The sequence below is a fragment of the Leptosomus discolor genome, unplaced genomic scaffold (genome assembly GCF_034619465.1).
Source record: "Leptosomus discolor isolate bLepDis1 unplaced genomic scaffold, bLepDis1.hap2 HAP2_SCAFFOLD_28, whole genome shotgun sequence".
NCBI lineage: Eukaryota > Metazoa > Chordata > Aves > Leptosomiformes > Leptosomidae > Leptosomus > Leptosomus discolor.
In genome coordinates this window covers 2,145,516-2,217,604 of record NW_028237857.1, presented here as the reverse complement: position 1 = coordinate 2,217,604, position 72,089 = coordinate 2,145,516, and positions in this window count along the sequence as shown.

Below are 72,089 nucleotides of genomic sequence, written 5' to 3'. Positions count from 1 at the left end.
CTAGATGTTGGGCTTTAACTCTAGGTTTTGGGCCTTACCTCTAGAAGTTGGGTTTTATATCTATATGTTTGGCTTTAACTGTAGATGTCGGGCCTTAACACTAGATTTTGGAATTCACCACTAGATGGTAGGCTTTACCTCTAGATGTTGGGCTTTACCTCTAGATTTTTGGCTTAGATCTAGAAGTTGGGTTTTATCTCTAGATGTTGGGTTTTAAATCTAGATTTGGGGTTTTAGCTCTGGAAGTTGGTCATTACCTCTAGACATTGGGATTTACCTCCAGATGTTGGTCTTTAAGTCTAGATATTGGACTTTACCTCTAGATGTAGGGTTTTACATCTAGATGTTTTGCTTTACATTTAGATGTTGGTCTTTATCTCTAGATGTTGGGTTATACCTCTATATGTTGTGCTTCACCTCTAGATGTTAGGTTTAATTCTAGATGTTGGGATTACATCTAGACGTTGGACTTTAACTCTAGAATTTGGGTATACCTCTATATGTTGGGCTTTACCTCTAGAGTTTGGGTTTTACATCTAGATGTTTGCCTTTACCTCTGTAAGTTGGGCTTTACCTGCAGACATTGGGCTGTAGGACTAGATGATGGGCTTTACCTCTAGAAGTTGGGCTTTACAGCTAGATTTTGGGCTTTACCTCTAAATGATGCGCTTAAACTCTAAATATTGGGCTTTACCTCTAGATGTTGGGCTTTAGATTTAGAAGTTGGGCTTTACATCTAGATTTTGGGCTTTAGATCTAGAAGTTGGGCTTTACCTCTAGATTTTGGGCTTTACGTCTAGATATTGGGCTTTACCTCTAGATTTTGGGTTTTAAATCTATATATTTGGCTTTTCCTCTAGATGTTGGGCTTTACTCCTAGATATCTGGCTTTACCTCTAGATGTTGGGCTTTACCTCTAGATTTTGGGTTTTCCATCTGGATTTTTGGCTTCTCTCTAGAATCTGGGCTGTACCTCCAGACGTTGGGCTTTACCTCAAGATGTTGGGTTTTACCTCAAGATGTTGGTTTTTACCTCTAGATGTTGGTCTTTAAGTCTAGATATTGGACTTTACCTCTAGATGTAGGGTTTTACATATAGATGTTTTGCTTTACATTTTGATGTTGGGCTTTCTCTCTAGATTTTGGGTTTTAAATCTATATATTTGGCTTTTCCTCTAGATGTTGGGATTTACCATCAGATATCTGGCTTTACCTCTAGATGTTGGGTTTTACCTCTAGATTTTGGGCCTTACCTCTAGAATTTGGGGTTTACATCTATATGTTTGGCTTTAACTGTAGATGTCTGGCCTTAAGATAGATTTTGGAATTCACCTCTAGATGTTAGGCTTTACCTCTAGATTCTGGGCTTTACCTCTAGATGTTGGGCTTTACCTCTAGATTTTGGGTTTTCCATCTGTATTTTTGTCTTCTCTCTAGAATCTGGGCTTTACCTCCAGACGTTGGGCTTTACCTCTAGATGTTGGGTTTTACCTCTAGATGTTGGTCTTTAAGTCTAGATATTGGACTTTACCTCTAGATGTAGGGTTTTACATCTAGATGTTTTGCTTTACATTTAGATGTTGGGCTTTACCTCTAGATTTTGAGTTTTAAATCTATATATTTGGTTTTTCCTCTAGATGTTGGGCTTTACCGTCATATATCTGGCTTTACGTCTAGATGTTGTGGTTTACCTCTAGATTTTGGGCTCTACCACTAGGTATTGGGCTTTACCTCTAGATTTTGGACTTTACCTCTAGAAGTTGGGCTTTACCTCTAGACTTTGGGCTTTGCCTCAAGACATTCGCCTTTAACTCTGGCTGTTGGGCTTTACCTCTAGATTTTGGGCCTTACCTCTAGAAGTTGGGGGTTACATCTATATGGTTGGCTTTAACTGTAGATGTCGGGCCTTAACACTTGGTTTTGGAATTCAGCTCTAGATGTTAGGCTTTACATCTGGATTCTGGGCTTTCCCTCTAGATGTTGGGCTTTAACTCTAGATTTTGGGCTTTACTCTAAAGGATGCGCTTTAACTCTAGATATTCGGCTTTACCTCTAGAAGTTGGGTGTTACATCTAGATATTTGGCTTTAACTGTAGGTGTTGGGCTTTAACACTAGATATTGGAATTCACCTCTAGATCTTATTCTTTACCTCTACATGTTGGGCTTTACCTCTAGAGTATTTGGCTTTAGATCTAGCAATTGGGCTTTACATCTAGATTTGGGGCTTTATTTCTAGATGTTGGGCTTTACCTCCAGATTTTGGATTTTAAATCTATATATCTGGCTTTATCTCTAGATGTTGGGCTTTACCTCTAGATTTTGGCCTCTACCTCTAGGTATTGGGCTTTACCTCTAGATTTTGGATTTAAATCTATATATTTGGCTTTTCCTCTAGATGTTGGGCTTTACCTCTAGATATCTGGCTTTAGGTCTAGATGTTGGGCTTTACATCTAGATATCTGGCTTTACGTCTCGATGTTGGGCTTTACCTCTAGATTTTGGTCTCTACCTCTAGGTGTTGGGCTTTGCCTCTAGAATTTGGACCTTACCTCTAGAAGTTGGGCTTTACATCTACAATTTGAGCTTTACCTCTAGATTTTGGGATTTAAACCTAGATATTTGGCTTTACCTCTAAAATTTGGGCTTTACCTCTAGACTTTGGGCTTTACCTCAAGACGTTTGGCTTTAACTCTAGATGTTGGGCTTTACCTCTAGATTTTGGGCCTTACCTCTAGAAGTTCGGGTTTACATCTATATGTTTGGCTTTAAATGTGGATATCTGGCCTTAACACTAGATTTTGGAATACACCACTAGATGTTAGGCTTTTCCTCTAGATGTTGGGCTTTACCTCTAGAAGTTTGGCTTAGATCTAGAACTTGGGCTTTATCTCTAGATGTTGGGTTTAAATCTAGATTTGGGTTTTTAGCTCTAGAAGTTGGTCATTACCTCTAGAACTTGGGCTTTACCTCCAGATGTGGGTCTTTAAGTCTAGATATTGGACTTTACCTCTAGATGTAGGGTTTTACATCTAGATTTTTTGCTTTACGTTTAGATGTTGGTTTTATCTCTAGATGTAGGGTTATACCTCTATATGTTGTGCTTCACCTCTAGATGTTAGGCTTTACCTCTAGATGTTGGGATTACATCTAGACATTGGACTTTATCTCTAGAATTTGGCTATACCTCTATATGTTGGGCTTTACCTCTAGAGTTTGGGTTTTACATCTAGATGTTTGCCTTTACCTCTGTAAGTTGGGCTTTACCTGCAGACATTGGGCTGTAGGACTAGATGATGGGCTTTACCTCTAGAAGTTGGGCTTTACATCTAGATTTTGGGCTTTACCTCTAGATTTTGGGTTTTCCATCTGGATTTTTGGCTTCTCTCTAGAATCTGGGCTGTACCTCCAGACGTTGGGCTTTACCTCAAGATGTTGGGTTTTACCTCAAGATGTTGGTTTTTACCTCTAGATGTTGGTCTTTAAGTCTAGATATTGGACTTTACCTCTAGATGTAGGGTTTTACATATAGATGTTTTGCTTTACATTTTGATGTTGGGCTTTCTCTCTAGATTTTGGGTTTTAAATCTATATATTTGGCTTTTCCTCTAGATGTTGGGATTTACCATCAGATATCTGGCTTTACCTCTAGATGTTGGGTTTTACCTCTGGATTTTGGGCTCTACCACTAGGTCTTGTGCTTTACCTCTAGATTCTGGGCTTTCCCTCTAGATGTGGGGCTTTAACTCTAGATTTTGGGCTTTACTCTAAATGATGCGCTTTAACTTTATATATTCGGCTTTACCTCTAGAAGTTGGGCTTTACCTCTAGATATCGGGCTTTACCTCTAGATTTTGGGCTCTACCTCTAGGTGTTGAGCTTTGCCTCTAGAATTTGGACTTTACCTCTAGAAGTTGGGATTTACATCTGCAATTTGGGCTTTACTTCTAGATTTCGGACTTTACCTCTGGAAGTTGGGTTTACATCTAAAATTTGGGCTTTACCTCAAGACGTTCGGCTTTAACTCTAGCTGTTGGGCTTTACCTCTAGATTTTGGGCCTTACCTCTAGAAGTTGGGGGTTACATCTATATGGTTGGCTTTAACTGTAGATGTCGGGCCTTAACACTTGATTTTGGAATTCACCTCTAGATGTTAGGCTTTACCTCTAGATTCTGGGCTTTCCCTCTAGATGTGGGGCTTTAACTCTAGATTTTGGGCTTTACTCTAAATGATGCGCTTTAACTTTATATATTCGGCTTTACCTCTAGAAGTTGGGCTTTACCTCTAGATATCGGGCTTTACCTCTAGATTTTGGGCTCTACCTCTAGGTGTTGAGCTTTGCCTCTAGAATTTGGACTTTAGCTCTAGAAGTTGGGATTTACATCTGCAATTTGGGCTTTACTTCTAGATTTCGGACTTTACCTCTGGAAGTTGGGTTTACATCTAAAATTTGGGCTTTACCTCAAGACGTTCGGCTTTAACTCTAGCTGTTGGGCTTTACCTCTAGATTTTGGGCCTTACCTCTAGAAGTTGGGGGTTACATCTATATGGTTGGCTTTAACTGTAGATATCGGGCCTTAACACTTGATTTTGGAATTCACCTCTAGATGTTAGGCTTTACATCTAGATTCTGGGCTTTACTCTAAGGGATGCGCTTTGACTCTAGATATTCGGCTTTACCTCTAGAATTGGGTTTTAAATCTATATATTTGGCTTTTCCTCTAGATGTTGGGCTTTACCCCTAGATATCTGGCTTTACCTCTAGATGTTGGGCTTTACCTCTAGATTTTGGGCTCTACATCTAGGTGTTGGGCTTTTCCTCTAGATTTTGGGCTCTACCAATAGGTCTTGGGCTTTACCTCTAGATTTTGGGTTTTCCATCTGGATTTTTGGCTTCTCTCTAGAATCTGGGCTTTACCTCCAGACGTTGGGCTTTACCTCTAGATGTTGGGTTTTACCTCTAGATGTTGGTCTTTAAGTCTAGATATTGGACTTTACCTCTAGATGTCGGGTTTTACAACTAGATGTTTTGCTTTACATTTAGATGTTGGGCTTTATCTCTAGATTTTGGGTTTTAAATCTATATATTTGGCTTTTCCTCTAGATGTTGGGCTTTACCTCTAGATATCTGGCTTTAAATCTAGATGTTGGGCTCTACCTCTAGATTTTGGGCCTTACCTCTAGAAGTTGGGGGTTACATCTATATGGTTGGATTTAACTGTAGATGTCAGGCCTTAACACTTGATTTTGGAATTCACCTCTAGATGTTAGGCCTTACATCTAGATTCTGGGCTTTCCCTCTAGATGTGGGGCTTTAACTCTTGATTTTGGACTTACTCTAAAAGATGCGCTTTGTATATTCGGCTTTACCTCTAGAAGTTGGGCTTTACATCTAGATTTTGGGCTTTAGATCTAGAAGTTGGGCTTTATATCTAGATTTTTTGGCTTTACGTCTAGGTATTGGGCTTTACCTCTAGATTTTGGGTTTTAAATCAATATATTTGGCTTTTCCTCTAGATGTTGGGCTTTACTTCTAGATATCTGGCTTTACCTCTAGATTTTGGGCTCTAGCTCTAGGTGTTGAGCTTTGCCTCAAGAATTTGGACTTTACCTCTAGAAGTTGGGCTTTACATCTGCAATTTTATCTTTACCTCTAGATTTTCGGATTTAAATCTAGATATTTGGCTTTACATCTAGAATTTGGGCTTTACCTCTAGACTTTGGGCTTTACCTCAAGACGTTGGGCTTTAACTCTAGATGTTGGGCTTTAACTCTAGGTTTTGGGCCTTACCTCTAGAAGTTGGGTTTTATATCTATATGTTTGGCTTTAACTGTAGATGTCGGGCCTTAACACTAGATTTTGGAATTCACCACTAGATGGTAGGCTTTACCTCTAGATGTTGGGCTTTACCTCTAGATTTTTGGCTTAGATCTAGAAGTTGGGTTTTATCTCTAGATGTTGGGTTTTAAATCTAGATTTGGGGTTTTAGCTCTGGAAGTTGGTCATTACCTCTAGACATTGGGATTTACCTCCAGATGTTGGTCTTTAAGTCTAGATATTGGACTTTACCTCTAGATGTAGGGTTTTACATCTAGATGTTTTGCTTTACATTTAGATGTTGGTCTTTATCTCTAGATGTTGGGTTATACCTCTATATGTTGTGCTTCACCTCTAGATGTTAGGTTTAATTCTAGATGTTGGGATTACATCTAGACGTTGGACTTTAACTCTAGAATTTGGGTATACCTCTATATGTTGGGCTTTACCTCTAGAGTTTGGGTTTTACATCTAGATGTTTGCCTTTACCTCTGTAAGTTGGGCTTTACCTGCAGACATTGGGCTGTAGGACTAGATGATGGGCTTTACCTCTAGAAGTTGGGCTTTACAGCTAGATTTTGGGCTTTACCTCTAAATGATGCGCTTAAACTCTAAATATTGGGCTTTACCTCTAGATGTTGGGCTTTAGATTTAGAAGTTGGGCTTTACATCTAGATTTTGGGCTTTAGATCTAGAAGTTGGGCTTTACCTCTAGATTTTGGGCTTTACGTCTAGATATTGGGCTTTACCTCTAGATTTTGGGTTTTAAATCTATATATTTGGCTTTTCCTCTAGATGTTGGGCTTTACTCCTAGATATCTGGCTTTACCTCTAGATGTTGGGCTTTACCTCTAGATTTTGGGTTTTCCATCTGGATTTTTGGCTTCTCTCTAGAATCTGGGCTGTACCTCCAGACGTTGGGCTTTACCTCAAGATGTTGGGTTTTACCTCAAGATGTTGGTTTTTACCTCTAGATGTTGGTCTTTAAGTCTAGATATTGGACTTTACCTCTAGATGTAGGGTTTTACATATAGATGTTTTGCTTTACATTTTGATGTTGGGCTTTCTCTCTAGATTTTGGGTTTTAAATCTATATATTTGGCTTTTCCTCTAGATGTTGGGATTTACCATCAGATATCTGGCTTTACCTCTAGATGTTGGGTTTTACCTCTAGATTTTGGGCCTTACCTCTAGAATTTGGGGTTTACATCTATATGTTTGGCTTTAACTGTAGATGTCTGGCCTTAAGATAGATTTTGGAATTCACCTCTAGATGTTAGGCTTTACCTCTAGATTCTGGGCTTTACCTCTAGATGTTGGGCTTTACCTCTAGATTTTGGGTTTTCCATCTGTATTTTTGTCTTCTCTCTAGAATCTGGGCTTTACCTCCAGACGTTGGGCTTTACCTCTAGATGTTGGGTTTTACCTCTAGATGTTGGTCTTTAAGTCTAGATATTGGACTTTACCTCTAGATGTAGGGTTTTACATCTAGATGTTTTGCTTTACATTTAGATGTTGGGCTTTACCTCTAGATTTTGAGTTTTAAATCTATATATTTGGTTTTTCCTCTAGATGTTGGGCTTTACCGTCATATATCTGGCTTTACGTCTAGATGTTGTGGTTTACCTCTAGATTTTGGGCTCTACCACTAGGTATTGGGCTTTACCTCTAGATTTTGGACTTTACCTCTAGAAGTTGGGCTTTACCTCTAGACTTTGGGCTTTGCCTCAAGACATTCGCCTTTAACTCTGGCTGTTGGGCTTTACCTCTAGATTTTGGGCCTTACCTCTAGAAGTTGGGGGTTACATCTATATGGTTGGCTTTAACTGTAGATGTCGGGCCTTAACACTTGGTTTTGGAATTCAGCTCTAGATGTTAGGCTTTACATCTGGATTCTGGGCTTTCCCTCTAGATGTTGGGCTTTAACTCTAGATTTTGGGCTTTACTCTAAAGGATGCGCTTTAACTCTAGATATTCGGCTTTACCTCTAGAAGTTGGGTGTTACATCTAGATATTTGGCTTTAACTGTAGGTGTTGGGCTTTAACACTAGATATTGGAATTCACCTCTAGATCTTATTCTTTACCTCTACATGTTGGGCTTTACCTCTAGAGTATTTGGCTTTAGATCTAGCAATTGGGCTTTACATCTAGATTTGGGGCTTTATTTCTAGATGTTGGGCTTTACCTCCAGATTTTGGATTTTAAATCTATATATCTGGCTTTATCTCTAGATGTTGGGCTTTACCTCTAGATTTTGGCCTCTACCTCTAGGTATTGGGCTTTACCTCTAGATTTTGGATTTAAATCTATATATTTGGCTTTTCCTCTAGATGTTGGGCTTTACCTCTAGATATCTGGCTTTAGGTCTAGATGTTGGGCTTTACATCTAGATATCTGGCTTTACGTCTCGATGTTGGGCTTTACCTCTAGATTTTGGTCTCTACCTCTAGGTGTTGGGCTTTGCCTCTAGAATTTGGACCTTACCTCTAGAAGTTGGGCTTTACATCTACAATTTGAGCTTTACCTCTAGATTTTGGGATTTAAACCTAGATATTTGGCTTTACCTCTAAAATTTGGGCTTTACCTCTAGACTTTGGGCTTTACCTCAAGACGTTTGGCTTTAACTCTAGATGTTGGGCTTTACCTCTAGATTTTGGGCCTTACCTCTAGAAGTTCGGGTTTACATCTATATGTTTGGCTTTAAATGTGGATATCTGGCCTTAACACTAGATTTTGGAATACACCACTAGATGTTAGGCTTTTCCTCTAGATGTTGGGCTTTACCTCTAGAAGTTTGGCTTAGATCTAGAACTTGGGCTTTATCTCTAGATGTTGGGTTTAAATCTAGATTTGGGTTTTTAGCTCTAGAAGTTGGTCATTACCTCTAGAACTTGGGCTTTACCTCCAGATGTGGGTCTTTAAGTCTAGATATTGGACTTTACCTCTAGATGTAGGGTTTTACATCTAGATTTTTTGCTTTACGTTTAGATGTTGGTTTTATCTCTAGATGTAGGGTTATACCTCTATATGTTGTGCTTCACCTCTAGATGTTAGGCTTTACCTCTAGATGTTGGGATTACATCTAGACATTGGACTTTATCTCTAGAATTTGGGCTATACCTCTATATGTTGGGCTTTACCTCTAGAGTTTGGGTTTTACATCTAGATGTTTGCCTTTACCTCTGTAAGTTGGGCTTTACCTGCAGACATTGGGCTGTAGGACTAGATGATGGGCTTTACCTCTAGAAGTTGGGCTTTACATCTAGATTTTGGGCTTTACCTCTAGATTTTGGGTTTTCCATCTGGATTTTTGGCTTCTCTCTAGAATCTGGGCTGTACCTCCAGACGTTGGGCTTTACCTCAAGATGTTGGGTTTTACCTCAAGATGTTGGTTTTTACCTCTAGATGTTGGTCTTTAAGTCTAGATATTGGACTTTACCTCTAGATGTCGGGTTTTACATATAGATGTTTTGCTTTACATTTTGATGTTGGGCTTTCTCTCTAGATTTTGGGTTTTAAATCTATATATTTGGCTTTTCCTCTAGATGTTGGGATTTACCATCAGATATCTGGCTTTACCTCTAGATGTTGGGTTTTACCTCTGGATTTTGGGCTCTACCACTAGGTCTTGTGCTTTACCTCTAGATTCTGGGCTTTCCCTCTAGATGTGGGGCTTTAACTCTAGATTTTGGGCTTTACTCTAAATGATGCGCTTTAACTTTATATATTCGGCTTTACCTCTAGAAGTTGGGCTTTACCTCTAGATATCGGGCTTTACCTCTAGATTTTGGGCTCTACCTCTAGGTGTTGAGCTTTGCCTCTAGAATTTGGACTTTACCTCTAGAAGTTGGGATTTACATCTGCAATTTGGGCTTTACTTCTAGATTTCGGACTTTACCTCTGGAAGTTGGGTTTACGTCTAAAATTTGGACTTTACCTCAAGACGTTCGGCTTTAACTCTAGCTGTTGGGCTTTACCTCTAGATTTTGGGCCTTACCTCTAGAGGTTGGGGGTTACATCTATATGGTTGGCTTTAACTGTAGATGTCGGGCCTTAACACTTGATTTTGGAATTCACCTCTAGATGTTAGGCTTTACCTCTAGATTCTGGGCTTTCCCTCTAGATGTGGGGCTTTAACTCTAGATTTTGGGCTTTACTCTAAATGATGCGCTTTAACTTTATATATTCGGCTTTACCTCTAGAAGTTGGGCTTTACCTCTAGATATCGGGCTTTACCTCTAGATTTTGGGCTATACCTCTAGGTGTTGAGCTTTGCCTCTAGAATTTGGACTTTACCTCTAGAAGTTGGGATTTACATCTGCAATTTGGGCTTTACTTCTAGATTTCGGACTTTACCTCTGGAAGTTGGGTTTACATCTAAAATTTTGGCTTTACCTCAAGACGTTCGGCTTTAACTCTAGCTGTTGGGCTTTACCTCTAGATTTTGGGCCTTACCTCTAGAAGTTGGGGGTTACATCTATATGGTTGGCTTTAACTGTAGATGTCGGGCCTTAACACTTGATTTTGGAATTCACCTCTAGATGTTAGGCTTTACCTCTAGATTCTGGGCTTTCCCTCTAGATGTGGGGCTTTAACTCTAGATTTTGGGCTTTACTCTAAATGATGCGCTTTAACTTTATATATTCGGCTTTACCTCTAGAAGTTGGGCTTTACCTCTAGATATCGGGCTTTACCTCTAGATTTTGGGCTCTACCTCTAGGTGTTGAGCTTTGCCTCTAGAATTTGGACTTTACCTCTAGAAGTTGGGATTTACATCTGCAATTTGGGCTTTACTTCTAGATTTCGGACTTTACCTCTGGAAGTTGGGTTTACATCTAAAATTTGGGCTTTACCTCAAGACGTTCGGCTTTAACTCTAGCTGTTGGGCTTTACCTCTAGATTTTGGGCCTTACCTCTAGAAGTTGGGGGTTACATCTATATGGTTGGCTTTAACTGTAGATATCGGGCCTTAACACTTGATTTTGGAATTCACCTCTAGATGTTAGGCTTTACATCTAGATTCTGGGCTTTACTCTAAGGGATGCGCTTTGACTCTAGATATTCGGCTTTACCTCTAGAATTGGGTTTTAAATCTATATATTTGGCTTTTCCTCTAGATGTTGGGCTTTACCCCTAGATATCTGGCTTTACCTCTAGATGTTGGGCTTTACCTCTAGATTTTGGGCTCTACATCTAGGTGTTGGGCTTTTCCTCTAGATTTTGGGCTCTACCAATAGGACTTGGGCTTTACCTCTAGATTTTGGGTTTTCCATCTGGATTTTTGGCTTCTCTCTAGAATCTGGGCTTTACCTCCAGACGTTGGGCTTTACCTCTAGATGTTGGGTTTTACCTCTAGATGTTGGTCTTTAAGTCTAGATATTGGACTTTACCTCTAGATGTCGGGTTTTACATCTAGATGTTTTGCTTTACATTTAGATGTTGGGCTTTACCTCTAGATTTTGAGTTTTAAATCTATATATTTGGTTTTTCCTCTAGATGTTGGGCTTTACCGTCATATATCTGGCTTTACGTCTAGATGTTGTGGTTTACCTCTAGATTTTGGGCTCTACCACTAGGTATTGGGCTTTACCTCTAGATTTTGGACTTTACCTCTAGAAGTTGGGCTTTACCTCTAGACTTTGGGCTTTGCCTCAAGACATTCGCCTTTAACTCTGTCTGTTGGGCTTTACCTCTAGATTTTGGGCCTTACCTCTAGAAGTTGGGGGTTACATCTATATGGTTGGCTTTAACTGTAGATGTCGGGCCTTAACACTTGGTTTTGGAATTCAGCTCTAGATGTTAGGCTTTACATCTGGATTCTGGGCTTTCCCTCTAGATGTTGGGCTTTAACTCTAGATTTTGGGCTTTACTCTAAAGGATGCGCTTTAACTCTAGATATTCGGCTTTACCTCTAGAAGTTGGGTGTTACATCTAGATGTTTGGCTTTAACTGTAGGTGTTGGGCTTTAACACTAGATATTGGAATTCACCTCTAGATCTTAGTCTTTACCTCTACATGTTGGGCTTTACCTCTAGAGTATTTGGCTTTAGATCTAGCAATTGGGCTTTACATCTAGATTTGGGGCTTTATTTCTAGATGTTGGGCTTTACCTCCAGATTTTGGATTTTAAATCTATATATCTGGCTTTATCTCTAGATGTTGGGCTTTACCTCTAGATTTTGGCCTCTACCTCTAGGTATTGGGCTTTACCTCTAGATTTTGGATTTAAATCTATATATTTGGCTTTTCCTCTAGATGTTGGGCTTTACCTCTAGATATCTGGCTTTAGGTCTAGATGTTGGGCTTTACATCTAGATATCTGGCTTTACGTCTCGATGTTGGGCTTTACCTCTAGATTTTGGTCTCTACCTCTAGGTGTTGGGCTTTGCCTCTAGAATTTGGACCTTACCTCTAGAAGTTGGGCTTTACATCTACAATTTGAGCTTTACCTCTAGATTTTGGGATTTAAACCTAGATATTTGGCTTTACCTCTAAAATTTGGGCTTTACCTCTAGACTTTGGGCTTTACCTCAAGACGTTTGGCTTTACCTCAAGACGTTTGGCTTTAACTCTAGATGTTGGGCTTTACCTCTAGATTTTGGGCCTTACCTCTAGAAGTTCGGGTTTACATCTATATGTTTGGCTTTAAATGTGGATATCTGGCCTTAACACTAGATTTTGGAATACACCACTAGATGTTAGGCTTTTCCTCTAGATGTTGGGCTTTACCTCTAGAAGTTTGGCTTAGATCTAGAACTTGGGCTTTATCTCTAGATGTTGGGTTTAAATCTAGATTTGGGTTTTTAGCTCTAGAAGTTGGTCATTACCTCTAGAACTTGGGCTTTACCTCCAGATGTGGGTCTTTAAGTCTAGATATTGGACTTTACCTCTAGATGTAGGGTTTTACATCTAGATTTTTTGCTTTACGTTTAGATGTTGGTTTTATCTCTAGATGTAGGGTTATACCTCTATATGTTGTGCTTCACCTCTAGATGTTAGGCTTTACCTCTAGATGTTGGGATTACATCTAGACATTGGACTTTATCTCTAGAATTTGGGCTATACCTCTATATGTTGGGCTTTACCTCTAGAGTTTGGGTTTTACATCTAGATGTTTGCCTTTACCTCTGTAAGTTGGGCTTTACCTGCAGACATTGGGCTGTAGGACTAGATGATGGGCTTTACCTCTAGAAGTTGGGCTTTACATCTAGATTTTGGGCTTTACCTCTAGATTTTGGGTTTTCCATCTGGATTTTTGGCTTCTCTCTAGAATCTGGGCTGTACCTCCAGACGTTGGGCTTTACCTCAAGATGTTGGGTTTTACCTCAAGATGTTGGTTTTTACCTCTAGATGTTGGTCTTTAAGTCTAGATATTGGACTTTACCTCTAGATGTCGGGTTTTACATATAGATGTTTTGCTTTACATTTTGATGTTGGGCTTTCTCTCTAGATTTTGGGTTTTAAATCTATATATTTGGCTTTTCCTCTAGATGTTGGGATTTACCATCAGATATCTGGCTTTACCTCTAGATGTTGGGTTTTACCTCTGGATTTTGGGCTCTACCACTAGGTCTTGTGCTTTACCTCTAGATTCTGGGCTTTCCCTCTAGATGTGGGGCTTTAACTCTAGATTTTGGGCTTTACTCTAAATGATGCGCTTTAACTTTATATATTCGGCTTTACCTCTAGAAGTTGGGCTTTACCTCTAGATATCGGGCTTTACCTCTAGATTTTGGGCTCTACCTCTAGGTGTTGAGCTTTGCCTCTAGAATTTGGACTTTACCTCTAGAAGTTGGGATTTACATCTGCAATTTGGGCTTTACTTCTAGATTTCGGACTTTACCTCTGGAAGTTGGGTTTACGTCTAAAATTTGGACTTTACCTCAAGACGTTCGGCTTTAACTCTAGCTGTTGGGCTTTACCTCTAGATTTTGGGCCTTACCTCTAGAGGTTGGGGGTTACATCTATATGGTTGGCTTTAACTGTAGATGTCGGGCCTTAACACTTGATTTTGGAATTCACCTCTAGATGTTAGGCTTTACCTCTAGATTCTGGGCTTTCCCTCTAGATGTGGGGCTTTAACTCTAGATTTTGGGCTTTACTCTAAATGATGCGCTTTAACTTTATATATTCGGCTTTACCTCTAGAAGTTGGGCTTTACCTCTAGATATCGGGCTTTACCTCTAGATTTTGGGCTATACCTCTAGGTGTTGAGCTTTGCCTCTAGAATTTGGACTTTACCTCTAGAAGTTGGGATTTACATCTGCAATTTGGGCTTTACTTCTAGATTTCGGACTTTACCTCTGGAAGTTGGGTTTACATCTAAAATTTTGGCTTTACCTCAAGACGTTCGGCTTTAACTCTAGCTGTTGGGCTTTACCTCTAGATTTTGGGCCTTACCTCTAGAAGTTGGGGGTTACATCTATATGGTTGGCTTTAACTGTAGATGTCGGGCCTTAACACTTGATTTTGGAATTCACCTCTAGATGTTAGGCTTTACCTCTAGATTCTGGGCTTTCCCTCTAGATGTGGGGCTTTAACTCTAGATTTTGGGCTTTACTCTAAATGATGCGCTTTAACTTTATATATTCGGCTTTACCTCTAGAAGTTGGGCTTTACCTCTAGATATCGGGCTTTACCTCTAGATTTTGGGCTCTACCTCTAGGTGTTGAGCTTTGCCTCTAGAATTTGGACTTTACCTCTAGAAGTTGGGATTTACATCTGCAATTTGGGCTTTACTTCTAGATTTCGGACTTTACCTCTGGAAGTTGGGTTTACATCTAAAATTTGGGCTTTACCTCAAGACGTTCGGCTTTAACTCTAGCTGTTGGGCTTTACCTCTAGATTTTGGGCCTTACCTCTAGAAGTTGGGGGTTACATCTATATGGTTGGCTTTAACTGTAGATATCGGGCCTTAACACTTGATTTTGGAATTCACCTCTAGATGTTAGGCTTTACATCTAGATTCTGGGCTTTACTCTAAGGGATGCGCTTTGACTCTAGATATTCGGCTTTACCTCTAGAATTGGGTTTTAAATCTATATATTTGGCTTTTCCTCTAGATGTTGGGCTTTACCCCTAGATATCTGGCTTTACCTCTAGATGTTGGGCTTTACCTCTAGATTTTGGGCTCTACATCTAGGTGTTGGGCTTTTCCTCTAGATTTTGGGCTCTACCAATAGGTCTTGGGCTTTACCTCTAGATTTTGGGTTTTCCATCTGGATTTTTGGCTTCTCTCTAGAATCTGGGCTTTACCTCCAGACGTTGGGCTTTACCTCTAGATGTTGGGTTTTACCTCTAGATGTTGGTCTTTAAGTCTAGATATTGGACTTTACCTCTAGATGTCGGGTTTTACATCTAGATGTTTTGCTTTACATTTAGATGTTGGGCTTTATCTCTAGATTTTGGGTTTTAAATCTATATATTTGGCTTTTCCTCTAGATGTTGGGCTTTACCTCTAGATATCTGGCTTTAAATCTAGATGTTGGGCTCTACCTCTAGATTTTGGGCCTTACCTCTAGAAGTTGGGGGTTACATCTATATGGTTGGATTTAACTGTAGATGTCAGGCCTTAACACTTGATTTTGGAATTCACCTCTAGATGTTAGGCCTTACATCTAGATTCTGGGCTTTCCCTCTAGATGTGGGGCTTTAACTCTAGATTTTGGACTTTACTCTAAAAGATGCGCTTTGTATATTCGGCTTTACCTCTAGAAGTTGGGCTTTACATCTAGATTTTGGGCTTTAGATCTAGAAGTTGGGCTTTACATCTAGATTTTTTGGCTTTACGTCTAGGTATTGGGCTTTACCTCTAGATTTTGGGTTTTAAATCAATATATTTGGCTTTTCCTCTAGATGTTGGGCTTTACTTCTAGATATCTGGCTTTACCTCTAGATTTTGGGCTCTAGCTCTAGGTGTTGAGCTTTGCCTCAAGAATTTGGACTTTACCTCTAGAAGTTGGGCTTTACATCTGCAATTTTATCTTTACCTCTAGATTTTCGGATTTAAATCTAGATATTTGGCTTTACATCTAGAATTTGGGCTTTACCTCTAGACTTTGGGCTTTACCTCAAGACGTTGGGCTTTAACTCTAGATGTTGGGCTTTAACTCTAGGTTTTGGGCCTTACCTCTAGAAGTTGGGGTTTATATCTATATGTTTGGCTTTAACTGTAGATGTCGGGCCTTAACACTAGATTTTGGAATTCACCACTAGATGGTAGGCTTTACCTCTAGATGTTGGGCTTTACCTCTAGATTTTTGGCTTAGATCTAGAAGTTGGGCTTTATCTCTAGATGTTGGGGTTTAAATCTAGATTTGGGGTTTTAGCTCTGGAAGTTGGTCATTACCTCTAGACATTGGGATTTACCTCCAGATGTTGGTCTTTAAGTCTAGATATTGGACTTTACCTCTAGATGTAGGGTTTTACATCTAGATGTTTTGCTTTACATTTAGATGTTGGTCTTTATCTCTAGATGTTGGGTTATACCTCTATATGTTGTGCTTCACCTCTAGATGTTAGGTTTAATTCTAGATGTTGGGATTACATCTAGACGTTGGACTTTAAATCTAGAATTTGGGTATACCTCTGTATATTGGGCTTTACCTCTAGATTTTGTTTTTTACATCTAGATATTTGCCTTTACCTCTATAAGTTATGCTTTACCTGCAGACATTGGGTTGTAGGACTAGATGATGGGCTTTACCTCTAGAAGTTGGGCTTTACATCTAGATTTTGGGCTTTACCTCTAACTGATGCGCATAAACTCTAAATATTGGGCTTTACCTCTAGATGTAGGGTTTTACATCTAGATGTTTTGCTTTACATTTAGGTGTTGGGCTTTATCTCTAGATTTTGGGTTTTAAATCTATATATTTGGCTTTTCCTCTAGATGTTGGGCTTTACCATCAGATATCTGGCTTTACGTCTAGATGTTGGGCTTTACCTCTAGATTTTGGGGTCTACCACTAGGTCTTGGGCTTTACCTCTAGATTTTGGACTTTACCTCTAGAAGTTGGGCTTTACCTCTAGACTTTGGGCTTTACCTCAAGACATTCGGCTTTAACTCTAGCTGTTGGGCTTTACCTCTAGATTTTGGGCCTTACCTCTAGAAGTTGGGGGTTACATCTATATGGTTGGCTTTAACTGTAGATGTCGGGCCTTAACACTTGATTTTGGAATTCAGCTCTAGATGTTAGTCTTTACATCTAGATTCTGGGCTTTCCCTCTAGATGTTGGGCTTTAACTCTAGATTTTGGGCTTTAAATGATGCGCTTTAACTCTAGATATTCGGCTTTACCTCTAAAAGTTGGGCTTTACATCTAGATTTTGGGCTTTAGATCTAGAAGTTGGGCTTAACATCTAGATTTTGGGCTTTACGTCTAGCTATTGGGCTTTACCTCTAGATTTTGGGTTTTAAATCTATATAATTGGCTTTTCCTCTAGATGTTGGGCTTTACCTCTAGATATCTGGCTTTACCTCTAGATGTTGGGCTTTACCTCTAGATTTTGGACTTTACCTCTAGAAGTTGGGCTTTACCTCTAGACTTTGGCTTTACCTCAAGACGTTCAACTTTAACTCTAGATGTTGGGCTGTACCTCTAGATTTTGGGCCTTACCTCTAGAAGTTGGGGGTTATATCTATATGGTTGGATTTAACTGTAGATGTCAGAACTTAACACTTGATTTTGGAATTCACCTCTAGATGTTAGGCTTTACATCTAGATTCTGGGCTTTCCCTCTAGATGTTGGGCTTTAACTCTAGATTTTGGGCTTTACTCTAAAGGATGCGCTTTAACTCTAGATATTCGGCTTTACCTCTAGATGTTGGGCTTTACCTCTAGATTTTGGACTTTAACTCTGGAAGTTGGGCTTTACATCTAGACTTTGGGCTTTATCTCTAGATTTTGGATTTAAATATAGATATTTGGCTTTACCTCTAGATGTTGGGCTTTACCTCTAGATGTTTGGCTTAGTTCTAGAACTTGGGCTTTATCTCTAGATGTTGGGGTTTAAATCTAGATTTGGTGTTTAAGCTCTAGAAGTTGGTCATTACCTCTAGACATTGGGATTTACCTCCAGATGTTGGTCTTTAAGTATAGATATTGGACTTTACCTCTAGATGTACGGTTTTAGATATAGATGTTTTGCTTTACATTTAGATGTTGGGCTTTATCTCTAGATTTTGGGTTTTAAATCTGTATATTTGTCTTTTCCTCTAGATGTTGGGCTTTACCTCTAGATTTTGGGCCTTACCTCTAGAATTTGGGGTTTACATCTATATGTTTGGCTTTAATTGTAGATGTCTGGCCTTAAGATAGATTTTGGAATTCACCTCTAGATGTTAGGCTTTACCTCTAGATTCTGGGCTTTACCTCTAGATGTTGGGCTTTACCTCTAGATTTTGGGTTTTCCATCTGTATTTTTGTCTTCTCTCTAGAATCTGGGCTTTACCTCCAGACGTTGGGCTTTACCTCTAGATGTTGGGTTTTACCTCTAGATGTTGGTCTTTAAGTCTAGATATTGGACTTTACCTCTAGATGTAGGGTTTTACATCTAGATGTTTTGCTTTACATTTAGATGTTGGGCTTTACCTCTAGATTTTGAGTTTTAAATCTATATATTTGGTTTTTCCTCTAGATGTTGGGCTTTACCGTCATATATCTGGCTTTACGTCTAGATGTTGTGGTTTACCTCTAGATTTTGGGCTCTACCACTAGGTATTGGGCTTTACCTCTAGATTTTGGACTTTACCTCTAGAAGTTGGGCTTTACCTCTAGACTTTGGGCTTTGCCTCAAGACATTCGCCTTTAACTCTGGCTGTTGGACTTTACCTCTAGATTTTGGGCCTTACCTCTAGAAGTTGGGGGTTACATCTATATGGTTGGCTTTAACTGTAGATGTCGGGCCTTAACACTTGATTTTGGAATTCAGCTCTAGATGTTAGGCTTTACATCTGGATTCTGGGCTTTCCCTCTAGATGTTGGGCTTTAACTCTAGATTTTGGGCTTTACTCTAAAGGATGCGCTTTAACTCTAGATATTCGGCTTTACCTCTAGAAGTTGGGTGTTACATCTAGATGTTTGGCTTTAACTGTAGGTGTTGGGCTTTAACACTAGATATTGGAATTCACCTCTAGATCTTAGTCTTTACCTCTACATGTTGGGCTTTACCTCTAGATTATTTGGCTTTAGATCTAGCAATTGGGCTTTACATCTAGATTTGGGGCTTTATTTCTAGATGTTGGGCTTTACCTCCAGATTTTGGATTTTAAATCTATATATCTGGATTTATCTCTAGATGTTGGGCTTTACCTCTAGATTTTGGCCTCTACCTCTAGGTATTGGGCTTTGCCTCTAGAATTTGGACCTTACCTCTAGAAGTTGGGCTTTACATCTACAATTTGAGCTTTACCTCTAGATTTTGGGATTTAAACCTAGATATTTGGCTTTACCTCTAAAATTTGGGCTTTACCTCTAGACTTTGGGCTTTACCTCAAGACGTTTGGCTTTAACTCTAGATGTTGGGCTTTACCTCTAGATTTTGGGCCTTACCTCTAGAAGTTCGGGTTTACATCTATATGTTTGGCTTTAAATGTGGATATCTGGCCTTAACACTAGATTTTGGAATACACCACTAGATGTTAGGCTTTTCCTCTAGATGTTGGGCTTTACCTCTAGAAGTTTGGCTTAGATCTAGAACTTGGGCTTTATCTCTAGATGTTGGGTTTAAATCTAGATTTGGGTTTTTAGCTCTAGAAGTTGGTCATTACCTCTAGAACTTGGGCTTTACCTCCAGATGTGGGTCTTTAAGTCTAGATATTGGACTTTACCTCTAGATGTAGGGTTTTACATCTAGATTTTTTGCTTTACGTTTAGATGTTGGTTTTATCTCTAGATGTAGGGTTATACCTCTATATGTTGTGCTTCACCTCTAGATGTTAGGCTTTACCTCTAGATGTTGGGATTACATCTAGACATTGGACTTTATCTCTAGAATTTGGGCTATACCTCTATATGTTGGGCTTTACCTCTAGAGTTTGGGTTTTACATCTAGATGTTTGCCTTCACCTCTGTAAGTTGGGCTTTACCTGCAGACATTGGGCTGTAGGACTAGATGATGGGCTTTACCTCTAGAAGTTGGGCTTTACAGCTAGATTTTGCGCTTTACCTCTAGATTTTGGGTTTTCCATCTGGATTTTTGGCTTCTCTCTAGAATCTGGGCTGTACCTCCAGACGTTGGGCTTTACCTCAAGATGTTGGGTTTTACCTCAAGATGTTGGTTTTTACCTCTAGATGTTGGTCTTTAAGTCTAGATATTGAACTTTACCTCTAGATGTCGGGTTTTACATATAGATGTTTTGCTTTACATTTTGATGTTGGGCTTTCTCTCTAGATTTTGGGTTTTAAATCTATATATTTGGCTTTTCCTCTAGATGTTGGGATTTACCATCAGATATCTGGCTTTACCTCTAGATGTTGGGTTTTACCTCTGGATTTTGGGCTCTACCACTAGGTCTTGTGCTTTACCTCTAGATTCTGGGCTTTCCCTCTAGATGTGGGGCTTTAACTCTAGATTTTGGGCTTTACTCTAAATGATGCGCTTTAACTTTATATATTCGGCTTTACCTCTAGAAGTTGGGCTTTACCTCTAGATATCGGGCTTTACCTCTAGATTTTGGGCTCTACCTCTAGGTGTTGAGCTTTGCCTCTAGAATTTGGACTTTACCTCTAGAAGTTGGGATTTACATCTGCAATTTGGGCTTTACTTCTAGATTTCGGACTTTACCTCTGGAAGTTGGGTTTACGTCTAAAATTTGGACTTTACCTCAAGACGTTCGGCTTTAACTCTAGCTGTTGGGCTTTACCTCTAGATTTTGGGCCTTACCTCTAGAAGTTGGGGGTTACATCTATATGGTTGGCTTTAACTGTAGATGTCGGGCCTTAACACTTGATTTTGGAATTCACCTCTAGATGTTAGGCTTTACATCTAGATTCTGGGCTTTCCCTCTAGATGTGGGGCTTTAACTCTAGATTTTGGGCTTTACTCTAAAATATGCGCTTCATATATTCGTCTTTACCTCTAGAAGTTGGGCTTTACATCTAGATTTTGGGCTTTAGATCTAGAAGTTGGGCTTTACATCTAGATTTTTTGGCTTTACGTCTAGCTATTGGGATTTACCTCTAGATTTTGGGTTTTAAACCAATATATTTGGCTTTTCCTCTAGATGTTGGGCTTTACTTCTAGATATCTGGCTTTACCTCTAGATTTTGGGCTCTACCTCTAGGTGTTGAGCTTTGCCTCTAGAATTTGGACTTTACCTCTAGAAGTTGGGCTTTACATCTGCAATTTTATCTTTACCTCTAGATTTTGGGATTTAAATCTAGATATTTGGCTTTACCTCTAGATGTTGGGCTTTACCTCTAGACTTTGGGCTTTACCTCAAGACGTTGGGCTTTAACTCTAGATGTTGGGCTTTAACTCTAGGTTTTGGGCCTTACCTCTAGAAGTTGGGGGTTACATCTATACCTTTGGCTTTAACTGTAGATGTCGGGCCTTAACACTAGATTTTGGAATTCACCTCTAGATGTTAGGCTTTACCTCTAAATTCTGGGCTTTACCTCTAGATGTTGGGCTTTACCTCTAGATTTTGGATTTTCCATCTGGATTTTTGGCTTCTCTCTATAATCTGGGCTGTACCTCCAGACGTTGGGCTTTACCTCTAGATGTTGTTTTTTACCTCTAGATGTTGGTCTTAATCCTAGATATTGGACGTTATCTCTAGATGTAGGGTTTTACATCTAGATGTTTTGCTTTACATTTAGATGTTGGGCTTTATCTCTAGATTTTGGGTTTTAAATCTATATATTTGGCTTTTCCTCTAGATGTTGGGCTTTACCATCAGATATCTGGCTTTACGTCTAGATGTTGGGCTTTACCTCTAGATTTTGGGCTCTACCACTAGATCTTGGGCTTTATCTCTAGATTTTGGACTTTACCTCTAGAAGTTGGGCTTTACCTCTAGACTTTGGTCTTTGCCTCAAGACATTCGGCTTTAACTCTAGCTGTTGGGCTTTACCTCTAGATTTTGGGCCTTACCTCTAGAAGTTGGGGGTTATATCTATATGGTTGGATTTAACTGTAGATGTCGGGCCTTAACACTTGATTTTGGAATTCAGCTCTAGGTGTTAGTCTTTACATCTAGATTCTGGGCTTTCCCTCTAGATGTTGGGCTTTAACTCTAGATTTTGGGCTTTACTCTAAAGGATGCGCTTTAACTCCAGATATTCGGCTTTACCTCTAGAAGTTGGGTTTTACATCTAGATGTTTGGCTTTAACTGTAGGTGTCGGGCTTTAACACTAGATATTGGAATTCACCTCTAGATCTTAGTCTTTACCTCTACATGTTGGGCTTTACCTCTAGATTATTTGGCTTTAGATCTAGAAATTGGGCTTTACATCTAGATTTGGGTCTTTAGCTCTAGATGTTGGGCTTTACCTCCATATTTTGGGTTTTAAATCTATATATCTGGCTTTATCTCTAGATGTTGATCTTTACCTCTAGATTTTGGCCTCTACCTCTAGGTATTGGTGTTTACCTCTAGATTTTGGACTTTAACTCTGGAAGTTGGGCTTTACCTCTAGATATCTGGCTTTACCTCTAGATGTTGGGTTTTACCTCTAGATATTGGTCTTTATCTCTAGATTCTGGGCGTTAGATCTAGAATTTGGGCTTTACATCTAGATTTTGGGCTTTAGATCTAGAAGTTGGGCTTTACATCTAGATTTTGGTTTTACGGCTAGATATTGGGCTTTACCTCTAGATTTTGGTCTTTAAGTCTATATATTTGGCTTTTCCTCTAGATGTTGGGCTTTACCTCTAGATTTTGGGCTCTACCACTAGGTCTTGGGCTTTACTTCTAGATTTCGGACTTTACCTCTAGAAGTAGGTCTTTACCTCTAGACTTTGGACTTTACCTCTTGACGTTCGGCTTTAACTCTAGATGTTGGGCTTTACCTCTAGATTTTGGGTCTTACCTCTAGAAGTTGGGGGTTACATCTATATGTTTGGCTTTAATTGTAGATGTTTGGCCTTAAGATAGATTTTGGAATTCACCTCTAGATGTTAGGCTTTACCTCTAGATTCTGGGCTTTACCTCTAGATGTTGGGCTTTACCTCTAGATTTTGGGTTTTCCATCTGGATTTTTGGCTTCTCTCTAGAATCTGGGCTTTACCTCCAGACGTTGGGCTTTACCTCTAGATGTTGGGTTTTACCTCTAGATGTTGGTCTTTAAGTCTAGATATTGGACTTTACCTCTAGATGTAGGGTTTTACATCTAGATGTTTTGCTTTACATTTAGATGTTGGGCTGTGTCTCTAGATTTTGGGTTTTAAATCTATATATTTGGCTTTTCCTCTAGATGTTGGGCTTTACCATCAGATATCTGGCTTTACGTCTAGATGTTGGGCTTTACCTCTAGATTTTGGGCTCTACCACTAGGTCTTGGGCTTTACCTCTACATTTTGGACTTTACCTCTAGAAGTTGGGCTTTACCTCTAGACTTTGGGCTTTACCTCAAGACATTCGGCTTTAACTCTAGCTGTTGGGCTTTACCTCTAGATTTTGGGCCTTACCTCTAGAAGTTGGGGGTTACATCTATATGGTTGGCTTTAACTGTAGATGTCGGGCCTTAACACTTGATTTTGGAATTCACCTCTAGCTGTTAGGCTTTACATCTAGATTCTGGGCTTTCCCTCTAGATGTTGGGCTTTACCTCTAGATTTTGGACTTTAACTCTGGAAGTTGGGCTTTACATCTAGACTTTGGGCTTTATCTCTAGATTTTGGATTTAAATCTAGATATTTGGCTTTACCTCTAGATGTTGGGCTTTACCTCTAGATGTTTGGCTTAGATCTAGAACTTGGGCTTTATCTCTAGATGTTGGGGTTTAAATCTAGATTTGGGGTTTAAGCTCTAGAGGTTGGTCATTACCTCTAGACATTGGGATTTACCTCCAGATGTGGGTCTTTAAGTATAGATATTGGACTTTACCTCTAGATGTACGGTTTTAGATATAGATGTTTTGCTTTACATTTAGATGTTGGGCTTTATCTCTAGATTTTGGGTTTTAAATCTGTATATTTGTCTTTTCATCTAGATGTTGGGCTTTACCTCTAGATTTTGGGCCTTACCTCTAGAATTTGGGGTTTACATCTATATGTTTGGCTTTAATTGTAGATGTCTGGCCTTAAGATAGATTTTGGAATTCACCTCTAGATGTTAGGCTTTACCTCTAGATTCTGGGCTTTACCTCTAGATGTTGGGCTTTACCTCTAGATTTTGGGTTTTCCATCTGGATTTTTGGCTTCTCTCTAGAATCTGGGCTTTACCTCCAGACGTTGGGCTTTACCTCTAGATGTTGGGTTTTACCTCTAGATGTTGGTCTTTAAGTCTAGATATTGGACTTTACCTCTAGATGTAGGGTTTTACATCTAGATGTTTTGCTTTACATTTAGATGTTGGGCTGTGTCTCTAGATTTTGGGTTTTAAATCTATATATTTGGCTTTTCCTCTAGATGTTGGGCTTTACCGTCATATATCTGGCTTTACGTCTAGATGTTGTGGTTTACCTCTAGATTTTGGGCTCTACCACTAGGTATTGGGCTTTACCTCTAGATTTTGGACTTTACCTCTAGAAGTTGGGCTTTACCTCTAGACTTTGGGCTTTGCCTCAAGACATTCGCCTTTAACTCTGGCTGTTGGACTTTACCTCTAGATTTTGGCCCTTACCTCTAGAAGTTGGGGGTTACATCTATATGGTTGGCTTTAACTGTAGATGTCGGGCCTTAACACTTGATTTTGGAATTCAGCTCTAGATGTTAGGCTTTACATCTGGATTCTGGGCTTTCCCTCTAGATGTTGGGCTTTAACTCTAGATTTTGGGCTTTACTCTAAAGGATGCGCTTTAACTCTAGATATTCGGCTTTACCTCTAGAAGTTGGGTGTTACATCTAGATGTTTGGCTTTAACTGTAGGTGTCGGGCTTTAACACTAGATATTGGAATTCACCTCTAGATCTTAGTCTTTACCTCTACATGTTGGGCTTTACCTCTAGATTATTTGGCTTTAGATCTAGCAATTGGGCTTTACATCTAGATTTGGGGCTTTAGCTCTAGATGTTGGGCTTTACCTCCATATTTTGGGTTTTAAATCTATATATCTGGCTTTATCTCTAGATGTTGATCTTTACCTCTAGATTTTGGCCTCTACCTCTAGGTATTGGTGTTTACCTCTAGATTTTGGACTTTAACTCTGGAAGTTGGGCTTTACATCTAGACTTTGGGCTTTAATTCCAGATGTTGGTCTTTAAGTCTAGATACTGGACTTTATCTCTAGATGCAGGGTTTTACATCTAGATGTTTTGCTTTACATTTAGATGTTGGTCTTTATTTCTAGATTTTGGGTTATACCTCTATATGTTGTGCTTCACCTCTAGATTTTAGGCTTTACCTCTAGATGTTGGGATTACATCTAGACGTTGGATTTTATCTCTAGAATTTGGGTTATACCTCTATATGTTGTGCTTCACCTCTAGATATTAGGCTTTACCTCTAGATTTTGGGTTTTACATCTAGATGTTTGCCTTCACCTCTGTAAGTTGGGCTTTACCTGCAGACATTGGGCTGTAGGACTAGATGATGGGCTTTACCTCTAGAAGTTGGGCTTTACATTTACATTTTGGGCTTTAACTCTAAAGGATGCGCTTAAACTCTAAATATTGGGCTTTACCTCTAGATGTTGGGCTTTAGATTTAGAAGTTGGGCTTTACATCTAGATTTTGGGCTTAAGATCTAGAAGTTGGGCTTTACATCTAGATTTTGGTTTTACGTCTAGATATTGGGCTTTACCTCTAGATTTTGGGTTTTAAATCTGTATATTTGGCTTTTCCTCTAGATGTTGGGCTTTACCTCTAGATTTTGGGCTCTACCACTAGGTCTTGGGCTTTACTTCTAGATTTCGGACTTTACCTCTAGAAGTAGGTCTTTACCTCTAGACTTTGGACTTTACCTCTTGACGTTCGGCTTTAACTCTAGATGTTGGGCTTTACCTCTAGATTTTGGGTCTTACCTCTAGAAGTTGGGGGTTACATCTATATGTTTGGCTTTAATTGTAGATGTTTGGCCTTAAGGTAGATTTTGGAATTCACCTCTAGATGTTAGGCTTTACCTCTAGATTCTCGGCTTTACCTCTAGATGTTGGGCTTTACCTCTAGATTTTGGGTTTTCCATCTGGATTTTTGGCTTCTCTCTAGAATCTGGGCTTTACCTCCAGACGTTGGGCTTTACCTCTAGATGTTGGGTTTTACCTCTAGATGTTGGTCTTTAAGTCTAGATATTGGACTTTACCTCTAGATGTAGGGTTTTACATCTAGATGTTTTGCTTTACATTTAGATGTTGGGCTGTGTCTCTAGATTTTGGGTTTTAAATCTATATATTTGGCTTTTCCTCTAGATGTTGGGCTTTACCATCAGATATCTGGCTTTACGTCTAGATGTTGGGCTTTACCTCTAGATTTTGGGCTCTACCACTAGGTCTTGGGCTTTACCTCTAGATTTTGGACTTTACCTCTAGAAGTTGGGCTTTACCTCTAGACTTTGGGCTTTACCTCAAGACATTCGCCTTTAACTCTGGCTGTTGGACTTTACCTCTAGATTTTGGGCCTTACCTCTAGAAGTTGGGGGTTACATCTATATGGTTGGCTTTAACTGTAGATGTCGGGCCTTAACACTTGATTTTGGAATTCAGCTCTAGGTGTTAGTCTTTACATCTAGATTCTGGGCTTTCCCTCTAGATGTTGGGCTTTAACTCTAGATTTTGGGCTTTACTCTAAAGGATGCGCTTTAACTCCAGATATTCGGCTTTACCTCTAGAAGTTGGGTTTTACATCTAGATGTTTGGCTTTAACTGTAGGTGTCGGGCTTTAACACTAGGTATTGGAATTCACCTCTAGATCTTAGTCTTTACCTCTACATGTTGGGCTTTACCTCTAGATTATTTGGCTTTAGATCTAGAAATTGGGCTTTACATCTAGATTTGGGTCTTTAGCTCTAGATGTTGGGCTTTACCTCCAGATTTTGGGTTTTAAATCTATATATCTGGCTTTATCTCTAGATGTTGGTCTTTCCCTCTAGATTTTGGCCTCTACCTCTAGATATTGGTGTTTACCTCTAGATTTTGGACTTTAACTCTGGAAGTTGGGCTTTACATCTAGACTTTGGGCTTTACCTCTAGATGTTGGTCTTTAAGTCTAGATACTGGACTTTATCTCTAGATGTAGGGTTTTACATCTAGATGTTTTGCTTTACATTTAGATGTTGGTCTTTATCTCTAGATGTTGGGTTATACCTCTATATGTTGTGCTTCACCTCTAGATTTTAGGCTTTACCTCTAGATGTTGGGATTACATCTAGACGTTGGATTTTATCTCTAGAATTTGGGTTATACCTCTATATGTTGTGCTTCACCTCTAGATGTTGGGCTTTACCTCTAGATTTTGGGTTTTACATCTAGATGTTTGCCTTCACCTCTGTAAGTTGGGCTTTACCTGCAGACATTGGGCTGTAGGACTAGATGATGGGCTTTACCTCTAGAAGTTGGGCTTTACATTTACATTTTGGGCTTTAAAGGATGCGCTTAAACTCTAAATATTGGGCTTTACCTCTAGATGTTGGGCTTTAGATTTAGAAGTTGGGCTTTACATCTAGATTTTGGGCTTAAGATCTAGAAGTTGGGCTTTACATCTAGATTTTGGTTTTACGTCTAGATATTGGGCTTTACCTCTAGATTTTGGGTTTTAAATCTGTATATTTGGCTTTTCCTCTAGATGTTGGGCTTTACCTCTAGATTTTGGGCTCTACCACTAGGTCTTGGGCTTTACTTCTAGATTTCGGACTTTACCTCTAGAAGTAGGTCTTTACCTCTAGACTTTGGACTTTACCTCTTGACGTTCGGCTTTAACTCTAGATGTTGGGCTTTACCTCTAGATTTTGGGTCTTACCTCTAGAAGTTGGGGGTTACATCTATATGTTTGGCTTTAATTGTAGATGTTTGGCCTTAAGATAGATTTTGGAATTCACCTCTAGATGTTAGGCTTTACCTCTAGATGTTGGGCTTTACCTCTAGATTTTGGGTTTTCCATCTGGATTTTTGGCTTCTCTCTAGAATCTGGGCTTTACCTCCAGACGTTGGGCTTTACCTCTAGATGTTGGGTTTTACCTCTAGATGTTGGTCTTTAAGTCTAGATATTGGACTTTACCTCTAGATGTAGGGTTTTACATCTAGATGTTTTGCTTTACATTTAGATGTTGGGCTGTGTCTCTAGATTTTGGGTTTTAAATCTATATATTTGGCTTTTCCTCTAGATGTTGGGCTTTACCATCAGATATCTGGCTTTACGTCTAGATGTTGGGCTTTACCTCTAGATTTTGGGCTCTACCACTAGGTCTTGGGCTTTACCTCTAGATTTTGGACTTTACCTCTAGAAGTTGGGCTTTACCTCTAGACTTTGGGCTTTACCTCAAGACATTCGGCTTTAACTCTAGCTCTTGGGCTTTACCTCTAGATTTTGGGCCTTACCTCTAGAAGTTGGGGGTTACATCTATATGGTTGGCTTTAACTGTAGATGTCGGGCCTTAACACTTGATTTTGGAATTCAGCTCTAGATGTTAGTCTTTACATCTAGATTCGGGGCTTTCCCTCTAGATGTTGGGCTTTAACTCTAGATTTTGGGCTTTACTCTAAAGGATGCGCTTTAACTCCAGATATTCGGCTTTACCTCTAGAAGTTGGGTTTTACATCTAGATGTTTGGCTTTAACTGTAGGTGTCGGGCTTTAACACTAGGTATTGGAATTCACCTCTAGATCTTAGTCTTTACCTCTACATGTTGGGCTTTACCTCTAGATTATTTGGCTTTAGATCTAGAAATTGGGCTTTACATCTAGATTTGGGTCTTTAGCTCTAGATGTTGGGCTTTACCTCCATATTTTGGGTTTTAAATCTATATATCTGGCTTTATCTCTAGATGTTGGTCTTTCCCTCTAGATTTTGGCCTCTACCTCTAGGTATTGGTGTTTACCTCTAGATTTTGGACTTTAACTCTGGAAGTTGGGCTTTACATCTAGACTTTGGGCTTTACCTCTAGATGTTGGTCTTTAAGTCTAGATACTGGACTTTATCTCTAGATGTAGGGTTTTACATCTAGATGTTTTGCTTTACATTTAGATGTTGGTCTTTATCTCTAGATGTTGGGTTATACCTCTATATGTTGTGCTTCACCTCTAGATTTTAGGCTTTACCTCTAGATGTTGGGATTACATCTAGACGTTGGATTTTATCTCTAGAATTTGGGTTATACCTCTATATGTTGTGCTTCACCTCTAGATGTTGGGCTTTACCTCTAGATTTTGGGTTTTACATCTAGATGTTTGCCTTCACCTCTGTAAGTTGGGCTTTACCTGCAGACATTGGGCTGTAGGACTAGATGATGGGCTTTACCTCTAGAAGTTGGGCTTTACATTTACATTTTGGGCTTTAACTCTAAAGGATGCGCTTAAACTCTAAATATTGGGCTTTACCTCTAGATGTTGGGCTTTAGATTTAGAAGTTGGGCTTTACATCTAGATTTTGGGCTTAAGATCTAGAAGTTGGGCTTTACATCTAGATTTTGGTTTTACGTCTAGATATTGGGCTTTACCTCTAGATTTTGGGGTTTAAATCTGTATATTTGGCTTTTCCTCTAGATGTTGGGCTTTACCTCTAGATTTTGGGCTCTACCACTAGGTCTTGGGCTTTACTTCTAGATTTCGGACTTTACCTCTAGAAGTAGGTTTTTACCTCTAGACTTTTGACTTTACCTCAAGACGTTCGGCTTTAACTCTAGATGTTGGGCTTTACCTCTAGATTTTGGGTCTTACCTCTAGAAGTTGGGGGTTACATCTATATGTTTGGCTTTAATTGTAGATGTCAGGCCATAAGACTAGATTTTGGAATTCACCTCTAGATGTTAGGCTTTACCTCTAGATTCTGGGCTTTACCTCCAGATGTTGGGCTATACCTCTAGATTTTAGGTTTTCCATCTGTATTTTTGGCTTCTCCCTAGAATCCGGGCTTTATCTCCAGACGTTGGGCTTCACCTCTAGATGTTGGGTTTTACCTCTAGATGTTGGTCTTTAAGTCTAGATATTGGACTTTACCTCTAGATGTAGGGTTTTACATCTAGATGTTTTGCTTTACATTTAGATGTTGGGCTTTATCTCTAGATTTTGGTTTTAAATCTATATAATTTTCTTTTCCTCTAGATGTTGGGCTTTCCCATCAGATATCTGGCTTTACGTCTAGATGTTGGGCTTTACGTCTAGATTTTGGGATCTACCACTAGGTCTTGGGCTTTACCTCTAGATTTTGGACTTTACCTCTAGAAGTTGGGGGTTACACCTATAAGTTTGGCTTTAATTGTAGATGTTTGGCCTTAAGATAGATTTTGGAATTCACCTCTAGATGTTAGGCTTTACCTCTAGATTCTGGGCTTTAACTCTAGATGTTGGGCTTTACCTCTAGATTTTGGGTTTTCCAACTGGATTTTTGGCTTCTCTCTAGAATCTGGGCTTTACCTCCAGACGTTGGGCTTTACCTCTAGATGTTGGGTTTTACCTCTAGATGTTGGTCTTTAAGTCTAGATATTGGACTTTACCTCTAGATGTAGGGTTTTACATCTAGATGTTTTGCTTTACATTTAGATGTTGGGCTGTGTCTCTAGATTTTGGGTTTTAAATCTATATATTTGGCTTTTCCTCTAGATGTTGGGCTTTACCATCAGATATCTGGCTTTACGTCTAGATGTTGGGCTTTACCTCTAGATTTTGGGCTCTACCACTAGGTCTTGGGCTTTACCTCTAGATTTTGGACTTTACCTCTAGAAGTTGGGCTTTACCTCTAGACTTTGGGCTTTACCTCAAGACATTCGGCTTTAACTCTAGCTGTTGGGCTTTACCTCTAGATTTTGGGCCTTACCTCTAGAAGTTGGGGGTTACATCTATATGGTTGGCTTTAACTGTAGAGGTCGGGCCTTAACACTTGATTTTGGAATTCAGCTCTAGGTGTTAGTCTTTACATCTGGATTCTGGGCTTTCCCTCTAGATATTGGGCTTTAACTCTAGATTTTGGGCTTTACTCTAAAGGATGCGCTTTAACTCCAGATATTCGGCTTTACCTCTAGAAGTTGGGTTTTACATCTAGATGTTTGGCTTTAACTGTAGGTGTCGGGCTTTAACACTAGATATTGGAATTCACCTCTAGATCTTAGTCTTTACCTCTACATGTTGGGCTTTACCTCTAGATTATTTGGCTTTAGATCTAGAAATTGGGCTTTACATCTAGATTTGGGTCTTTAGCTCTAGATGTTGGGCTTTACCTCCATATTTTGGGTTTTAATTCTATATATCTGGCTTTATCTCTAGATGTTGGTCTTTACCTCTAGATTTTGGCCTCTACCTCTAGGTATTGGTGTTTACCTCTAGATTTTGGACTTTAACTCTGGAAGTTGGGCTTTACCTCTAGAATTTGGGCTTTACCTCTAGATATTGGGCTTTACCTCTAGATTTTGGGTTTTAAATCTATATATTTGGCTTTTCCTCTAGATGTTGCGCTTTACCTCTAGATATCTGGCTTTACGTCTAGATGTTGGGCTTTACATCTAGATATCTGGCTTTACGTGTCGGTGTTGGGCTTTACCTCTAGAATTTGGACTTTACCTCTAGAAGTTGGGCTTTAGCTCTAGATTTTGGTCTCTACCTCTAGGTGTTGGGCTTTGCCTCTAGAATTTGGACCTTACCTCTAGAAGTTGGGCTTTACATCTAGAATTTGAGCTTTACCTCTAGATTTTGGGGTTTAAATCTATATATTTGGCTATTCATCTAGATGTTGGGCTTTACCTCTAGATTTTGGGTTTTCCATCTGGATTTTTGGATTCTCTCTAGAATCTGAGCTGTACCTCCAGACGTTGGGCTTTACCTGTAGAAGTTGGGTTTTACATCTAGATGTTTGGCTTTAACTCTAGGTGTCGGGCTTTAACACTAGATATTGGAATTCACCTCTAGATCTTAGTCTTTACCTCTACATGTTGGACTTTACCTCTTGATTATTTGGCTTTAGATCTAGAAATTGGGCTTTACATCTAGATTTGGAGCTTTAGCTCTAGATGTTGGGCTTTACCTCTAGATTTTGGTTTTTTAATCTATATATTTGGCTTTTCCTCTAGATATTGGTGTTTACCTCTAGATTTTGGGTTTTAAATCTATATATTTGGCTTTTCCTCTAGATGTTGGACTTTACCATCAGATATCTGGCTTTACGTCTAGATGTTGGGCTTTACCTCTAGATTTTGGGCTCTACCACTAGGTCTTGGGCTTTACCTCTAGATTTTGGACTTTACCTCTAGAAGTTGGGCTTTACCTCTAGATTTTGGGCCTTACCTCTAGAATTTGGGGGTTACATCTATATGTTTGGCTTTAACTGTAGATGTCGGGCCTTAAGACTAGATTTTGGAATTCACCTCTAGATGTTGGGCTTTACCTCTAGTTTTTGGATTTTCCTTCTGGATTTTTGGCTTCTCTCTAGAATCTGGGCTGTACCTCCAGACGATGGGCTTTAACTCAAGATGTTGGGTTTTACCTCTAGATGTTGGTCTTTAAGTCTAGATATTGGACTTTACCTCTAGTTGTAGGGTTTTTCATCGAGATGTTTTGCTTTACATTTAGATGTTGGGCTTTATCTCTAGATTTTGGGTTTTAAATCTATATATTTGGCTTTTCCTCTAGATGTTGGACTTTACCATCAGATATCTGGCTTTACGTCTAGATGTTGGGCTTTACCTCTAGATTTTGGGCTCTACCACTAGGTCTTGGTCTTTACCTTTAGATTTTCGACTTTACCTCTAGAAGTCGGGCTTTACCTCTAGATTTTGGGCCTTACCTCTAGATTTTGGGTTTTACATCTATATGTTTGGCTTTAACTGTAGATGTCGGGCCTTAACACTTGATTTTGGAATTCACCTCTAGATGTTAGGCTTTACATCTAGATTCTGGGCTTTCCCTCTAGATGTTGGGCTTTACCTCTAGGTTTTGGACTTTAACTCTGGAAGTTGGGCTTTACATCTAGACTTTGGGCTTTATCTCTAGATTTTGGATTTAAATCTAGATATTTGGCTTTACCTCTAGAATTTGGGCTTTACCTCAAGACGTTGGGCTTTAACTCTAGATGTTGGGCTTTACCTCTATATTTTGGGCCTTACCTCTAGAAGTTCGGGTTTACATCTATATGTTTGGCTTTATCTGTAGATGTCGGGCCTTAACACTAGATTTTGGAATTCACCACTAGATGTTAGGCTTTTCCTCTAGATGTTGGGATTTCCAATCAGATATCTATCTTTACGTCTAGGTGTTGGGCTTTACCTCTAGATTTTGGGCTCTACCACTAGGTCTTGGGCTTTACCTCTAGATTTTGGACTTTACCTCTAGAAGTTTGGCTTTAAATCTAGACTTTGGTGCTTTACCTCTAGACTTTGGGCTTTACCTCAAGACGTTCGGCTTTAACTCTAGCTGTTGGGCTTTACCTCTAGATTTTGGGCCTTACCTCTAGAAGTTGGGTGTTACATCTATACGGTTGGCTTTAACTGTAGATGTCAGGCCTTAACACTTGATTTTGGAATTCACCTCTAGATGTTAGGCTTTACATCTAGATTCTGGGCTTTCCCTCTAGATGTTGGGCTTTACCTCTAGATTTTGGACTTTAACTCTGGAAGTTGGGCTTTACATCCAGACTTTGGGCTTTATCTCTAGATTTTGGATTTAAATCTAGATATTTGGCTTTACCTCTAGAATTTGGGCTTTACCTCTAGACTTTGGGCTTTACCTCAAGACGTTGGGCTTTAACTCTAGATGTTGGGCGTTACCTCTAGATTTAAGGCTTTACCTCTAGAAGTTCGGGTTTACATCTATATGTTTGGCATTATATGTAGATGTCGGGCCTTAACACTAGATTTTGTAATTCACCACTAGATGTTAGGCTTTTCCTCTAGATGTTGGGCTTTACCTCTAGATGTTTGGCTTAGATCTAGAACTTGGGCTTTACCTCTAGATGTTGGGCTTTAGATTTAGAAGTTGGGCTTTACATCTAGATTTTGGTCTTTACGTCTAGATATTGGGCTTTACCTCTAGATTTTGGGGTTTAAATCTATATATTTGGCTATTCATCTAGATGTTGGGCTTTACCTCTAGATTTTGGGTTTTCCATCTGGATTTTTAGATACTCTCTAGAATCTGAGCTGTACCTCCAGACGTTGGGCTTTACCTGTAGAAGTTGGGTTTTACATCTAGATGTTTGGCTTTAACTGTAGGTGTCGGGCTTTAACACTAGATATTGGAATTCACCTCTAGATCTTAGTCTTTACCTCTACATGTTGGACTTTACCTCTTGATTATTTGGCTTTAGATCTAGAAATTGGGCTTTACATCTAGATTTGGAGCTTTAGCTCTAGATGTTGGGCTTTACCTCTAGATTTTGGTTTTTTAATCTATATATTTGGCTTTTCCTCTAGATATTGGTGTTTACCTCTAGATTTTGGGTTTTAAATCTATATATTTGGCTTTTCCTCTAGATGTTGGACTTTACCATCAGATATCTGGCTTTACGTCTAGATGTTGGGCTTTACCTCTAGATTTTGGGCTCTACCACTAGGTCTTGGGCTTTACCTCTAGATTTTGGACTTTACCTCTAGAAGTTGGGCTTTACCTCTAGATTTTGGGCCTTACCTCTAGAATTTGGGGGTTACATCTATATGTTTGGCTTTAACTGTAGATGTCGGGCCTTAAGACTAGATTTTGGAATTCACCTCTAGATGTTGGGCTTTACCTCTAGTTTTTGGATTTTCCATCTGGATTTTTGGCTTCTCTCTAGAATCTGGGCTGTACCTCCAGACGATGGGCTTTAACTCAAGATGTTGGGTTTTACCTCTAGATGTTGGTCTTTAAGTCTAGATATTGGACTTTACCTCTAGTTGTAGGGTTTTTCATCGAGATGTTTTGCTTTACATTTAGATGTTGGGCTTTATCTCTAGATTTTGGGTTTTAAATCTATATATTTGGCTTTTCCTCTAGATGTTGGACTTTACCATCAGATATCTGGCTTTACGTCTAGATGTTGGGCTTTACCTCTAGATTTTGGGCTCTACCACTAGGTCTTGGTCTTTACCTTTAGATTTTCGACTTTACCTCTAGAAGTTGGGCTTTACCTCTAGATTTTGGGCCTTACCTCTAGATTTTGGGTTTTACATCTATATGTTTGGCTTTAACTGTACATGTCGGGCCTTAACACTTGATTTTGGAATTCACCTCTAGATGTTAGGCTTTACATCTAGATTCTGGGCTTTCCCTCTTGATGTTGGGCTTTACCTCTAGGTTTTGGACTTTAACTCTGGAAGTTGGGCTTTACATCTAGACTTTGGGCTTTATCTCTAGATTTTGGATTTAAATCTAGATATTTGGCTTTACCTCTAGAATTTGGGCTTTACCTCTAGACTTTGGGCTTTACCTCAAGACGTTGGGCTTTAACTCTAGATGTTGGGCTTTACCTCTATATTTTAGGCCTTACCTCTAGAAGTTCGGGTTTACATCTATATGTTTGGCTTTATCTGTAGATGTCGGGCCTTAACACTAGATTTTGGAATTCACCACTAGATGTTAGGCTTTTCCTCTAGATGTTGGGCTTTACCTCTAGATGTTTGGCTTAGATCTAGAACTTGGGCTTTATCTCTAGATGTTGGGGTTTAAATCTAGATTTGGGGTTTTAGCTCTAGAAGTTGGTCATTACCTCTAGACATTGGGCTTTACCTCCAGATGTTGGTCTTTATGTCTAGATATTGGACTTTACCTCTAGATGTAGGGTTTTACATCTAGATGTTTTGCTTTACATTTAGATGTTGGTCTTTACCTCTAAATGTTGGGTTATAACTCTGTATGTTGTGCTTCACCTCTATATGTTAGGCTTTACCTCTAGATGTTGGGATTACATCTAGACGTTGGACTTTATCTCTAGAATTTGGGCTATACCTCTATATCTTGAGCTTTACCTCTAGATTTTGGGTTTTACATCTAGATGTTTGCCTTTACCCCTGTAAGTTGGGCTTTACCTGCAGACATTGGGCTTTAGGACTAGATGATGGGCTTTACCTCTAGAAGTTGGGCTTTAAATCTAGATTTTCGGCTTTACCTCTAAATGATGTGCTTAAACTCTAAATATTGGGCTTTACCTCTAGATGTTGGGCTTTAGATTTAGAAGTTGGGCTTTACATCTAGATTTTGGTCTTTACGTCTAGATATTGGGCTTTACCTCTAGATTTTGGGGTTTAAATCTATATATTTGGCTATTCATCTAGATGTTGGGCTTTACCTCTAGATTTTGGGTTTTCCATCTGGATTTTTGGATTCTCTCTAGAATCTGGGCTGTACCTCCAGACGTTGGGCTTTACCTGTAGAAGTTGGGTTTTACATCTAGATGTTTGGCTTTAACTGTAGGTGTCGGGCTTTAACACTAGATATTGGAATTCACCTCTAGATCTTAGTCTTTACCTCTACATGTTGGACTTTACCTCTTGATTATTTGGCTTTAGATCTAGAAATTGGGCTTTACATCTAGATTTGGAGCTTTAGCTCTAGATGTTGGGCTTTACCTCTAGATTTTGGTTTTTTAATCTATATATTTGGCTTTTCCTCTAGATATTGGTGTTTACCTCTAGATTTTGGGTTTTAAATCTATATATTTGGCTTTTCCTCTAGATGTTGGACTTTACCATCAGATATCTGGCTTTACGTCTAGATGTTGGGCTTTACCTCTAGATTTTGGGCTCTACCACTAGGTCTTGGGCTTTACCTCTAGATTTTGGACTTTACCTCTAGAAGTTGGGCTTTACCTCTAGATTTTGGGCCTTACCTCTAGAATTTGGGGGTTACATCTATATGTTTGGCTTTAACTGTAGATGTCGGGCCTTAAGACTAGATTTTGGAATTCACCTCTAGATGTTGGGCTTTACCTCTAGTTTTTGGATTTTCCATCTGGATTTTTGGCTTCTCTCTAGAATCTGGGCTGTACCTCCAGACGATGGGCTTTAACTCAAGATGTTGGGTTTTACCTCTAGATGTTGGTCTTTAAGTCTAGATATTGGACTTTACCTCTAGTTGTAGGGTTTTTCATCGAGATGTTTTGCTTTACATTTAGATGTTGGGCTTTATCTCTAGATTTTGGGTTTTAAATCTATATATTTGGCTTTTCCTCTAGATGTTGGACTTTACCATCAGATATCTGGCTTTACGTCTAGATGTTGGGCTTTACCTCTAGATTTTGGGCTCTACCACTAGGTCTTGGTCTTTACCTTTAGATTTTCGACTTTACCTCTAGAAGTCGGGCTTTACCTCTAGATTTTGGGCCTTACCTCTAGATTTTGGGTTTTACATCTATATGTTTGGCTTTAACTGTAGATGTCGGGCCTTAACCCTTGATTTTGGAATTCACCTCTAGATGTTAGGCTTTACATCTAGATTCTGGGCTTTCCCTCTAGATGTTGGGCTTTACCTCTAGGTTTTGGACTTTAACTCTGGAAGTTGGGCTTTACATCTAGACTTTGGGCTTTATCTCTAGATTTTGGATTTAAATCTAGATATTTGGATTTACCTCTAGAATTTGGGCTTTACCTCTAGAATTTGGGCTTTACCTCAAGACGTTGGGCTTTAACTCTAGATGTTGGGCTTTACCTCTATATTTTGGGCCTTACCTCTAGAAGTTCGGGTTTACATCTATATGTTTGCCTTTATCTGTAGATGTCGGGCCTTAACACTAGATTTTGGAATTCACCACTAGATGTTAGGCTTTTCCTCTAGATGTTGGGATTTCCAATCAGATATCTATCTTTACGTCTAGATGTTGGGCTTTACCTCTAGATTTTGGGCTCTACCACTAGGTCTTGGGCTTTACCTCTAGATTTTGGACTTTACCTCTAGAAGTTTGGCTTTAAATCTAGACTTTGGTGCTTTACCTCTAGACTTTGGGCTTTACCTCAAGACGTTCGGCTTTAACTCTAGCTGTTGGGCTTTACCTCTAGATTTTGGGCCTTACCTCTAGAAGTTGGGTGTTACATCTATACGGTTGGCTTTAACTGTAGATGTCAGGCCTTAACACTTGATTTTGGAATTCACCTCTAGATGTTAGGCTTTACATCTAGATACTGGGCTTTCCCTCTAGATGTTGGGCTTTACCTCTAGATTTTGGACTTTAACTCTGGAAGTTGGGCTTTACATCTAGACTTTGGGCTTTATCTCTAGATTTTGGATTTAAATCTAGATATTTGGCTTTACCTCTAGAATTTGGGCTTTACCTCTAGACTTTGGGCTTTACCTCAAGACGTTGGGCTTTAACTCTAGATGTTGGGCGTTACCTCTAGATTTAAGGCTTTACCTCTAGAAGTTCGGGTTTACATCTATATGTTTGGCATTATATGTAGATGTCGGGCCTTAACACTAGATTTTGTAATTCACCACTAGATGTTAGGCTTTTCCTCTAGATGTTGGGCTTTACCTCTAGATGTTTGGCTTAGATCTAGAACTTGGGCTTTACCTCTAGATGTTGGGCTTTAGATTTAGAAGTTGGGCTTTACATCTAGATTTTGGTCTTTACGTCTAGATATTGGGCTTTACCTCTAGATTTTGGGGTTTAAATCTATATATTTGGCTATTCATCTAGATGTTGGGCTTTACCTCTAGATTTTGGGTTTTCCATCTGGATTTTTGGATTCTCTCTAGAATCTGGGCTGTACCTCCAGACGTTGGGCTTTACCTGTAGAAGTTGGGTTTTACATCTAGATGTTTGGCTTTAACTGTAGGTGTCGGGCTTTAACACTAGATATTGGAATTCACCTCTAGATCTTAGTCTTTACCTCTACATGTTGGACTTTACCTCTTGATTATTTGGCTTTAGATCTAGAAATTGGGCTTTACATCTAGATTTGGAGCTTTAGCTCTAGATGTTGGGCTTTACCTCTAGATTTTGGTTTTTTAATCTATATATTTGGCTTTTCCTCTAGATATTGGTGTTTACCTCTAGATTTTGGGTTTTAAATCTATATATTTGGCTTTTCCTCTAGATGTTGGACTTTACCATCAGATATCTGGCTTTACGTCTAGATGTTGGGCTTTACCTCTAGATTTTGGGCTCTACCACTAGGTCTTGGGCTTTACCTCTAGATTTTGGACTTTACCTCTAGAAGTTGGGCTTTACCTCTAGATTTTGGGCCTTACCTCTAGAATTTGGGGGTTACATCTATATGTTTGGCTTTAACTGTAGATGTCGGGCCTTAAGACTAGATTTTGGAATTCACCTCTAGATGTTGGGCTTTACCTCTAGTTTTTGGATTTTCCATCTGGATTTTTGGCTTCTCTCTAGAATCTGGGCTGTACCTCCAGACGATGGGCTTTAACTCAAGATGTTGGGTTTTACCTCTAGATGTTGGTCTTTAAGTCTAGATATTGGACTTTACCTCTAGTTGTAGGGTTTTTCATCGAGATGTTTTGCTTTACATTTAGATGTTGGGCTTTATCTCTAGATTTTGGGGTTTAAATCTATATATTTGGCTTTTCCTCTAGATGTTGGACTTTACCATCAGATATCTGGCTTTACGTCTAGATGTTGGGCTTTACCTCTAGATTTTGGGCTCTACCACTAGGTCTTGGTCTTTACCTTTAGATTTTCGACTTTACCTCTAGAAGTTGGGCTTTACCTCTAGATTTTGGACCTTACCTCTAGATTTTGGGTTTTACATCTATATGTTTGGCTTTAACTGTAGATGTCGGGCCTTAACACTTGATTTTGGAATTCACCTCTAGATGTTAGGCTTTACATCTAGATTCTGGGCTTTCCCTCTTGATGTTGGGCTTTACCTCTAGGTTTTGGACTTTAACTCTGGAAGTTGGGCTTTACATCTAGACTTTGGGCTTTATCTCTAGATTTTGGATTTAAATCTAGATATTTGGCTTTACCTCTAGAATTTGGGCTTTACCTCTAGTCTTTGGGCTTTACCTCAAGACGTTGGGCTTTAACTCTAGATGTTGGGCTTTACCTCTATATTTTAGGCCTTACCTCTAGAAGTTCGGGTTTACATCTATATGTTTGGCTTTATCTGTAGATGTCGGGCCTTAACACTAGATTTTGGAATTCACCACTAGATGTTAGGCTTTTCCTCTAGATGTTGGGCTTTACCTCTAGATGTTTGGCTTAGATCTAGAACTTGGGCTTTATCTCTAGATGTTGGGGTTTAAATCTAGATTTGGGGTTTTAGCTCTAGAAGTTGGTCATTACCTCTAGACATTGGGCTTTACCTCCAGATGTTGGTCTTTATGTCTAGATATTGGACTTTACCTCTAGATGTAGGGTTTTACATCTAGATGTTTTGCTTTACATTTAGATGTTGGTCTTTACCTCTAAATGTTGGGTTATAACTCTATATGTTGTGCTTCACCTCTAGATGTTAGGCTTTACCTCTAGATGTTGGGATTACATCTAGACGTTGGACTTTATCTCTAGAATTTGGGCTATACCTCTATATCTTGAGCTTTACCTCTAGATTTTGGGTTTTACATCTAGATGTTTGCCTTTACCCCTGTAAGTTGGGCTTTACCTGCAGACATTGGGCTTTAGGACTAGATGATGGGCTTTACCTCTAGAAGTTGGGCTTTAAATCTAGATTTTCGGCTTTACCTCTAAATGATGTGCTTAAACTCTAAATATTGGGCTTTACCTCTAGATGTTGGGCTTTAGATTTAGAAGTTGGGCTTTACATCTAGATTTTGGTCTTTACGTCTAGATATTGGGCTTTACCTCTAGATTTTGGGGTTTAAATCTATATATTTGGCTATTCATCTAGATGTTGGGCTTTACCTCTAGATTTTGGGTTTTCCATCTGGATTTTTGGATTCTCTCTAGAATCTGGGCTGTACCTCCAGACGTTGGGCTTTACCTGTAGAAGTTGGGTTTTACATCTAGATGTTTGGCTTTAACTGTAGGTGTCGGGCTTTAACACTAGATATTGGAATTCACCTCTAGATCTTAGTCTTTACCTCTACATGTTGGACTTTACCTCTTGATTATTTGGCTTTAGATCTAGAAATTGGGCTTTACATCTAGATTTGGAGCTTTAGCTCTAGATGTTGGGCTTTACCTCTAGATTTTGGTTTTTTAATCTATATATTTGGCTTTTCCTCTAGATATTGGTGTTTACCTCTAGATTTTGGGTTTTAAATCTATATATTTGGCTTTTCCTCTAGATGTTGGACTTTACCATCAGATATCTGGCTTTACGTCTAGATGTTGGGCTTTACCTCTAGATTTTGGGCTCTACCACTAGGTCTTGGGCTTTACCTCTAGATTTTGGACTTTACCTCTAGAAGTTGGGCTTTACCTCTAGATTTTGGGCCTTACCTCTAGAATTTGGGGGTTACATCTATATGTTTGGCTTTAACTGTAGATGTCGGGCCTTAAGACTAGATTTTGGAATTCACCTCTAGATGTTGGGCTTTACCTCTAGTTTTTGGATTTTCCATCTGGATTTTTGGCTTCTCTCTAGAATCTGGGCTGTACCTCCAGACGATGGGCTTTAACTCAAGATGTTGGGTTTTACCTCTAGATGTTGGTCTTTAAGTCTAGATATTGGACTTTACCTCTAGTTGTAGGGTTTTTCATCGAGATGTTTTGCTTTACATTTAGATGTTGGGCTTTATCTCTAGATTTTGGGTTTTAAATCTATATATTTGGCTTTTCCTCTAGATGTTGGACTTTACCATCAGATATCTGGCTTTACGTCTAGATGTTGGGCTTTACCTCTAGATTTTGGGCTCTACCACTAGGTCTTGGTCTTTACCTTTAGATTTTCGACTTTACCTCTAGAAGTCGGGCTTTACCTCTAGATTTTGGGCCTTACCTCTAGATTTTGGGTTTTACATCTATATGTTTGGCTTTAACTGTAGATGTCGGGCCTTAACACTTGATTTTGGAATTCACCTCTAGATGTTAGGCTTTACATCTAGATTCTGGGCTTTCCCTCTTGATGTTGGGCTTTACCTCTAGGTTTTGGACTTTAACTCTGGAAGTTGGGCTTTACATCTAGACTTTGGGCTTTATCTCTAGATTTTGGATTTAAATCTAGATATTTGGCTTTACCTCTAGAATTTGGGCTTTACCTCTAGACTTTGGGCTTTACCTCAAGACGTTGGGCTTTAACTCTAGATGTTGGGCTTTACCTCTATATTTTAGGCCTTACCTCTAGAAGTTCGGGTTTACATCTATATGTTTGGCTTTATCTGTAGATGTCGGGCCTTAACACTAGATTTTGGAATTCACCACTAGATGTTAGGCTTTTCCTCTAGATGTTGGGCTTTACCTCTAGATGTTTGGCTTAGATCTAGAACTTGGGCTTTATCTCTAGATGTTGGGGTTTAAATCTAGATTTGGGGTTTTAGCTCTAGAAGTTGGTCATTACCTCTAGACATTGGGCTTTACCTCCAGATGTTGGTCTTTATGTCTAGATATTGGACTTTACCTCTAGATGTAGGGTTTTACATCTAGATGTTTTGCTTTACATTTAGATGTTGGTCTTTACCTCTAAATGTTGGGTTATAACTCTATATGTTGTGCTTCACCTCTAGATGTTAGGCTTTACCTCTAGATGTTGGGATTACATCTAGACGTTGGACTTTATCTCTAGAATTTGGGCTATACCTCTATATCTTGAGCTTTACCTCTAGATTTTGGGTTTTACATCTAGATGTTTGCCTTTACCCCTGTAAGTTGGGCTTTACCTGCAGACATTGGGCTTTAGGACTAGATGATGGGCTTTACCTCTAGAAGTTGGGCTTTAAATCTAGATTTTCGGCTTTACCTCTAAATGATGTGCTTAAACTCTAAATATTGGGCTTTACCTCTAGATGTTGGGCTTTAGATTTAGAAGTTGGGCTTTACATCTAGATTTTGGTCTTTACGTCTAGATATTGGGCTTTACCTCTAGATTTTGGGGTTTAAATCTATATATTTGGCTATTCATCTAGATGTTGGGCTTTACCTCTAGATTTTGGGTTTTCCATCTGGATTTTTGGATTCTCTCTAGAATCTGGGCTGTACCTCCAGACGTTGGGCTTTACCTGTAGAAGTTGGGTTTTACATCTAGATGTTTGGCTTTAACTGTAGGTGTCGGGCTTTAACACTAGATATTGGAATTCACCTCTAGATCTTAGTCTTTACCTCTACATGTTGGACTTTACCTCTTGATTATTTGGCTTTAGATCTAGAAATTGGGCTTTACATCTAGATTTGGAGCTTTAGCTCTAGATGTTGGGCTTTACCTCTAGATTTTGTTTTTTTAATCTATATATTTGGCTTTTCCTCTAGATATTGGTGTTTACCTCTAGATTTTGGGTTTTAAATCTATATATTTGGCTTTTCCTCTAGATGTTGGACTTTACCATCAGATATCTGGCTTTACGTCTAGATGTTGGGCTTTACCTCTAGATTTTGGGCTCTACCACTAGGTCTTGGGCTTTACCTCTAGATTTTGGACTTTACCTCTAGAAGTTGGGCTTTACCTCTAGATTTTGGGCCTTACCTCTAGAATTTGGGGGTTACATCTATATGTTTGGCTTTAACTGTAGATGTCGGGCCTTAAGACTAGATTTTGGAATTCACCTCTAGATGTTGGGCTTTACCTCTAGTTTTTGGATTTTCCATCTGGATTTTTGGCTTCTCTCTAGAATCTGGGCTGTACCTCCAGACGATGGGCTTTAACTCAAGATGTTGGGTTTTACCTCTAGATGTTGGTCTTTAAGTCTAGATATTGGACTTTACCTCTAGTTGTAGGGTTTTTCATCGAGATGTTTTGCTTTACATTTAGATGTTGGGCTTTATCTCTAGATTTTGGGTTTTAAATCTATATATTTGGCTTTTCCTCTAGATGTTGGACTTTACCATCAGATATCTGGCTTTACGTCTAGATGTTGGGCTTTACCTCTAGATTTTGGGCTCTACCACTAGGTCTTGGTCTTTACCTTTAGATTTTCGACTTTACCTCTAGAAGTCGGGCTTTACCTCTAGATTTTGGGCCTTACCTCTAGATTTTGGGTTTTACATCTATATGTTTGGCTTTAACTGTAGATGGCGGGCCTTAACACTTGATTTTGGAATTCACCTCTAGATGTTAGGCTTTACATCTAGATTCTGGGCTTTCCCTCTTGATGTTGGGCTTTACCTCTAGGTTTTGGACTTTAACTCTGGAAGTTGGGCTTTACATCTAGACTTTGGGCTTTATCTCTAGATTTTGGATTTAAATCTAGATATTTGGCTTTACCTCTAGAATTTGGGCTTTACCTCTAGACTTTGGGCTTTACCTCAAGACGTTGGGCTTTAACTCTAGATGTTGGGCGTTACCTCTAGATTTAAGGCTTTACCTCTAGAAGTTCGGGTTTACATCTATATGTTTGGCATTATATGTAGATGTCGGGCCTTAACACTAGATTTTGTAATTCACCACTAGATGTTAGGCTTTTCCTCTAGATGTTGGGCTTTACCTCTAGATGTTTGGCTTAGATCTAGAACTTGGGCTTTACCTCTAGATGTTGGGCTTTAGATTTAGAAGTTGGGCTTTACATCTAGATTTTGGTCTTTACGTCTAGACATTGGGCTTTACCTCTAGATTTTGGGGTTTAAATCTATATATTTGGCTATTCATCTAGATGTTGGGCTTTACCTCTAGATTTTGGGTTTTCCATCTGGATTTTTGGATTCTCTCTAGAATCTGGGCTGTACCTCCAGACGTTGGGCTTTACCTGTAGAAGTTGGGTTTTACATCTAGATGTTTGGCTTTAACTGTAGGTGTCGGGCTTTAACACTAGATATTGGAATTCACCTCTAGATCTTAGTCTTTACCTCTACATGTTGGACTTTACCTCTTGATTATTTGGCTTTAGATCTAGAAATTGGGCTTTACATCTAGATTTGGAGCTTTAGCTCTAGATGTTGGGCTTTACCTCTAGATTTTGGTTTTTTAATCTATATATTTGGCTTTTCCTCTAGATATTGGTGTTTACCTCTAGATTTTGGGTTTTAAATCTATATATTTGGCTTTTCCTCTAGATGTTGGACTTTACCATCAGATATCTGGCTTTACGTCTAGATGTTGGGCTTTACCTCTAGATTTTGGGCTCTACCACTAGGTCTTGGGCTTTACCTCTAGATTTTGGACTTTACCTCTAGAAGTTGGGCTTTACCTCTAGATTTTGGGCCTTACCTCTAGAATTTGGGGGTTACATCTATATGTTTGGCTTTAACTGTAGATGTCGGGCCTTAAGACTAGATTTTGGAATTCACCTCTAGATGTTGGGCTTTACCTCTAGTTTTTGGATTTTCCATCTGGATTTTTGGCTTCTCTCTAGAATCTGGGCTGTACCTCCAGACGATGGGCTTTAACTCAAGATGTTGGGTTTTACCTCTAGATGTTGGTCTTTAAGTCTAGATATTGGACTTTACCTCTAGTTGTAGGGTTTTTCATCGAGATGTTTTGCTTTACATTTAGATGTTGGGCTTTATCTCTAGATTTTGGGTTTTAAATCTATATATTTGGCTTTTCCTCTAGATGTTGGACTTTACCATCAGATATCTGGCTTTACGTCTAGATGTTGGGCTTTACCTCTAGATTTTGGGCTCTACCACTAGGTCTTGGTCTTTACCTTTAGATTTTCGACTTTACCTCTAGAAGTCGGGCTTTACCTCTAGATTTTGGGCCTTACCTCTAGATTTTGGGTTTTACATCTATATGTTTGGCTTTAACTGTAGATGGCGGGCCTTAACACTTGATTTTGGAATTCACCTCTAGATGTTAGGCTTTACATCTAGATTCTGGGCTTTCCCTCTTGATGTTGGGCTTTACCTCTAGGTTTTGGACTTTAACTCTGGAAGTTGGGCTTTACATCTAGACTTTGGGCTTTATCTCTAGATTTTGGATTTAAATCTAGATATTTGGCTTTACCTCTAGAATTTGGGCTTTACCTCTAGACTTTGGGCTTTACCTCAAGACGTTGGGCTTTAACTCTAGATGTTGGGCGTTACCTCTAGATTTAAGGCTTTACCTCTAGAAGTTCGGGTTTACATCTATATGTTTGGCATTATATGTAGATGTCGGGCCTTAACACTAGATTTTGTAATTCACCACTAGATGTTAGGCTTTTCCTCTAGATGTTGGGCTTTACCTCTAGATGTTTGGCTTAGATCTAGAACTTGGGCTTTACCTCTAGATGTTGGGCTTTAGATTTAGAAGTTGGGCTTTACCTCTAGATTTTGGTCTTTACGTCTAGACATTGGGCTTTACCTCTAGATTTTGGGGTTTAAATCTATATATTTGGCTATTCATCTAGATGTTGGGCTTTACCTCTAGATTTTGGGTTTTCCATCTGGATTTTTGGATTCTCTCTAGAATCTGGGCTGTACCTCCAGACGTTGGGCTTTACCTGTAGAAGTTGGGTTTTACATCTAGATGTTTGGCTTTAACTGTAGGTGTCGGGCTTTAACACTAGATATTGGAATTCACCTCTAGATCTTAGTCTTTACCTCTACATGTTGGACTTTACCTCTTGATTATTTGGCTTTAGATCTAGAAATTGGGCTTTACATCTAGATTTGGAGCTTTAGCTCTAGATGTTGGGCTTTACCTCTAGATTTTGGTTTTTTAATCTATATATTTGGCTTTTCCTCTAGATATTGGTGTTTACCTCTAGATTTTGGGTTTTAAATCTATATATTTGGCTTTTCCTCTAGATGTTGGACTTTACCATCAGATATCTGGCTTTACGTCTAGATGTTGGGCTTTACCTCTAGATTTTGGGCTCTACCACTAGGTCTTGGGCTTTACCTCTAGATTTTGGACTTTACCTCTAGAAGTTGGGCTTTACCTCTAGATTTTGGGCCTTACCTCTAGAATTTGGGGGTTACATCTATATGTTTGGCTTTAACTGTAGATGTCGGGCCTTAAGACTAGATTTTGGAATTCACCTCTAGATGTTGGGCTTTACCTCTAGTTTTTGGATTTTCCATCTGGATTTTTGGCTTCTCTCTAGAATCTGGGCTGTACCTCCAGACGATGGGCTTTAACTCAAGATGTTGGGTTTTACCTCTAGATGTTGGTCTTTAAGTCTAGATATTGGACTTTACCTCTAGTTGTAGGGTTTTTCATCGAGATGTTTTGCTTTACATTTAGATGTTGGGCTTTATCTCTAGATTTTGGGTTTTAAATCTATATATTTGGCTTTTCCTCTAGATGTTGGACTTTACCATCAGATATCTGGCTTTACGTCTAGATGTTGGGCTTTACCTCTAGATTTTGGGCCTTACCTCTAGATTTTGGGTTTTACATCTATATGTTTGGCTTTAACTGTAGATGTCGGGCCTTAACACTTGATTTTGGAATTCACCTCTAGATGTTAGGCTTTACATCTAGATTCTGGGCTTTCCCTCTTGATGTTGGGCTTTACCTCTAGGTTTTGGACTTTAACTCTGGAAGTTGGGCTTTACATCTAGACTTTGGGCTTTATCTCTAGATTTTGGATTTAAATCTAGATATTTGGCTTTACCTCTAGAATTTGGGCTTTACCTCTAGACTTTGGGCTTTACCTCAAGACGTTGGGCTTTAACTCTAGATGTTGGGCTTTACCTCTATATTTTAGGCCTTACCTCTAGAAGTTCGGGTTTACATCTATATGTTTGGCTTTATCTGTAGATGTCGGGCCTTAACACTAGATTTTGGAATTCACCACTAGATGTTAGGCTTTTCCTCTAGATGTTGGGCTTTACCTCTAGATGTTTGGCTTAGATCTAGAACTTGGGCTTTATCTCTAGATGTTGGGGTTTAAATCTAGATTTGGGGTTTTAGCTCTAGAAGTTGGTCATTACCTCTAGACATTGGGCTTTACCTCCAGATGTTGGTCTTTATGTCTAGATATTGGACTTTACCTCTAGATGTAGGGTTTTACATCTAGATGTTTTGCTTTACATTTAGATGTTGGTCTTTACCTCTAAATGTTGGGTTATAACTCTATATGTTGTGCTTCACCTCTAGATGTTAGGCTTTACCTCTAGATGTTGGGATTACATCTAGACGTTGGACTTTATCTCTAGAATTTGGGCTATACCTCTATATCTTGAGCTTTACCTCTAGATTTTGGGTTTTACATCTAGATGTTTGCCTTTACCCCTGTAAGTTGGGCTTTACCTGCAGACATTGGGCTTTAGGACTAGATGATGGGCTTTACCTCTAGAAGTTGGGCTTTAAATCTAGATTTTCGGCTTTACCTCTAAATGATGTGCTTAAACTCTAAATATTGGGCTTTACCTCTAGATGTTGGGCTTTAGATTTAGAAGTTGGGCTTTACATCTAGATTTTGGTCTTTACGTCTAGATATTGGGCTTTACCTCTAGATTTTGGGGTTTAAATCTATATATTTGGCTATTCATCTAGATGTTGGGCTTTACCTCTAGATTTTGGGTTTTCCATCTGGATTTTTGGATTCTCTCTAGAATCTGGGCTGTACCTCCAGACGTTGGGCTTTACCTGTAGAAGTTGGGTTTTACATCTAGATGTTTGGCTTTAACTGTAGGTGTCGGGCTTTAACACTAGATATTGGAATTCACCTCTAGATCTTAGTCTTTACCTCTACATGTTGGACTTTACCTCTTGATTATTTGGCTTTAGATCTAGAAATTGGGCTTTACATCTAGATTTGGAGCTTTAGCTCTAGATGTTGGGCTTTACCTCTAGATTTTGTTTTTTTAATCTATATATTTGGCTTTTCCTCTAGATATTGGTGTTTACCTCTAGATTTTGGGTTTTAAATCTATATATTTGGCTTTTCCTCTAGATGTTGGACTTTACCATCAGATATCTGGCTTTACGTCTAGATGTTGGGCTTTACCTCTAGATTTTGGGCTCTACCACTAGGTCTTGGGCTTTACCTCTAGATTTTGGACTTTACCTCTAGAAGTTGGGCTTTACCTCTAGATTTTGGGCCTTACCTCTAGAATTTGGGGGTTACATCTATATGTTTGGCTTTAACTGTAGATGTCGGGCCTTAAGACTAGATTTTGGAATTCACCTCTAGATGTTGGGCTTTACCTCTAGTTTTTGGATTTTCCATCTGGATTTTTGGCTTCTCTCTAGAATCTGGGCTGTACCTCCAGACGATGGGCTTTAACTCAAGATGTTGGGTTTTACCTCTAGATGTTGGTCTTTAAGTCTAGATATTGGACTTTACCTCTAGTTGTAGGGTTTTTCATCGAGATGTTTTGCTTTACATTTAGATGTTGGGCTTTATCTCTAGATTTTGGGTTTTAAATCTATATATTTGGCTTTTCCTCTAGATGTTGGACTTTACCATCAGATATCTGGCTTTACGTCTAGATGTTGGGCTTTACCTCTAGATTTTGGGCTCTACCACTAGGTCTTGGTCTTTACCTTTAGATTTTCGACTTTACCTCTAGAAGTCGGGCTTTACCTCTAGATTTTGGGCCTTACCTCTAGATTTTGGGTTTTACATCTATATGTTTGGCTTTAACTGTAGATGTCGGGCCTTAACACTTGATTTTGGAATTCACCTCTAGATGTTAGGCTTTACATCTAGATTCTGGGCTTTCCCTCTTGATGTTGGGCTTTACCTCTAGGTTTTGGACTTTAACTCTGGAAGTTGGGCTTTACATCTAGACTTTGGGCTTTATCTCTAGATTTTGGATTTAAATCTAGATATTTGGCTTTACCTCTAGAATTTGGGCTTTACCTCTAGACTTTGGGCTTTACCTCAAGACGTTGGGCTTTAACTCTAGATGTTGGGCGTTACCTCTAGATTTAAGGCTTTACCTCTAGAAGTTCGGGTTTACATCTATATGTTTGGCATTATATGTAGATGTCGGGCCTTAACACTAGATTTTGTAATTCACCACTAGATGTTAGGCTTTTCCTCTAGATGTTGGGCTTTACCTCTAGATGTTTGGCTTAGATCTAGAACTTGGGCTTTACCTCTAGATGTTGGGCTTTAGATTTAGAAGTTGGGCTTTACATCTAGATTTTGGTCTTTACGTCTAGACATTGGGCTTTACCTCTAGATTTTGGGGTTTAAATCTATATATTTGGCTATTCATCTAGATGTTGGGCTTTACCTCTAGATTTTGGGTTTTCCATCTGGATTTTTGGATTCTCTCTAGAATCTGGGCTGTACCTCCAGACGTTGGGCTTTACCTGTAGAAGTTGGGTTTTACATCTAGATGTTTGGCTTTAACTGTAGGTGTCGGGCTTTAACACTAGATATTGGAATTCACCTCTAGATCTTAGTCTTTACCTCTACATGTTGGACTTTACCTCTTGATTATTTGGCTTTAGATCTAGAAATTGGGCTTTACATCTAGATTTGGAGCTTTAGCTCTAGATGTTGGGCTTTACCTCTAGATTTTGGTTTTTTAATCTATATATTTGGCTTTTCCTCTAGATATTGGTGTTTACCTCTAGATTTTGGGTTTTAAATCTATATATTTGGCTTTTCCTCTAGATGTTGGACTTTACCATCAGATATCTGGCTTTACGTCTAGATGTTGGGCTTTACCTCTAGATTTTGGGCTCTACCACTAGGTCTTGGGCTTTACCTCTAGATTTTGGACTTTACCTCTAGAAGTTGGGCTTTACCTCTAGATTTTGGGCCTTACCTCTAGAATTTGGGGGTTACATCTATATGTTTGGCTTTAACTGTAGATGTCGGGCCTTAAGACTAGATTTTGGAATTCACCTCTAGATGTTGGGCTTTACCTCTAGTTTTTGGATTTTCCATCTGGATTTTTGGCTTCTCTCTAGAATCTGGGCTGTACCTCCAGACGATGGGCTTTAACTCAAGATGTTGGGTTTTACCTCTAGATGTTGGTCTTTAAGTCTAGATATTGGACTTTACCTCTAGTTGTAGGGTTTTTCATCGAGATGTTTTGCTTTACATTTAGATGTTGGGCTTTATCTCTAGATTTTGGGTTTTAAATCTATATATTTGGCTTTTCCTCTAGATGTTGGACTTTACCATCAGATATCTGGCTTTACGTCTAGATGTTGGGCTTTACCTCTAGATTTTGGGCCTTACCTCTAGATTTTGGGTTTTACATCTATATGTTTGGCTTTAACTGTAGATGTCGGGCCTTAACACTTGATTTTGGAATTCACCTCTAGATGTTAGGCTTTACATCTAGATTCTGGGCTTTCCCTCTTGATGTTGGGCTTTACCTCTAGGTTTTGGACTTTAACTCTGGAAGTTGGGCTTTACATCTAGACTTTGGGCTTTATCTCTAGATTTTGGATTTAAATCTAGATATTTGGCTTTACCTCTAGAATTTGGGCTTTACCTCTAGACTTTGGGCTTTACCTCAAGACGTTGGGCTTTAACTCTAGATGTTGGGCTTTACCTCTATATTTTAGGCCTTACCTCTAGAAGTTCGGGTTTACATCTATATGTTTGGCTTTATCTGTAGATGTCGGGCCTTAACACTAGATTTTGGAATTCACCACTAGATGTTAGGCTTTTCCTCTAGATGTTGGGCTTTACCTCTAGATGTTTGGCTTAGATCTAGAACTTGGGCTTTATCTCTAGATGTTGGGGTTTAAATCTAGATTTGGGGTTTTAGCTCTAGAAGTTGGTCATTACCTCTAGACATTGGGCTTTACCTCCAGATGTTGGTCTTTATGTCTAGATATTGGACTTTACCTCTAGATGTAGGGTTTTACATCTAGATGTTTTGCTTTACATTTAGATGTTGGTCTTTACCTCTAAATGTTGGGTTATAACTCTATATGTTGTGCTTCACCTCTAGATGTTAGGCTTTACCTCTAGATGTTGGGATTACATCTAGACGTTGGACTTTATCTCTAGAATTTGGGCTATACCTCTATATCTTGAGCTTTACCTCTAGATTTTGGGTTTTACATCTAGATGTTTGCCTTTACCCCTGTAAGTTGGGCTTTACCTGCAGACATTGGGCTTTAGGACTAGATGATGGGCTTTACCTCTAGAAGTTGGGCTTTAAATCTAGATTTTCGGCTTTACCTCTAAATGATGTGCTTAAACTCTAAATATTGGGCTTTACCTCTAGATGTTGGGCTTTAGATTTAGAAGTTGGGCTTTACATCTAGATTTTGGTCTTTACGTCTAGATATTGGGCTTTACCTCTAGATTTTGGGGTTTAAATCTATATATTTGGCTATTCATCTAGATGTTGGGCTTTACCTCTAGATTTTGGGTTTTCCATCTGGATTTTTGGATTCTCTCTAGAATCTGGGCTGTACCTCCAGACGTTGGGCTTTACCTGTAGAAGTTGGGTTTTACATCTAGATGTTTGGCTTTAACTGTAGGTGTCGGGCTTTAACACTAGATATTGGAATTCACCTCTAGATCTTAGTCTTTACCTCTACATGTTGGACTTTACCTCTTGATTATTTGGCTTTAGATCTAGAAATTGGGCTTTACATCTAGATTTGGAGCTTTAGCTCTAGATGTTGGGCTTTACCTCTAGATTTTGGTTTTTTAATCTATATATTTGGCTTTTCCTCTAGATATTGGTGTTTACCTCTAGATTTTGGGTTTTAAATCTATATATTTGGCTTTTCCTCTAGATGTTGGACTTTACCATCAGATATCTGGCTTTACGTCTAGATGTTGGGCTTTACCTCTAGATTTTGGGCTCTACCACTAGGTCTTGGGCTTTACCTCTAGATTTTGGACTTTACCTCTAGAAGTTGGGCTTTACCTCTAGATTTTGGGCCTTACCTCTAGAATTTGGGGGTTACATCTATATGTTTGGCTTTAACTGTAGATGTCGGGCCTTAAGACTAGATTTTGGAATTCACCTCTAGATGTTGGGCTTTACCTCTAGTTTTTGGATTTTCCATCTGGATTTTTGGCTTCTCTCTAGAATCTGGGCTGTACCTCCAGACGATGGGCTTTAACTCAAGATGTTGGGTTTTACCTCTAGATGTTGGTCTTTAAGTCTAGATATTGGACTTTACCTCTAGTTGTAGGGTTTTTCATCGAGATGTTTTGCTTTACATTTAGATGTTGGGCTTTATCTCTAGATTTTGGGTTTTAAATCTATATATTTGGCTTTTCCTCTAGATGTTGGACTTTACCATCAGATATCTGGCTTTACGTCTAGATGTTGGGCTTTACCTCTAGATTTTGGGCTCTACCACTAGGTCTTGGTCTTTACCTTTAGATTTTCGACTTTACCTCTAGAAGTCGGGCTTTACCTCTAGATTTTGGGCCTTACCTCTAGATTTTGGGTTTTACATCTATATGTTTGGCTTTAACTGTAGATGTCGGGCCTTAACACTTGATTTTGGAATTCACCTCTAGATGTTAGGCTTTACATCTAGATTCTGGGCTTTCCCTCTTGATGTTGGGCTTTACCTCTAGGTTTTGGACTTTAACTCTGGAAGTTGGGCTTTACATCTAGACTTTGGGCTTTATCTCTAGATTTTGGATTTAAATCTAGATATTTGGCTTTACCTCTAGAATTTGGGCTTTACCTCTAGACTTTGGGCTTTACCTCAAGACGTTGGGCTTTAACTCTAGATGTTGGGCTTTACCTCTATATTTTAGGCCTTACCTCTAGAAGTTCGGGTTTACATCTATATGTTTGGCTTTATCTGTAGATGTCGGGCCTTAACACTAGATTTTGGAATTCACCACTAGATGTTAGGCTTTTCCTCTAGATGTTGGGCTTTACCTCTAGATGTTTGGCTTAGATCTAGAACTTGGGCTTTATCTCTAGATGTTGGGGTTTAAATCTAGATTTGGGGTTTTAGCTCTAGAAGTTGGTCATTACCTCTAGACATTGGGCTTTACCTCCAGATGTTGGTCTTTATGTCTAGATATTGGACTTTACCTCTAGATGTAGGGTTTTACATCTAGATGTTTTGCTTTACATTTAGATGTTGGTCTTTACCTCTAAATGTTGGGTTATAACTCTATATGTTGTGCTTCACCTCTAGATGTTAGGCTTTACCTCTAGATGTTGGGATTACATCTAGACGTTGGACTTTATCTCTAGAATTTGGGCTATACCTCTATATCTTGAGCTTTACCTCTAGATTTTGGGTTTTACATCTAGATGTTTGCCTTTACCCCTGTAAGTTGGGCTTTACCTGCAGACATTGGGCTTTAGGACTAGATGATGGGCTTTACCTCTAGAAGTTGGGCTTTAAATCTAGATTTTCGGCTTTACCTCTAAATGATGTGCTTAAACTCTAAATATTGGGCTTTACCTCTAGATGTTGGGCTTTAGATTTAGAAGTTGGGCTTTACATCTAGATTTTGGTCTTTACGTCTAGATATTGGGCTTTACCTCTAGATTTTGGGGTTTAAATCTATATATTTGGCTATTCATCTAGATGTTGGGCTTTACCTCTAGATTTTGGGTTTTCCATCTGGATTTTTGGATTCTCTCTAGAATCTGGGCTGTACCTCCAGACGTTGGGCTTTACCTGTAGAAGTTGGGTTTTACATCTAGATGTTTGGCTTTAACTGTAGGTGTCGGGCTTTAACACTAGATATTGGAATTCACCTCTAGATCTTAGTCTTTACCTCTACATGTTGGACTTTACCTCTTGATTATTTGGCTTTAGATCTAGAAATTGGGCTTTACATCTAGATTTGGAGCTTTAGCTCTAGATGTTGGGCTTTACCTCTAGATTTTGGTTTTTTAATCTATATATTTGGCTTTTCCTCTAGATATTGGTGTTTACCTCTAGATTTTGGGTTTTAAATCTATATATTTGGCTTTTCCTCTAGATGTTGGACTTTACCATCAGATATCTGGCTTTACGTCTAGATGTTGGGCTTTACCTCTAGATTTTGGGCTCTACCACTAGGTCTTGGGCTTTACCTCTAGATTTTGGACTTTACCTCTAGAAGTTGGGCTTTACCTCTAGATTTTGGGCCTTACCTCTAGAATTTGGGGGTTACATCTATATGTTTGGCTTTAACTGTAGATGTCGGGCCTTAAGACTAGATTTTGGAATTCACCTCTAGATGTTGGGCTTTACCTCTAGTTTTTGGATTTTCCATCTGGATTTTTGGCTTCTCTCTAGAATCTGGGCTGTACCTCCAGACGATGGGCTTTAACTCAAGATGTTGGGTTTTACCTCTAGATGTTGGTCTTTAAGTCTAGATATTGGACTTTACCTCTAGTTGTAGGGTTTTTCATCGAGATGTTTTGCTTTACATTTAGATGTTGGGCTTTATCTCTAGATTTTGGGTTTTAAATCTATATATTTGGCTTTTCCTCTAGATGTTGGACTTTACCATCAGATATCTGGCTTTACGTCTAGATGTTGGGCTTTACCTCTAGATTTTGGGCTCTACCACTAGGTCTTGGTCTTTACCTTTAGATTTTCGACTTTACCTCTAGAAGTCGGGCTTTACCTCTAGATTTTGGGCCTTACCTCTAGATTTTGGGTTTTACATCTATATGTTTGGCTTTAACTGTAGATGTCGGGCCTTAACACTTGATTTTGGAATTCACCTCTAGATGTTAGGCTTTACATCTAGATTCTGGGCTTTCCCTCTTGATGTTGGGCTTTACCTCTAGGTTTTGGACTTTAACTCTGGAAGTTGGGCTTTACATCTAGACTTTGGGCTTTATCTCTAGATTTTGGATTTAAATCTAGATATTTGGATTTACCTCTAGAATTTGGGCTTTACCTCTAGAATTTGGGCTTTACCTCAAGACGTTGGGCTTTAACTCTAGATGTTGGGCTTTACCTCTATATTTTGGGCCTTACCTCTAGAAGTTCGGGTTTACATCTATATGTTTGGCTTTATCTGTAGATGTCGGGCCTTAACACTAGATTTTGGAATTCACCACTAGATGTTAGGCTTTTCCTCTAGATGTTGGGATTTCCAATCAGATATCTATCTTTACGTCTAGGTGTTGGGCTTTACCTCTAGATTTTGGGCTCTACCACTAGGTCTTGGGCTTTACCTCTAGATTTTGGACTTTACCTCTAGAAGTTTGGCTTTAAATCTAGACTTTGGTGCTTTACCTCTAGACTTTGGGCTTTACCTCAAGACGTTCGGCTTTAACTCTAGCTGTTGGGCTTTACCTCTAGATTTTGGGCCTTACCTCTAGAAGTTGGGTGTTACATCTATACGGTTGGCTTTAACTGTAGATGTCAGGCCTTAACACTTGATTTTGGAATTCACCTCTAGATGTTAGGCTTTACATCTAGATTCTGGGCTTTCCCTCTAGATGTTGGGCTTTACCTCTAGATTTTGGATTTAAATCTAGATATTTGGCTTTACCTCTAGAATTTGGGCTTTACCTCTAGAATTTGGGATTTACCTCAAGACGTTGGGCTTTAACTCTAGATGTTGGGCTTTACCTCTAGGTTTTGGACTTTAACTCTGGAAGTTGGGCTTTACATCTAGACTTTGGGCTTTATCTCTAGATTTTGGATTTAAATCTAGATATTTGGCTTTACCTCTAGAATTTGGGCTTTACCTCTAGTCTTTGGGCTTTACCTCAAGACGTTGGGCTTTAACTCTAGATGTTGGGCTTTACCTCTATATTTTAGGCCTTACCTCTAGAAGTTCGGGTTTACATCTATATGTTTGGCTTTATCTGTAGATGTCGGGCCTTAACACTAGATTTTGGAATTCACCACTAGATGTTAGGCTTTTCCTCTAGATGTTGGGCTTTACCTCTAGATGTTTGGCTTAGATCTAGAACTTGGGCTTTATCTCTAGATGTTGGGGTTTAAATCTAGATTTGGGGTTTTAGCTCTAGAAGTTGGTCATTACCTCTAGACATTGGGCTTTACCTCCAGATGTTGGTCTTTATGTCTAGATATTGGACTTTACCTCTAGATGTAGGGTTTTACATCTAGATGTTTTGCTTTACATTTAGATGTTGGTCTTTACCTCTAAATGTTGGGTTATAACTCTGTATGTTGTGCTTCACCTCTAGATGTTAGGCTTTACCTCTAGATGTTGGGATTACATCTAGACGTTGGACTTTATCTCTAGAATTTGGGCTATACCTCTATATCTTGAGCTTTACCTCTAGATTTTGGGTTTTACATCTAGATGTTTGCCTTTACCCCTGTAAGTTGGGCTTTACCTGCAGACATTGGGCTTTAGGACTAGATGATGGGCTTTACCTCTAGAAGTTGGGCTTTAAATCTAGATTTTCGGCTTTACCTCTAAATGATGTGCTTAAACTCTAAATATTGGGCTTTACCTCTAGATGTTGGGCTTTAGATTTAGAAGTTGGGCTTTACATCTAGATTTTGGTCTTTACGTCTAGATATTGGGCTTTACCTCTAGATTTTGGGGTTTAAATCTATATATTTGGCTATTCATCTAGATGTTGGGCTTTACCTCTAGATTTTGGGTTTTCCATCTGGATTTTTGGATTCTCTCTAGAATCTGGGCTGTACCTCCAGACGTTGGGCTTTACCTGTAGAAGTTGGGTTTTACATCTAGATGTTTGGCTTTAACTGTAGGTGTCGGGCTTTAACACTAGATATTGGAATTCACCTCTAGATCTTAGTCTTTACCTCTACATGTTGGACTTTACCTCTTGATTATTTGGCTTTAGATCTAGAAATTGGGCTTTACATCTAGATTTGGAGCTTTAGCTCTAGATGTTGGGCTTTACCTCTAGATTTTGGTTTTTTAATCTATATATTTGGCTTTTCCTCTAGATATTGGTGTTTACCTCTAGATTTTGGGTTTTAAATCTATATATTTGGCTTTTCCTCTAGATGTTGGACTTTACCATCAGATATCTGGCTTTACGTCTAGATGTTGGGCTTTACCTCTAGATTTTGGGCTCTACCACTAGGTCTTGGGCTTTACCTCTAGATTTTGGACTTTACCTCTAGAAGTTGGGCTTTACCTCTAGATTTTGGGCCTTACCTCTAGAATTTGGGGGTTACATCTATATGTTTGGCTTTAACTGTAGATGTCGGGCCTTAAGACTAGATTTTGGAATTCACCTCTAGATGTTGGGCTTTACCTCTAGTTTTTGGATTTTCCATCTGGATTTTTGGCTTCTCTCTAGAATCTGGGCTGTACTTCCAGACGATGGGCTTTAACTCAAGATGTTGGGTTTTACCTCTAGATGTTGGTCTTTAAGTCTAGATATTGGACTTTACCTCTAGTTGTAGGGTTTTTCATCGAGATGTTTTGCTTTACATTTAGATGTTGGGCTTTATCTCTAGATTTTGGGTTTTAAATCTATATATTTGGCTTTTCCTCTAGATGTTGGACTTTACCATCAGATATCTGGCTTTACGTCTAGATGTTGGGCTTTACCTCTAGATTTTGGGCTCTACCACTAGGTCTTGGTCTTTACCTTTAGATTTTCGACTTTACCTCTAGAAGTCGGGCTTTACCTCTAGATTTTGGGCCTTACCTCTAGATTTTGGGTTTTACATCTATATGTTTGGCTTTAACTGTAGATGTCGGGCCTTAACACTTGATTTTGGAATTCACCTCTAGATGTTAGGCTTTACATCTAGATTCTGGGCTTTCCCTCTTGATGTTGGGCTTTACCTCTAGGTTTTGGACTTTAACTCTGGAAGTTGGGCTTTACATCTAGACTTTGGGCTTTATCTCTAGATTTTGGATTTAAATCTAGATATTTGGCTTTACCTCTAGAATTTGGGCTTTACCTCTAGACTTTGGGCTTTACCTCAAGACGTTGGGCTTTAACTCTAGATGTTGGGCTTTACCTCTATATTTTAGGCCTTACCTCTAGAAGTTCGGGTTTACATCTATATGTTTGGCTTTATCTGTAGATGTCGGGCCTTAACACTAGATTTTGGAATTCACCACTAGATGTTAGGCTTTTCCTCTAGATGTTGGGATTTCCAATCAGATATCTATCTTTACGTCTAGGTGTTGGGCTTTACCTCTAGATTTTGGGCTCTACCACTAGGTCTTGGGCTTTACCTCTAGATTTTGGACTTTACCTCTAGAAGTTTGGCTTTAAATCTAGACTTTGGTGCTTTACCTCTAGACTTTGGGCTTTACCTCAAGACGTTCGGCTTTAACTCTAGCTGTTGGGCTTTACCTCTAGATTTTGGGCCTTACCTCTAGAAGTTGGGTGTTACATCTATACGGTTGGCTTTAACTGTAGATGTCAGGCCTTAACACTTGATTTTGGAATTCACCTCTAGATGTTAGGCTTTACATCTAGATTCTGGGCTTTCCCTCTAGATGTTGGGCTTTACCTCTAGATTTTGGACTTTAACTCTGGAAGTTGGGCTTTACATCTAGACTTTGGGCTTTATCTCTAGATTTTGGATTTAAATCTAGATATTTGGCTTTACCTCTAGAATTTGGGCTTTACCTCTAGACTTTGGGCTTTACCTCAAGACGTTGGGCTTTAACTCTAGATGTTGGGCGTTACCTCTAGATTTAAGGCTTTACCTCTAGAAGTTCGGGTTTACATCTATATGTTTGGCATTATATGTAGATGTCGGGCCTTAACACTAGATTTTGTAATTCACCACTAGATGTTAGGCTTTTCCTCTAGATGTTGGGCTTTACCTCTAGATGTTTGGCTTAGATCTAGAACTTGGGCTTTACCTCTAGATGTTGGGCTTTAGATTTAGAAGTTGGGCTTTACATCTAGATTTTGGTCTTTACGTCTAGATATTGGGCTTTACCTCTAGATTTTGGGGTTTAAATCTATATATTTGGCTATTCATCTAGATGTTGGGCTTTACCTCTAGATTTTGGGTTTTCCATCTGGATTTTTGGATTCTCTCTAGAATCTGGGCTGTACCTCCAGACGTTGGGCTTTACCTGTAGAAGTTGGGTTTTACATCTAGATGTTTGGCTTTAACTGTAGGTGTCGGGCTTTAACACTAGATATTGGAATTCACCTCTAGATCTTAGTCTTTACCTCTACATGTTGGACTTTACCTCTTGATTATTTGGCTTTAGATCTAGAAATTGGGCTTTACATCTAGATTTGGAGCTTTAGCTCTAGATGTTGGGCTTTACCTCTAGATTTTGGTTTTTTAATCTATATATTTGGCTTTTCCTCTAGATATTGGTGTTTACCTCTAGATTTTGGGTTTTAAATCTATATATTTGGCTTTTCCTCTAGATGTTGGACTTTACCATCAGATATCTGGCTTTACGTCTAGATGTTGGGCTTTACCTCTAGATTTTGGGCTCTACCACTAGGTCTTGGGCTTTACCTCTAGATTTTGGACTTTACCTCTAGAAGTTGGGCTTTACCTCTAGATTTTGGGCCTTACCTCTAGAATTTGGGGGTTACATCTATATGTTTGGCTTTAACTGTAGATGTCGGGCCTTAAGACTAGATTTTGGAATTCACCTCTAGATGTTGGGCTTTACCTCTAGTTTTTGGATTTTCCATCTGGATTTTTGGCTTCTCTCTAGAATCTGGGCTGTACCTCCAGACGATGGGCTTTAACTCAAGATGTTGGGTTTTACCTCTAGATGTTGGTCTTTAAGTCTAGATATTGGACTTTACCTCTAGTTGTAGGGTTTTTCATCGAGATGTTTTGCTTTACATTTAGATGTTGGGCTTTATCTCTAGATTTTGGGTTTTAAATCTATATATTTGGCTTTTCCTCTAGATGTTGGACTTTACCATCAGATATCTGGCTTTACGTCTAGATGTTGGGCTTTACCTCTAGATTTTGGGCTCTACCACTAGGTCTTGGTCTTTACCTTTAGATTTTCGACTTTACCTCTAGAAGTCGGGCTTTACCTCTAGATTTTGGGCCTTACCTCTAGATTTTGGGTTTTACATCTATATGTTTGGCTTTAACTGTAGATGTCGGGCCTTAACCCTTGATTTTGGAATTCACCTCTAGATGTTAGGCTTTACATCTAGATTCTGGGCTTTCCCTCTAGATGTTGGGCTTTACCTCTAGGTTTTGGACTTTAACTCTGGAAGTTGGGCTTTACATCTAGACTTTGGGCTTTATCTCTAGATTTTGGATTTAAATCTAGATATTTGGATTTACCTCTAGAATTTGGGCTTTACCTCTAGAATTTGGGCTTTACCTCAAGACGTTGGGCTTTAACTCTAGATGTTGGGCTTTACCTCTATATTTTGGGCCTTACCTCTAGAAGTTCGGGTTTACATCTATATGTTTGCCTTTATCTGTAGATGTCGGGCCTTAACACTAGATTTTGGAATTCACCACTAGATGTTAGGCTTTTCCTCTAGATGTTGGGATTTCCAATCAGATATCTATCTTTACGTCTAGATGTTGGGCTTTACCTCTAGATTTTGGGCTCTACCACTAGGTCTTGGGCTTTACCTCTAGATTTTGGACTTTACCTCTAGAAGTTTGGCTTTAAATCTAGACTTTGGTGCTTTACCTCTAGACTTTGGGCTTTACCTCAAGACGTTCGGCTTTAACTCTAGCTGTTGGGCTTTACCTCTAGATTTTGGGCCTTACCTCTAGAAGTTGGGTGTTACATCTATACGGTTGGCTTTAACTGTAGATGTCAGGCCTTAACACTTGATTTTGGAATTCACCTCTAGATGTTAGGCTTTACATCTAGATACTGGGCTTTCCCTCTAGATGTTGGGCTTTACCTCTAGATTTTGGACTTTAACTCTGGAAGTTGGGCTTTACATCTAGACTTTGGGCTTTATCTCTAGATTTTGGATTTAAATCTAGATATTTGGCTTTACCTCTAGAATTTGGGCTTTACCTCTAGACTTTGGGCTTTACCTCAAGACGTTGGGCTTTAACTCTAGATGTTGGGCGTTACCTCTAGATTTAAGGCTTTACCTCTAGAAGTTCGGGTTTACATCTATATGTTTGGCATTATATGTAGATGTCGGGCCTTAACACTAGATTTTGTAATTCACCACTAGATGTTAGGCTTTTCCTCTAGATGTTGGGCTTTACCTCTAGATTTTGGGTTTTCCATCTGGATTTTTGGATTCTCTCTAGAATCTGGGCTGTACCTCCAGACGTTGGGCTTTACCTGTAGAAGTTGGGTTTTACATCTAGATGTTTGGCTTTAACTGTAGGTGTCGGGCTTTAACACTAGATATTGGAATTCACCTCTAGATCTTAGTCTTTACCTCTACATGTTGGACTTTACCTCTTGATTATTTGGCTTTAGATCTAGAAATTGGGCTTTACATCTAGATTTGGAGCTTTAGCTCTAGATGTTGGGCTTTACCTCTAGATTTTGGTTTTTTAATCTATATATTTGGCTTTTCCTCTAGATATTGGTGTTTACCTCTAGATTTTGGGTTTTAAATCTATATATTTGGCTTTTCCTCTAGATGTTGGACTTTACCATCAGATATCTGGCTTTACGTCTAGATGTTGGGCTTTACCTCTAGATTTTGGGCTCTACCACTAGGTCTTGGGCTTTACCTCTAGATTTTGGACTTTACCTCTAGAAGTTGGGCTTTACCTCTAGATTTTGGGCCTTACCTCTAGAATTTGGGGGTTACATCTATATGTTTGGCTTTAACTGTAGATGTCGGGCCTTAAGACTAGATTTTGGAATTCACCTCTAGATGTTGGGCTTTACCTCTAGTTTTTGGATTTTCCATCTGGATTTTTGGCTTCTCTCTAGAATCTGGGCTGTACCTCCAGACGATGGGCTTTAACTCAAGATGTTGGGTTTTACCTCTAGATGTTGGTCTTTAAGTCTAGATATTGGACTTTACCTCTAGTTGTAGGGTTTTTCATCGAGATGTTTTGCTTTACATTTAGATGTTGGGCTTTATCTCTAGATTTTGGGTTTTAAATCTATATATTTGGCTTTTCCTCTAGATGTTGGACTTTACCATCAGATATCTGGCTTTACGTCTAGATGTTGGGCTTTACCTCTAGATTTTGGGCTCTACCACTAGGTCTTGGTCTTTACCTTTAGATTTTCGACTTTACCTCTAGAAGTCGGGCTTTACCTCTAGATTTTGGGCCTTACCTCTAGATTTTGGGTTTTACATCTATATGTTTGGCTTTAACTGTAGATGTCGGGCCTTAACCCTTGATTTTGGAATTCACCTCTAGATGTTAGGCTTTACATCTAGATTCTGGGCTTTCCCTCTAGATGTTGGGCTTTACCTCTAGGTTTTGGACTTTAACTCTGGAAGTTGGGCTTTACATCTAGACTTTGGGCTTTATCTCTAGATTTTGGATTTAAATCTAGATATTTGGATTTACCTCTAGAATTTGGGCTTTACCTCTAGAATTTGGGCTTTACCTCAAGACGTTGGGCTTTAACTCTAGATGTTGGGCTTTACCTCTATATTTTGGGCCTTACCTCTAGAAGTTCGGGTTTACATCTATATGTTTGGCTTTATCTGTAGATGTCGGGCCTTAACACTAGATTTTGGAATTCACCACTAGATGTTAGGCTTTTCCTCTAGATGTTGGGATTTCCAATCAGATATCTATCTTTACGTCTAGATGTTGGGCTTTACCTCTAGATTTTGGGCTCTACCACTAGGTCTTGGGCTTTACCTCTAGATTTTGGACTTTACCTCTAGAAGTTTGGCTTTAAATCTAGACTTTGGTGCTTTACCTCTAGACTTTGGGCTTTACCTCAAGACGTTCGGCTTTAACTCTAGCTGTTGGGCTTTACCTCTAGATTTTGGGCCTTACCTCTAGAAGTTGGGTGTTACATCTATACGGTTGGCTTTAACTGTAGATGTCAGGCCTTAACACTTGATTTTGGAATTCACCTCTAGATGTTAGGCTTTACATCTAGATACTGGGCTTTCCCTCTAGATGTTGGGCTTTACCTCTAGATTTTGGACTTTAACTCTGGAAGTTGGGCTTTACATCTAGACTTTGGGCTTTATCTCTAGATTTTGGATTTAAATCTAGATATTTGGCTTTACCTCTAGAATTTGGGCTTTACCTCTAGACTTTGGGCTTTACCTCAAGACGTTGGGCTTTAACTCTAGATGTTGGGCGTTACCTCTAGATTTAAGGCTTTACCTCTAGAAGTTCGGGTTTACATCTATATGTTTGGCATTATATGTAGATGTCGGGCCTTAACACTAGATTTTGTAATTCACCACTAGATGTTAGGCTTTTCCTCTAGATGTTGGGCTTTACCTCTAGATGTTTGGCTTAGATCTAGAACTTGGGCTTTACCTCTAGATGTTGGGCTTTAGATTTAGAAGTTGGGCTTTACATCTAGATTTTGGTCTTTACGTCTAGATATTGGGCTTTACCTCTAGATTTTGGGGTTTAAATCTATATATTTGGCTATTCATCTAGATGTTGGGCTTTACCTCTAGATTTTGGGTTTTCCATCTGGATTTTTGGATTCTCTCTAGAATCTGGGCTGTACCTCCAGACGTTGGGCTTTACCTGTAGAAGTTGGGTTTTACATCTAGATGTTTGGCTTTAACTGTAGGTGTCGGGCTTTAACACTAGATATTGGAATTCACCTCTAGATCTTAGTCTTTACCTCTACATGTTGGACTTTACCTCTTGATTATTTGGCTTTAGATCTAGAAATTGGGCTTTACATCTAGATTTGGAGCTTTAGCTCTAGATGTTGGGCTTTACCTCTAGATTTTGGTTTTTTAATCTATATATTTGGCTTTTCCTCTAGATATTGGTGTTTACCTCTAGATTTTGGGTTTTAAATCTATATATTTGGCTTTTCCTCTAGATGTTGGACTTTACCATCAGATATCTGGCTTTACGTCTAGATGTTGGGCTTTACCTCTAGATTTTGGGCTCTACCACTAGGTCTTGGGCTTTACCTCTAGATTTTGGACTTTACCTCTAGAAGTTGGGCTTTACCTCTAGATTTTGGGCCTTACCTCTAGAATTTGGGGGTTACATCTATATGTTTGGCTTTAACTGTAGATGTCGGGCCTTAAGACTAGATTTTGGAATTCACCTCTAGATGTTGGGCTTTACCTCTAGTTTTTGGATTTTCCATCTGGATTTTTGGCTTCTCTCTAGAATCTGGGCTGTACCTCCAGACGATGGGCTTTAACTCAAGATGTTGGGTTTTACCTCTAGATGTTGGTCTTTAAGTCTAGATATTGGACTTTACCTCTAGTTGTAGGGTTTTTCATCGAGATGCTTTGCTTTACATTTAGATGTTGGGCTTTATCTCTAGATTTTGGGTTTTAAATCTATATATTTGGCTTTTCCTCTAGATGTTGGACTTTACCATCAGATATCTGGCTTTACGTCTAGATGTTGGGCTTTACCTCTAGATTTTGGGCTCTACCACTAGGTCTTGGTCTTTACCTTTAGATTTTCGACTTTACCTCTAGAAGTCGGGCTTTACCTCTAGATTTTGGGCCTTACCTCTAGATTTTGGGTTTTACATCTATATGTTTGGCTTTAACTGTAGATGTCGGGCCTTAACCCTTGATTTTGGAATTCACCTCTAGATGTTAGGCTTTACATCTAGATTCTGGGCTTTCCCTCTAGATGTTGGGCTTTACCTCTAGGTTTTGGACTTTAACTCTGGAAGTTGGGCTTTACATCTAGACTTTGGGCTTTATCTCTAGATTTTGGATTTAAATCTAGATATTTGGATTTACCTCTAGAATTTGGGCTTTACCTCTAGACTTTGGGCTTTACCTCAAGACGTTGGGCTTTAACTCTAGATGTTGGGCTTTACCTCTATATTTTAGGCCTTACCTCTAGAAGTTCGGGTTTACATCTATATGTTTGGCTTTATCTGTAGATGTCGGGCCTTAACACTAGATTTTGGAATTCACCACTAGATGTTAGGCTTTTCCTCTAGATGTTGGGCTTTACCTCTAGATATTTGGCTTAGATCTAGAACTTGGGCTTTATCTCTAGATGTTGGGGTTTAAATCTAGATTTGGGGTTTTAGCTCTAGAAGTTGGTCATTACCTCTAGACATTGGGCTTTACCTCCAGATGTTGGTCTTTATGTCTAGATATTGGACTTTACCTCTAGATGTAGGGTTTTACATCTAGATGTTTTGCTTTACATTTAGATGTTGGTCTTTACCTCTAAATGTTGGGTTATAACTCTATATGTTGTGCTTCACCTCTAGATGTTAGGCTTTACCTCTAGATGTTGGGATTACATCTAGACGTTGGACTTTATCTCTAGAATTTGGGCTATACCTCTATATCTTGAGCTTTACCTCTAGATTTTGGGTTTTACATCTAGATGTTTGCCTTTACCCCTGTAAGTTGGGCTTTACCTGCAGACATTGGGCTTTAGGACTAGATGATGGGCTTTACCTCTAGAAGTTGGGCTTTAAATCTAGATTTTCGGCTTTACCTCTAAATGATGTGCTTAAACTCTAAATATTGGGCTTTACCTCTAGATGTTGGGCTTTAGATTTAGAAGTTGGGCTTTACATCTAGATTTTGGTCTTTACGTCTAGATATTGGGTTTACCTCTAGATTTTGGGGTTTAAATCTATATATTTGGCTATTCATCTAGATGTTGGGCTTTACCTCTAGATTTTGGGTTTTCCATCTGGATTTTTGGATTCTCTCTAGAATCTGGGCTGTACCTCCAGACGTTGGGCTTTACCTGTAGAAGTTGGGTTTTACATCTAGATGTTTGGCTTTAACTGTAGGTGTCGGGCTTTAACACTAGATATTGGAATTCACCTCTAGATCTTAGTCTTTACCTCTACATGTTGGACTTTACCTCTTGATTATTTGGCTTTAGATCTAGAAATTGGGCTTTACATCTAGATTTGGAGCTTTAGCTCTAGATGTTGGGCTTTACCTCTAGATTTTGGTTTTTTAATCTATATATTTGGCTTTTCCTCTAGATATTGGTGTTTACCTCTAGATTTTGGGTTTTAAATCTATATATTTGGCTTTTCCTCTAGATGTTGGACTTTACCATCAGATATCTGGCTTTACGTCTAGATGTTGGGCTTTACCTCTAGATTTTGGGCTCTACCACTAGGTCTTGGGCTTTACCTCTAGATTTTGGACTTTACCTCTAGAAGTTGGGCTTTACCTCTAGATTTTGGGCCTTACCTCTAGAATTTGGGGGTTACATCTATATGTTTGGCTTTAACTGTAGATGTCGGGCCTTAAGACTAGATTTTGGAATTCACCTCTAGATGTTGGGCTTTACCTCTAGTTTTTGGATTTTCCATCTGGATTTTTGGCTTCTCTCTAGAATCTGGGCTGTACCTCCAGACGATGGGCTTTAACTCAAGATGTTGGGTTTTACCTCTAGATGTTGGTCTTTAAGTCTAGATATTGGACTTTACCTCTAGTTGTAGGGTTTTTCATCGAGATGTTTTGCTTTACATTTAGATGTTGGGCTTTATCTCTAGATTTTGGGTTTTAAATCTATATATTTGGCTTTTCCTCTAGATGTTGGACTTTACCATCAGATATCTGGCTTTACGTCTAGATGTTGGGCTTTACCTCTAGATTTTGGGCTCTACCACTAGGTCTTGGTCTTTACCTTTAGATTTTCGACTTTACCTCTAGAAGTCGGGCTTTACCTCTAGATTTTGGGCCTTACCTCTAGATTTTGGGTTTTACATCTATATGTTTGGCTTTAACTGTAGATGTCGGGCCTTAACCCTTGATTTTGGAATTCACCTCTAGATGTTAGGCTTTACATCTAGATTCTGGGCTTTCCCTCTAGATGTTGGGCTTTACCTCTAGGTTTTGGACTTTAACTCTGGAAGTTGGGCTTTACATCTAGACTTTGGGCTTTATCTCTAGATTTTGGATTTAAATCTAGATATTTGGATTTACCTCTAGAATTTGGGCTTTACCTCTAGAATTTGGGCTTTACCTCAAGACGTTGGGCTTTAACTCTAGATGTTGGGCTTTACCTCTATATTTTGGGCCTTACCTCTAGAAGTTCGGGTTTACATCTATATGTTTGGCTTTATCTGTAGATGTCGGGCCTTAACACTAGATTTTGGAATTCACCACTAGATGTTAGGCTTTTCCTCTAGATGTTGGGATTTCCAATCAGATATCTATCTTTACGTCTAGATGTTGGGCTTTACCTCTAGATTTTGGGCTCTACCACTAGGTCTTGGGCTTTACCTCTAGATTTTGGACTTTACCTCTAGAAGTTTGGCTTTAAATCTAGACTTTGGTGCTTTACCTCTAGACTTTGGGCTTTACCTCAAGACGTTCGGCTTTAACTCTAGCTGTTGGGCTTTACCTCTAGATTTTGGGCCTTACCTCTAGAAGTTGGGTGTTACATCTATACGGTTGGCTTTAACTGTAGATGTCAGGCCTTAACACTTGATTTTGGAATTCACCTCTAGATGTTAGGCTTTACATCTAGATACTGGGCTTTCCCTCTAGATGTTGGGCTTTACCTCTAGATTTTGGACTTTAACTCTGGAAGTTGGGCTTTACATCTAGACTTTGGGCTTTATCTCTAGATTTTGGATTTAAATCTAGATATTTGGCTTTACCTCTAGAATTTGGGCTTTACCTCTAGACTTTGGGCTTTACCTCAAGACGTTGGGCTTTAACTCTAGATGTTGGGCGTTACCTCTAGATTTAAGGCTTTACCTCTAGAAGTTCGGGTTTACATCTATATGTTTGGCATTATATGTAGATGTTGGGCCTTAACACTAGATTTTGTAATTCACCACTAGATGTTAGGCTTTTCCTCTAGATGTTGGGCTTTACCTCTAGATGTTTGGCTTAGATCTAGAACTTGGGCTTTACCTCTAGATGTTGGGCTTTAGATTTAGAAGTTGGGCTTTACATCTAGATTTTGGTCTTTACGTCTAGATATTGGGCTTTACCTCTAGATTTTGGGGTTTAAATCTATATATTTGGCTATTCATCTAGATGTTGGGCTTTACCTCTAGATTTTGGGTTTTCCATCTGGATTTTTGGATTCTCTCTAGAATCTGGGCTGTACCTCCAGACGTTGGGCTTTACCTGTAGAAGTTGGGTTTTACATCTAGATGTTTGGCTTTAACTGTAGGTGTCGGGCTTTAACACTAGATATTGGAATTCACCTCTAGATCTTAGTCTTTACCTCTACATGTTGGACTTTACCTCTTGATTATTTGGCTTTAGATCTAGAAATTGGGCTTTACATCTAGATTTGGAGCTTTAGCTCTAGATGTTGGGCTTTACCTCTAGATTTTGGTTTTTTAATCTATATATTTGGCTTTTCCTCTAGATATTGGTGTTTACCTCTAGATTTTGGGTTTTAAATCTATATATTTGGCTTTTCCTCTAGATGTTGGACTTTACCATCAGATATCTGGCTTTACGTCTAGATGTTGGGCTTTACCTCTAGATTTTGGGCTCTACCACTAGGTCTTGGGCTTTACCTCTAGATTTTGGACTTTACCTCTAGAAGTTGGGCTTTACCTCTAGATTTTGGGCCTTACCTCTAGAATTTGGGGGTTACATCTATATGTTTGGCTTTAACTGTAGATGTCGGGCCTTAAGACTAGATTTTGGAATTCACCTCTAGATGTTGGGCTTTACCTCTAGTTTTTGGATTTTCCATCTGGATTTTTGGCTTCTCTCTAGAATCTGGGCTGTACCTCCAGACGATGGGCTTTAACTCAAGATGTTGGGTTTTACCTCTAGATGTTGGTCTTTAAGTCTAGATATTGGACTTTACCTCTAGTTGTAGGGTTTTTCATCGAGATGCTTTGCTTTACATTTAGATGTTGGGCTTTATCTCTAGATTTTGGGTTTTAAATCTATATATTTGGCTTTTCCTCTAGATGTTGGACTTTACCATCAGATATCTGGCTTTACGTCTAGATGTTGGGCTTTACCTCTAGATTTTGGGCTCTACCACTAGGTCTTGGTCTTTACCTTTAGATTTTCGACTTTACCTCTAGAAGTCGGGCTTTACCTCTAGATTTTGGGCCTTACCTCTAGATTTTGGGTTTTACATCTATATGTTTGGCTTTAACTGTAGATGTCGGGCCTTAACCCTTGATTTTGGAATTCACCTCTAGATGTTAGGCTTTACATCTAGATTCTGGGCTTTCCCTCTAGATGTTGGGCTTTACCTCTAGGTTTTGGACTTTAACTCTGGAAGTTGGGCTTTACATCTAGACTTTGGGCTTTATCTCTAGATTTTGGATTTAAATCTAGATATTTGGATTTACCTCTAGAATTTGGGCTTTACCTCTAGAATTTGGGCTTTACCTCAAGACGTTGGGCTTTAACTCTAGATGTTGGGCTTTACCTCTATATTTTGGGCCTTACCTCTAGAAGTTCGGGTTTACATCTATATGTTTGGCTTTATCTGTAGATGTCGGGCCTTAACACTAGATTTTGGAATTCACCACTAGATGTTAGGCTTTTCCTCTAGATGTTGGGATTTCCAATCAGATATCTATCTTTACGTCTAGATGTTGGGCTTTACCTCTAGATTTTGGGCTCTACCACTAGGTCTTGGGCTTTACCTCTAGATTTTGGACTTTACCTCTAGAAGTTTGGCTTTAAATCTAGACTTTGGTGCTTTACCTCTAGACTTTGGGCTTTACCTCAAGACGTTCGGCTTTAACTCTAGCTGTTGGGCTTTACCTCTAGATTTTGGGCCTTACCTCTAGAAGTTGGGTGTTACATCTATACGGTTGGCTTTAACTGTAGATGTCAGGCCTTAACACTTGATTTTGGAATTCACCTCTAGATGTTAGGCTTTACATCTAGATACTGGGCTTTCCCTCTAGATGTTGGGCTTTACCTCTAGATTTTGGACTTTAACTCTGGAAGTTGGGCTTTACATCTAGACTTTGGGCTTTATCTCTAGATTTTGGATTTAAATCTAGATATTTGGCTTTACCTCTAGAATTTGGGCTTTACCTCTAGACTTTGGGCTTTACCTCAAGACGTTGGGCTTTAACTCTAGATGTTGGGCGTTACCTCTAGATTTAAGGCTTTACCTCTAGAAGTTCGGGTTTACATCTATATGTTTGGCATTATATGTAGATGTCGGGCCTTAACACTAGATTTTGTAATTCACCACTAGATGTTAGGCTTTTCCTCTAGATGTTGGGCTTTACCTCTAGATGTTTGGCTTAGATCTAGAACTTGGGCTTTACCTCTAGATGTTGGGCTTTAGATTTAGAAGTTGGGCTTTACATCTAGATTTTGGTCTTTACGTCTAGATATTGGGCTTTACCTCTAGATTTTGGGGTTTAAATCTATATATTTGGCTATTCATCTAGATGTTGGGCTTTACCTCTAGATTTTGGGTTTTCCATCTGGATTTTTGGATTCTCTCTAGAATCTGGGCTGTACCTCCAGACGTTGGGCTTTACCTGTAGAAGTTGGGTTTTACATCTAGATGTTTGGCTTTAACTGTAGGTGTCGGGCTTTAACACTAGATATTGGAATTCACCTCTAGATCTTAGTCTTTACCTCTACATGTTGGACTTTACCTCTTGATTATTTGGCTTTAGATCTAGAAATTGGGCTTTACATCTAGATTTGGAGCTTTAGCTCTAGATGTTGGGCTTTACCTCTAGATTTTGGTTTTTTAATCTATATATTTGGCTTTTCCTCTAGATATTGGTGTTTACCTCTAGATTTTGGGTTTTAAATCTATATATTTGGCTTTTCCTCTAGATGTTGGACTTTACCATCAGATATCTGGCTTTACGTCTAGATGTTGGGCTTTACCTCTAGATTTTGGGCTCTACCACTAGGTCTTGGGCTTTACCTCTAGATTTTGGACTTTACCTCTAGAAGTTGGGCTTTACCTCTAGATTTTGGGCCTTACCTCTAGAATTTGGGGGTTACATCTATATGTTTGGCTTTAACTGTAGATGTCGGGCCTTAAGACTAGATTTTGGAATTCACCTCTAGATGTTGGGCTTTACCTCTAGTTTTTGGATTTTCCATCTGGATTTTTGGCTTCTCTCTAGAATCTGGGCTGTACCTCCAGACGATGGGCTTTAACTCAAGATGTTGGGTTTTACCTCTAGATGTTGGTCTTTAAGTCTAGATATTGGACTTTACCTCTAGTTGTAGGGTTTTTCATCGAGATGCTTTGCTTTACATTTAGATGTTGGGCTTTATCTCTAGATTTTGGGTTTTAAATCTATATATTTGGCTTTTCCTCTAGATGTTGGACTTTACCATC